The 72,089-nt window shown below is 41.6% G+C and overlaps 2 protein-coding genes across 5 annotated transcripts in view; one reads left to right on the top strand and one right to left on the bottom strand.

Moving 5' to 3' along the window:
• The window catches only part of LOC121319195 (IQ motif and SEC7 domain-containing protein 3-like), a 94,165-nt gene extending 84,320 nt beyond the window's left edge, over nt 1–9,845 (top strand). For 2 of the 4 annotated variants that reach the window (XM_041256393.1, XM_041256390.1), the window contains exons 7-10: nt 1–23; nt 1,586–1,747; nt 6,434–6,520; nt 9,399–9,845. The exon at nt 1–23 is cut by the window's left edge and continues 77 nt beyond it. In XM_041256393.1, coding sequence (XP_041112327.1) covers nt 1–23; nt 1,586–1,747; nt 6,434–6,480 — 232 coding nt within the window. In that variant the 3' untranslated portion in view covers nt 6,481–6,520; nt 9,399–9,845. Of the gene's footprint in view, nt 24–1,585; nt 1,748–6,433; nt 6,521–9,381 lie in introns of all 4 variants that reach the window. The other 2 variants (XM_041256391.1, XM_041256392.1) reach the window with 2 other exon arrangements.
• Nucleotides 9,846–25,701: 15,856 nt separating this feature from the next.
• On the bottom strand, nt 25,702–44,633 carry LOC121319194 (sodium- and chloride-dependent GABA transporter 1-like). Its single transcript, XM_041256389.1, has 14 exons — nt 44,402–44,633; nt 39,112–39,243; nt 34,983–35,083; nt 34,387–34,496; nt 31,582–31,714; nt 31,293–31,427; nt 30,739–30,842; nt 30,491–30,615; nt 30,145–30,257; nt 29,266–29,397; nt 28,343–28,445; nt 27,032–27,132; nt 26,055–26,222; nt 25,702–25,859 (listed from the first exon to the last, which is right to left on the bottom strand). The coding sequence occupies exons 1-14, from the start codon at nt 44,631–44,633 to the stop codon at nt 25,755–25,757; spliced, it is 1,794 nt and encodes a 597-aa protein (XP_041112323.1). The 3' UTR covers nt 25,702–25,754.
• Nucleotides 44,634–72,089: the final 27,456 nt, after the last annotated feature.

Below are 72,089 nucleotides of genomic sequence, written 5' to 3'. Positions count from 1 at the left end.
GTTCCACCTGTTTGAGAACGAGTGTAAGTGGAGGAGGGCTCCCCCATTGCAGGTTCCTTCTTCATGTTTCTAGTGCATCTTTTCTTTATACCTTCGCCTGGCGTCCTGATCTTAAGTGTCTTCCCTGTAACTTTACACCTCTGCAAGGTTAATTAGCACTCACACATTCATCTTAATGGGGCCATTAGGAGATCCATCACACTTTATTATCTATTGGGTGTGTTAGCTACATCATCCTGTCATAATGCATATGTTAATCAACTCCTTTCAACAGTAAAGTCATTGAAGAGACTTCAAGTTGAAACCTTTGCCATGACTTGATTACATTTCTTTTAGTCTTTTCTTTTGTTTCCCATTTGCTATAACAATGGTTGTCACTATATAAACTGTTTTTTTTCACTTGTGAGGGGCAGATTAACTCAGGTGGTACTGGGAAGTCTCTGAACCTGTTTTTTGATTATAAACCACAATTCTTTTAATAAACTCCCCTTACCAGTAGCCTTTTGCATACTTAACCTTTATGAAAAGTGTTTGCTCAAAGCATTTCTTTTCATATGAAGAGATTTTAAAGATCTATAAGGTTCACTGCAAGGTAATATTTCAAAAATATTAATACTTAATAAATAATAAATAGACTGCAGTGTCAGTCCTGCAAATATACCCCATAGTCTCTGTCATGGTAAAAGAAATCCATAAACTACCCAAATACCCTCCTCACAAAAATCAGTAATATATGCAGAGATGCTGATAACAGATGAAAATATTTACTTGTGATTAGGAGGGAAAACACTAAAGCAGATTCTTCTCAATATAATTTCATAAAGCAGCATAAGAACTGTTGTAAAGCATAATGTGCTGCAAAATTAAAATTTGCCAGCCCCCCCCCCCACTCCTCCTCCTCCTCTGAATCAGGGCTGTGCTACTGTTTATATTTATTTAATTTTATTTATATTTATATTGTCTGTTTTTTAGCAGCACAATCCCTAATCACGCCTCCTTTACCAACTGAATTGACAGTTGTCTTTGAAATTCATCATTTTTCAAGATTGCACGTCTAAAGCATCATTAGTTTAAAAAAGCGCATCCCAGGCAAAGGAGAGCCTAATGAAAAACAAAGGAAGACTGCTCTTCTTCCCCATGCTCAGTGAGACAATCTGTAAGCAGTACAGATTGGAGCAATCAGAGGCTCATTTCAATAAAGCACTCTGCCTCGATCAAACAGTCAGAGTAATTCATTGTGTCCATCAGAAACATGCTCTGTTATTTTCTGTTCCTAGAGCTGTTCTTTCCCCCTCTCTTGTACCATTCATAGGATCATAAGAACAGAGGAAAGGTTTAGGGACAGGAGGCAGCTGTTCGGCCCATCCAGGTTTGTCCCTTGTTTTGTTTGTCTCCACCTGCAGAATCTAATTTACTGGGACAGAATCTACTTATTTTGTAATGTTCAGAGTGTTTAGGTCCCACTACGTCACTGGTAGGCTGTTTCTGGAATGATACATCCCAGGTCCCGGTTTGGCTTTACATACCCTGGATGAGTGCAGCTGTGTTGCCCTGTCCATGTTTCTAACTGTGTTTATTCTTGTAGATTACCCCCATGGCATCTCCCTCGTGTCTCCCTACTCCGGCTCCAGTAAGAAGCAGGTTTTGCACTTCTCTGCCCAGAGTGCTGAGGAGCTGCTGAAGTTTGTGGAGGACCTGAAAGAGTCCATCGGAGAGGTGACAGAGATGGAGCAGATCCGCATCGAATGTGAGCAAACATGCAACTGCGTGAAACATGCGAGTGTGCCCCCATGTGAAACATCCAAGTGTGCTGTGTGAAACATGTGAGTGTGCCCCCCTGTGTGAAACATGTGAGTGTGCCCCCCTGTGTGAAACATGCAAGTGTGCCACCAGTGTGAAACATGCGAGTGTGCCCCCAGTGTGAAACGTGCAAGTGTGCCCCCAGTGTGAAACATGCAAGTGTGCCCCCCTGTGTGAAACATGCAAGTGTGCTCCCTGTGTGAAACATGTGAGTGTGCCCCCATGTGAAACATGCAAGTGTGCCCCCCTGTGTGAAACATGTGAGTGTGCCCCCCTGTGTGAAACATGCAAGTGTGCCCCCAGTGTGAAACATGCAAGTGTGCCCCCAGTGTGAAACGTGCAAGTGTGCCCCCCAGTGTGAAACATGCAAGTGTGCTCCCTGTGTGAAACATGTGAGTGTGCCCCCCTATGTGAAACATGCGAGTGCGCCCCAGTGTGAAACATGCAAGTGTGCCCCCCAGTGTGAAACATGCAATTGTGCCCCGCCCCCTGTGTGAAACAGGCTAGTGAACCCCGCCCCTGTGTGAAACATACGAGTGTGCCCCCCTGTGTGAAACATACGAGTGTGGTTCCATGTGAACCATGTCAGTGTGCCTGTGTCACAAAGACGGCTGTAGTGGGTGACCTCAGACCAGAACCAGGAACCAACAAACAAACAACAGAGAGGTGGAGTTTGGTGAAGTTGAGTGATTGTTTGCGCTTAACATTTAATAATTAAACAGAGCAGAAAATAAAAGGTTGCAAAGACAAACAAAACACAGGACACGGCACTGGCAGCCAAAACAAAGAGACAAACAAAAAACGAACTACACAGACAAACACGGTGAGCTGCTATTATTATATACGTTACTTTTTTACTTTATCCTCTCCCTGAGTGAGTGAAAACATGCTGCTGTTATGCAGCTGTACTGAGACTCGATTGCTAATCAATCATTCAATTGGAGTCTCGGTACAACTGCACGTAAATTCATAAGTGCAATTCCCTGTGCTCACATATTGTTACATTTTACTTGAAGTGCTGTGCAGTCCTCCTGCCTAAATACAAATATAAATTTTAAACACTTGTGCTCGTAACCCATATTACATCCTGTGTACCAATGACTATACATCAACATTAACAACATGCAACATACAACACAGAAATACACAAGGGCGGGGCAACATTGCCTTATACACCCCCCCCCCCCCCCCCCCCTTGTGCGTAGCACACATGGCCTCAATGGCCACGTCCCTCCTTAAAATCCCCAAAGTCTCGCTCAAAGTCCCGGGACAAGAACATAGAACAGGGACTTTAAGGGGCTCATGGGCAGCAATGTTGTCAGTAGCCAGGCTGCTACTGTATATGCTGTCAGCAGACGTGCCGACAGTGGGGCGAATCTCTCCTCCTGCTGTACCACTGGCAGCGGAAATGCTGCCAATGGTGTGGCTGTCAGCAGACATACTGACAGCTCCCAGACTGACTCATTCAGCTGGGGCAGTTCCAGCAGTGGGAAAGCTGCTGAGGTTAGTGGTCTCCAGACCTCCTCCAAGATCTCCGGTAGCAAAACTGCTGTGGGGGGAGGTGGTCTCCTGACATCTCCCCCCTTCTTCATAGCCGACAGCTCCCTCTGGGGGGACTCCAGCTCCCAGAACTCCTGCAGCGAAATTGCTGCGGGGGAAGGTGGTCTCTTGACCTCTCCCCCCTTCATAGCTGGCAGCTCCCTCTGGTGGGGCTCTGGCCACACTGACTGTGGCCAAGCAAAGCTGACGGCGACCCCTGGCGAAGCAGTTCCTGCGACCCTAGGTGAAGCAGAGCCGGCAGCCCCAGGCAAAGCGGAGCAGCAGGCAGCCCCAGGCGATGTGGAGCTGCAGGCAACCCCAGGCGGTGCGGAGCAGTAGGCAACCCCAGGCGATACCAGGAGTCAGGACAAGCTGGGGTGTGGGTTTTGGCCCTCTTCTTGGCCACTGCTGCCTTGCGGTTCTTCCCCATGCTTCCCTCAGCAGCCTATGCAAGGGCTGCTGAGGACCACCAGCATCCAGTCCTGGTCCTTCTGGTGAAGGGAGAGGCAGCTCCTGCTCCTCTCCTCATGATGGCTGGGGGAGTGATACCAGCAGGCATTCATCCTATGATGGTGGAAAGGGACCCAGCAGGCATTCACACTCTCCTCCTGGCAGGTGGAGGTGGCGGAGGCAGAGGCAGCTTCTGCTGCTCTGCTCATGACGATGGAGGTGGCCGAGGCAGAGGCAGCTCCTGCTGCTCTACTCCTGGCGGTGGAGGTGGTGGAGGCGTGTAGTCTCCTGGCGATTGAGGTGGGAGCGGCGTGTAGTCTCCTGGTGACGGAGGTGGGTGCAGTGTGTAGTCTCCTGGCGATGGAGGTTGGGAGCGGCATGTAGACTACCCTTGTTACAGGGGACTGGTGCGGCTGTCCCTCACTTGCAGGGGACTGGTGTGGCTTTCCCTCACTTGCAGGGGACTGGTGCAGCTCTCCCTCACCTGCAGGGGGTGAAACCAGCAGGCATTCTTCCTCTGCTGGTGTAGATGGGGACAGCAGGCATTCTTCCTCTGCTGGGGAAGGTGGAGACAGTAGACATTCTTCCTGTGCTGGTGGAGGTGGAAACAACAGGAATTTGCTCTCTGATGTGGCTTGGGTCCTAGGGCTGTGGGATTCCCCTTCTCAGGCTGTGGATGCACCGACTCCCTCTTTTTGGTCTGTGGATGCACTGACTCCTCCCTCTTGGGCTGTGGACGCACCAACTCCCTCTTCTTGGGCTTAGGACATTCGGGCTCCTCCCACTCAGGCATAGGATGTTCGGGCTCCTCCCACTCAGATGTAGGACGTTCGTGCTCCTCCCACTCAGGCATCGGATGTTCGGGCTCCTCTCACTCAGACGTAAGACGACTGGGATCCTCCTCCTCCTCCTCCTCTTCCTCCTCCTCCTCATAACTGCGGAAGGGACAGGAGGCAAAAGTAATGCTTACCCTCGCAGAGGGGGCACAACGGTAATGGCAGCCGGTTGGGTCTTGGCTTCCTAGCCCTCCGGCAGAACCACTCCTCCATGACTTCACCCCATCCCATCCCATCTTTCGGGACAATGCCAGCAGCTCTACCTGGACGGAGCAGTGCATGGTGGTGTGACAGGTTTTGCCACAGGCGAAACACCACAACCCTGCTTGCTCCTTTCCCCCCCTTTGCTCTGCTGCTGTTGCTGCTGTACCTCCAGACCACTGAGTAGCTCCTGCAGCTAGTGCAGCTGTCTTTCCAGCCTTCCTTTTTTTATATATTTTTATTTTTTTTCCCAAAAAAACACTGTGGTTCCCACTTTGGTCTGCGCTGGTAATCCCACGATGACACCACGTGTCACCAAGACGGCTGTAGTGGGTGACGTCAGACCAGAACCAGGTACCAACAAACAAACAACAGAGAGGTGGAGTTTGGTTAAGCTGAGCGATTGTTTGCACTCACCATTTAATAATTAAACAGAGCAGAAAATAAAAGGTTGCAAAGACAAACAAAACACAGGACACAGCACTGGCAGCCAAAACAAAGAGACAAACAAAAACGAACTACACAGACAAGCACGGTGAGCTGCTATTACTATATATGTTACTTTTTTACTTTCTTCTCTCCACACCCGTTCTCCACTCACCGAACACACAACCCTGAGTGAGTGAAAACATGCTGCTTTTATGCAGCTGTACCGAGACTCGATTGCTAATCAGTCATTCAATTGGAGTCTCGGTACAACTGCACGTGAATTAATAAAGTGCAATTCCCCGTGCTCACATATTACTACATTTTACCTGCAAGTGAAGTGCTGTGCTGTCCTTGTGTATACATTTTAAACACTTGTGCTCGTAACCCATATTACATCCCATGTACCAATGACTATACAAAACATTAACACACAACACACAACATACAACACAGAAATACACAGGGGCGGGGCAACATTGCCACAGCCCTCCATGTGAAACATGTGAGTGCGCCCCCTGTGTGAAACATGCAAGTGTGCCCCCAGTGTGAAACATGTGAGTCTGCCCCCTGTGTGAAACATGCAAGTGTGCCCCGCCCCCTGTATGAAACATGCGAGTGTGCCCCCCATGTGAAACTTGTAGAATTAGAGCCTGAAACCTGACATTGTGATCAGCATCTCTTTTCTCTGCTGTTTTTTTTTTTATTTGTGTATTTATTGTGTGTTCATTTGGAATGTTTTTTTCAAGTTGAACTCTATAGATCTATTAAACTGCTGCTTTATTGGCAGACAATCACTTCTCTGTGCTGCGGCTCACTCACTTGATCACTCTGATCTCTTCTCTGTGCTGCGGCTCACTCACTCGATCGGTCTTATCTCTGTGCTGCGGCTCACTCACTCGATTGCTTTGATCTCTTTGTGCTGCGGCTCACTCACTGGATCGCTCTGATTTCTTCTCTGTGCTGCGGCTCACTCACTGGATCGCTCTGATCTCTGTGTTGCGGCTCACTCACTCGATCGCTCTGATTTCTGCTCTGTGTTGCGGCTCACTCACTCGATCGCTCTGATTTCTGCTCTGTGTTGCGGCTCACTCACTCGATCGCTCTGATCTCTGTATTGAGGCTCACTCGATCGCTCTGATCTCTTCTCTGTGCTGCTTTTCTTGTTGTTTGTTCTGCAGGGGAGCTGGAGAAACAGCAGGGAACGAATATGAAGAACACCAGCTGACAGCTGGAGCTTCGGAGCAAGCAGCAGGACTCCCCTCCAGGTACTCAGACACACACTGAGCAGCAGGGCTCCCCTACAGGTACTCAGACACACACTGAGCAGCAGGGCTCCCCTACAGGTACTCAGACACACACTGAGCAGCAGGACTCCCCTCCAGATACTCAGACACACACTGAGCAGCAGGGCTCCCCTCCTGGTACTCAGACACACACTGAGCAGCAGGGCTCCCCTCCAGGTACTCAGACACACACTGAGCAGCAGGACTCCCCTCCAGGTACTCAGACACACACTGAGCAGTAGGGCTCCCCTCCAGGTACTCAGACAAACACTGAGCAGTAGGGCTCCCCTCCTGGTACTCAGACACACACTGAGCAGCAGGACTCCCCTGCAGGCACTCAGACACACACTGAGCAGCAGGACTCCCCTCCAGGTACTCAGACACACACTTAAAATTGGTTTATGTTTATTCCTAAGTTTATTCCTAGATCTCTGTGCATGTAATTTTAAGTGGTAGTATGGAACAGTAGACTAATCGTGGCAAGCAGAAGAGACTGGTGTCCACTTTGTAAACAAGAAATCCTTTCTTTTGACAGGCAAACAAGACCTCTAGTTCTCCCGTTCAATCCAAAAGCTAGAGAATGTGTGTGTGTCTGCGTGTGTGCGCGCGCGTGTGCGTGTGTGTGCATGCGCGCGTGTGTGTGTGTATGAGTGAGCATGCGTGCATGTGCTTGTGTGCTTTTGTGTGTGTGAATAACTGTACACAAGAGCACCAACATGACCAAACAACATAAGGCTCTTCAGAGTTTTTACTGCTAATTCTTAACTAGATTACTGTAGAGTCAAAGTATTAATTTACGTGTTAAGTATTTGACATGTTCCCTAAACAACCCTATGAGTTCTGAAATGCACTAGATCAGGTCGCCCTGCACTCTCCTAATGGCAGTTTAGCCCTAATTTCAGTAGATGCTGGGCAGCAGGTTTGCTACTGGATTCTGGGGCTTCCCTAGTGGATTTTCAGTTTGAGACAATACAGTAACTACCTAATAATCCTCTGCACTCTTCTGTTTCTGTTGTATTAGTGTTAAATTTAAGATATTCCAGCTGCATATTACAGTGACCTGCATTGGCATGGTGGGAGTTCAGTGTTCACAGCTGTCAAATGAGTGGAGGGTCATTATTCTTCCTGGAAGGGTCATTATTGTTCCTGGAAGGGTCATTATTGTTCCATTGATGATTCCATGTAGTGCACTGAAACGTTAGAGTACAGTTGGTGACCTGGGCCATATTTAGCAGTGAAGTCAGATTTTATCCAGGCTCTTCAGAAGAAGAATGAATCCGGGTATGACATCCGCATTCATTCCAGTCCCCTCTCTTAGCCTCAGTCTCAGACAGAGTGCATTATATTTCATTGTGGAAATGTCAAGTGCCTTGGAGCCCAGCATTTGCCACAGTGTGTCGTGGGATAATACAGATTCCTGCAAGGTCATCTGCGTGCCATAGAGCTGCTGGAGAGCGAGTTACACCAGCACCTTCACACAGGGAGGGGGAGGGGCTACACCACAGTGAGAAGGTTACTATCCTCTCTGGAGAGAGAGTGACACCAACACAGCACTTCTCACACGGGGAGGGGGACAGGGGGAGGGACATGGAGCTGCTGGAGAGCGAGTGGCACCAGCACCACAATTCACATGGGGAGGGGGAGGGGTTACACCACAGGAGGAGGGACATGAAGCTACTAGAGAGCGAGTGGCACCAGCACCACAATTCACATGGGGAGGGGGAGGGGTTACACCACAGGAGGAGGGACGTGAAGCTACTAGAGAGCGAGTGGCACCAGCACCACAATTCACACAGGGAGGGGGAGGAGGAGGGGCTACACCACATGGTTTGCATACATGTGTTTTACAAATAGAACTGTCATTGTTTACATACAAGCCCAGTGCAACTTGTTTGCTGCCCATTGTGACTGAAACTGACTGACTGACAAAGAGATGCCTTATACTGACCTATAGGAAATATTCACCCCCTTGAACGTTTTCACAGTTTGTTGTGTTACAACCTGAAATCTTGATGCATTTAAATGGGATTTAGATGCATTGTATATTACAGTACACAAAGTTCAACGAGCAAATCAGTCCAACCACTGTGTACATATTTACTGTACATACATACATACATACATACATGCATACAAAATCTGTTATAACTAAGGTCTCTATGAACTGTAAGCTGTTGCTGAGTGCTACCTGTTAATCTGCATTAGGGCACAAGTCACCAGATTTTGTAATGGTTTTTTTTAATCTTAGATTGACTTGACAGTGTTTTATAGTAAATATTAGATGAGAAACACGCTGGCTGCCAGCACAGGTTGCCAATATTTGACTGTGCTGGATATAGTAAGAGTTGTTAAAACCTTATTTTAGAAGTATTTCAAATGTTCATGTCTAGTGAGGTTTAGTCTGTGCGTCAGATACTTGTGAACATGGACCTACCAGTTCACACCATTGTGTTCATATCCAACGTATCTGAACCCATGCATTTTATACATATGTCACCTTCCAGCACAGTTACTTTCAGGGTACACTTTGCACAGATTGGTCTGCTTTCTTCTGACACAAACTGTGTTTCTGAGTTGATATTTATGAAGCTGCATCTGTAGTAGACCCCTGACCCCTCCTGCATCTTGGTGCATGCCTGTCCTGTCCTGTCCTGCCCCATCCTGTCCTGTCCTGTCTTATCCCATTTCGTCCTGTCCTTTCCTCTCTTGTCCTATCCTGTCCCATCCTGTCCTGTAGATGCTCCTGCAGCATGTCTGTTTAATTTACACCAGAGGGCTAATGTCTTAGAGAAGGAAAGAAGTCTTATAACATTTCATGCTGTATTTGGCTGTTTCTAAACTAGGTGTCAATTCACAACAGGCTCCAAACGTACCAGCTCAGTGCAACCCGGACTGAAGAGACTGGAGCCCTCCTGGACCCCCTTCCTAATCAGAGGGTGAGTCCCCAAAATGCCAGCCCAGAACAGACCTGTCCCTGGACACACTCATCTAGTGCCAGCAGATTTTCAAGGTCATCGTCCTGGACAAGGATAGCCACGAGCACATGGAGGCCATCTTGAGCCACACCCCCACCCACCAGCTCATCCAATCCAGCGCCTCCACTCCCATGAGGTCACCCGAGGGCAGGCTCCAGGGGATGCCCATGAAGGTCACACATCAGCTCCCACTGCCCCCGTCGCCACCCCCCTACAACCACCGGCACTGGCCCCCCAACCCACTCATGGACCGGAGGCGCTACTCCAGCGGGTCACGCAGTTTAGTGTGAAGAACAGCAGTATAAGCATTTTATTCAGAATATTCTGATATTATTATTATTATTATTATTATTATTATTATTATTATTATTATTATTATTATTTATATAAAATATATATATTTAAAATATATTTAAAAAACCAAGACTTGATATGTAGAACACAAATCACAAGTTTAAGAGTTCTGATTTATTCTGCAGTGTAGTTTGAAATATTCAGTAATTTCAATAGCTTGTTCTGGCGATTGTCAGTTCACTATTACATGTTGTTTTGATTTCATTTTTACAGCTGGCCACATCTTGTATGAGATTCAGTTTGATGTGGCTTACTAACTCACTAACTAAAAACTGACCAGAAAGGGTTTCATAGCTCTTTAATACTTTGTTTATCTATTCATTTTTTATTGTGTGCCTGTGTGATTGATCCAAATGTGTGTGCCAAAGCAAGGACAGCTGTGTGCTATGAACTCCTTTTGAACGCTTTGGAATCTAGGGCAATGGTTTGAATTGATTTGTGTGTGAAATTCAGTGGGTCGCCTGTTTATTTCCACACCCCTGTGGGCTTGTTCTGAAACCTCAGTTTGATGACACTAAGTCACCCTCAACACATTCCTTGCATTGCTTTACCAGGCTGATGTTTGCAAATGCAACAACCCTGCAACTCTCTTCAAACTCCAGAGGCAACAGCCCCGCAACTCTCTTCAAACTCCAGAGAGGCAACAGCTCCGCAACTCTCTTCAAACTCCAGAGAGGCAACAGTCCTGCAACTCTCTTCAAACTCTAGAGAGGCAACAGCCTCGCAACTCTCTTCAAGCTCCAGAGAGGCAGTAACCCCGCAAATCTAAAAAAACAGGCTAAAAGAATTGAATCTATTCAGTCTTGAACAAAGAAGACTACACGGCGACCTAATTCAAGCATTCAAAATTCTAAAAGGTATTGACAATGGACCAGGGGTCACAAATGGCAAATAGACAAAGAGGCATTCAGAACAGAAAATAGGAGGCTCTTTTTTACACAGAAAATCGTGAGGGTCTGGAGTCATCTCCCCAGTAATGTTGTTGAAGCTGACACCCTGGGAAGCTGCTTGATGAGATTCTGGGATCAATAAGCTACTAATAACCAAACGGGCAAGATGGGCCGAATGGCCTCCTCTCGTTTGTAAACTTTCTTATGTTCTTCTTAAGTTCTTGTGTTCTAAATCTCTTCAAGCTGTCCATCTCGTTAACAGGAAATTGAAAAACAGGAAGCCAATGACCAAGGAAGGATTTTAAAAGATTAGTGGCACTACAAGGGTTAAACCCAATACCTCAGGAATAATAGAGCCTCAGTTTCTAATAGTATATTTACTATCCAGCATTGATCGTCTACCCCTGCTCTCTTTATAACCGCTGTACCAAAGTCATGCTGAAGTGAAGGGGAACATGCTTTGCATATTGATGTTTTATTACTGGTTGTCTTTGAGGGGTAAAGGAGGGATGACCGAGGCTTTCAAAATCATGTTTCTTAGCTCTAATTAGCACAAGAACCAGCCTTTCTTTTTCTGAAGATCTCTTGGTTTTCTGCTTATGTTATTTTATTTGATTGCCATTGCAATGCTGTGCTCATATCTCCACAGTCACTGCCATTGCAATGCTGTGCTCATATCCCCACTGATATCTTGTCATGTTAACACTGATCCTGCCATTTAATATGACTACAATTCACTGTTCATATTTCATTAACAATGAATTTAATTTGAATAAAAGAGTAAATATGTATTAACTCCCCGCACTTTGTTTCAGTTCACTTACAAACTTGAACATTCTGCTCATTTATCAGCAATGTCCGTCTATTCCCACACACATACTTAACAACATATATTACCCGATCTTTCAGCCTCCAGCTTACAAGCTCCCTGTGATTGGCTTTATTTCAAGGTTGCATTGTGTGTGGTCCACAGACCAGGTGTAGCAGTTTGAGCCCAGAAGGAACAACCAACAGGTTGCCTCTCATTACTATAAGGCCATAGAGCTGTGTGCTCATTTGTGTCAGGCGCAATGCATCCGATTCACAGACTGTGTCCCTCATGTAAATACAGCAATATCTTGTGATTTTCTCCCAAATGTTTTGCAATCAATTTGTTTATTGGAGTGTTAGCATAGTTATGGATTTTTGAAATTCACCTTGGACATGCCTGTCCTAAACCTGCAGCGAAATCTACAGCACAGCACCTGCAGCTTGTAAAACGCAGAGTAGCAGTGCTATTGGAACATGTCTTGCAGCCAGCCTCTCTAACTGATGGGTCTTGGAGCCAGTCTCTCTAACACTGAGGGGTCTTGGAGCCAGTCTCTGTAACATGGATAGGTCTTGCAGCCAGCCTCTCTAACACAGAGGGGTCTTGCAGCCAGCCTCTCTAACACAGAGGGCTCTGGAGCCAGCCTATCTTACACAAAGGAGTCTTGCAGCCAGCCTCTCTAACACTGAGGGGTCTTGGAGCCAGCCTCTCTAACACTGAGGGGTCTTGGAGCCAGCCTCTCTAACACTGAGGGGTCTAGGAGCCAGAGTCTCTAACAGAGGGGTCTTGGAGCCAGCCTGTCTAACACGGAGGGGTCTTGTAGCCAGCCTGTCTAACTGAGTGGTCTCAGAGCCAGCCTTTCTAACTGAGGGGTCTTGGAGCCATCGTCTCTAACTGAGGGGTCTCAGAGCCAGCCTCTCTAACACAGGGGGGTCTTGGAGCCAGCCTCTCCAACACGGAGGGGTGTTTTTCAGCCACACACTTCATGTGTGGACAAAGGCATCAGAGGTTCATGTTTGCCCAGTTACACAACTGTCTCTGCAGTGTCAATGCTGTTTGAAACTCTGGGACAGCGGGCCACTTATCCTGACAACCAGCACTGAGGACTAGCACGGCTCAATGCGTGGAGGCTGTGTGGTCCAGTGGTTAAAGAAACAAGCTTGTAACCAGGTGGTCAGTTCAAATCCCAGCTCAGCCACTGACTCATTGTGTGACTCTGAGCAAGTCACGTAACCTCCTTGTGCTTTGTCTTTCAGGTGAGACGTTGTTGTAAGTGACTCTGCAACTGATGCATAATTCACACATCCTAGTCTTGTATGTTGTAAAGCGCTTTGTGATGGTGGTCCACTATAAAAAGCGCTATATAAAAGAAAGAAAGGAAACACTCACATTGCACAGCGAAAACTCTTTTTGCAAACTGTTTTATGTATAGAAAACTAGAGGCTTATTCAAGAGGTGTGAGTGTGCCAATGAAACTATAATAAATATATACAGAAAAGAGGAAACCTGCATTTTCTTATGGAAATGTTCTAATACACTATGTAACACAATTTTTGTTCCTGGGTAGTAAGTGTTATTTCCTAATTGCTTATGCCTCAAAAGTATAGAAAATGGCTATTATTCCCCACAAACTTTGATTTTGTGACCAGGACAGTGATATTTTGAAATGTACCTATTTCCAATGAAAACGGTCTTTTCGTTCACATAAAGTCAGAAAAAACAACATATGAATCCAAATTAACATGTATTTATACTAAAGTAATACAAAAATAACTACAAAAGATTTAGAAGTGATTAGTTTTTCGAGATTTACGATTATACTGTAAATCACTTTCACGAATCAGCCCCCAAATGTAGTCTCCCATCATATTCTCGTTATACTGTCCTTGGTAGCGACGTTCAAAGTCCAGTATATCCTGGTGGAAGCGCTCGCCTTGCCCCTCCGAGTACGCTCCCATGTTCTCTTTGAATTTATCAAGATGAGCATCAAGGATAGGGACTTTGAGGGACATCCTACAGCCCATTGTGCTGTAGTTCTTCACCAGAGTCTCAACCAGCTCCACATAGTTTTCGGCCTTGTGATTGCCCAGGAAGCCCTGAACCACTGCGACAAAGCTGTTCCAAGCCGATTTCTCCTTACTAGTAAGCTTCTTGGGGAATTCATTGCACTCCAGGATCTTCTTTATCTGTGGTCGGACGAAGACACCGGCTTTGACCTTTGCCTCAGACAGCTTAGGGAAGAAGTCTTGAAGGTACTTGAAGGCTGCCGACTCCTTATCTAGAGCTCTGACAAATTGTTTCATAAGGCCCGATTTGATGTGCAGTGGTGGCATCAGCACCTTCCGGGGGTCCACCAGTGGCTCCCACTTGACGTTGTTCCTCCCCACAGAGAACTCGGTCCGCTGTGGCCAGTCCCGCCTGTGGTAGTGCGCCTTAGTGTCCCTGCTTTACCAAAGGCAAAGATAGCAGGGAAACTTGGTAAAACCGCCTTGGAGCCACATCAGGAATGCCACCATTACAGCCTCTTGATGCCATCTCAGAAAAATGCAGATATGTATCCACTTAGGCAGCTGGAACTAAACTGAACTGGTGGGCTTAAGGCCCCTGTATTTATACTACTATTTATATTACTGGAAAGTTCTGGAAAGTTCTAGAAGTTACTCCAATTTTACTCAGCACTGAATCTATCTGGAATGTTCTGGAAAATAGGTCAATTTCAAAATATCACTGTCCTGGTCACAAAAGCAAAGTTTGTGGGGAATAATAGCCATTTTCTATACTTTTGAGGCATAAGCAATTAGGAAATAACACTTACTACCCAGGAGCCAAAAAAAACCAAAAAATTTGTTACACGATGATATCATTGTAGCTATAAAAGAAACAGTATTCTTTATATATCAGTATAAATTAAGTATAGATATATACAAAGACAGCTGTATTTATTTATGGACGTGCAATGCTCTTAGAATCATGTTTTTTTTTCTGTTTGTGGCTCTTCAGAGCTGGAGGAGGAACTCTCTGAAACTGCCCTGTGCTCAGAAGTACCAGCTAATCATCAATCTCTTTACAACTGAGATGCTCTGTTGTCGTGTATATTTACGTTTTTACATCTAAGGTCATATCTCAACGTGGTTTCCTCACAAATTGCTATTAAAGAACTTAGTCACTATAGTTCACCAGTTATGCTATAAACTACAGCAATACATTACTCCAATAGTAATGCGCAGTTCTGGCTTAATTTTAATTGATTAAATCACAAATGTTTACTCTCTGTAAAAGTGCACCTTGTTTCAAACAAAAAAAACAGACAATTTAAGAAATAATGATTTTTAACTAGTTTTATTATATAGCACACATGGATAAGCAAAGACAACACATAATAGATATTCTAAATCTAATAGCTATAGGCAACTCTTGATAGGTTAAGAATTCTATATTTACCCTTGTGGAGCTTGAAGAAAGGTTTTAAGAGCAGGAATGTTTCAAGTTTTGCAAGTCCAGTTGTAAAAAGAGTCCATTAATGTGCAAAACTTGATTTAAGAGTCCTGGAGTTTCAATGCAAATTGTTAGATTTCCAAGAACAATGTGTGAAGTTTTCTTTTAAAATCCCATGTAGAAAGTCAATTGCAGTTAATCCTCTTCAAAGATATTGTCTTTTGGTTGCAGTTCAATTCAGAGTTTAGTTCCAAGGCAGATCGAAGTTCTTAAGTTGAAGAAGGTTTTCCCCAACAAGGCATCTTCAGTAGCTTCCAGATAGATAGATGATTCCTCAAAGAATAGGTCCAGCATAGATCTTGAATGGATGGAAAAATCAAGATCCAGAAATAATTTGATTTCCAGTCTTTTAAAATTGACATGAGATGGGTGTTCTGAGACACCAGCCAATCATGGGATTGACCCAAAATGTAACCTCATTGGCAGTTGTCCTTAGAAAAAGGCGTGTCCTTGATCTTCAAAGAATTGTTGTCCACGCCTTGGATGAGGCTGTCCATCAAATATCTTCTTAAAAGGTAGCTTAAAAGAAGTTTCCTTAATTAATAACTCCACTGTGCTCCTTCCTGTCTCTATAAAACCTTCATATCCATGTTGCCCACAAAAAGATGAATAGCTCCATACCTAATTATATATGGCTACTCAGAGCCTGAGTAACACAAATTATATTTGGTTATAAAGTACTATGTGTTCATTTTAAATTGTAACTTATTCTTTACAGATTTAACCATGTATGTGCCAAATGTCATTGTAAGGCACAAAATAAATATTTTCAATCCTATTGACAAAATTAAATACAATCTGACATACAACGATCATCACAATGTGTATAGTGTTTGGTATTGTTAGTCTAAGAAATGTATGAACAACATGTTAGTGTCAATCTTGTATTTAGAAAGTTTTAGGAAAACTATGTATACTCATCTAAACATTTTAAAGGTTTGCTGACTGGCAAAGCTAATTCAAAGACATTTTCTAACCCACTTAGAGTTGCTCATAAATTTCAATATACATTTTAACACCTGGGCTAGAGACAGCCATTTTATCAGAGTCTGACCATTTATAAAAACAAACACACTTTCTTGAGCCACTTGGCCTGGTATTCTTATCTAATCAACACAATCTTGTTTATTTCTTCCTGGCCCTGGCTAGCAGATCTGCAGACTGCTTCCTTAGTTTCTTTTGAAGCTTGCATTTTAAGTTAGGTGAGGGGAGATGAGAGAACTAATGCAGGGAGAACTCAGCACATACAAGAAAAATATCGAGTTATATTAAAATACATAAATTTCCTTCACACTGTGTGTACCAGCTGATCACTGATCACTTTTCAGTTGAGATGCTCTGTGTGCACCAGCTAATGGCTGATGGAGGCTGTGTGGTCCAGTGGTAAAGAAACAGGCTTGTAACCATCTCAACCACTGACTCATTGTGCGACCCTGAGCAAGCCACTTAACTTCCTCTGCTTCATCTTTCAGGTGAGATTTTGTTGTAAGTGACTGTGCAACTGATGCATAGTTCACACACCCTAGTCTTGTATCTTGTAAAGCGCTTTGTGATGGTGGTTCACTATGAAAGGCGCTATATAAAAATAAAGATTATTATTATTATTATTATTATCACTTTTCGGTTGAGATGCCCTGAGAAAATATTAATTGAAATTAAAGCCAGGCAGCTACTCCCCACCCCACCCCATAGAATAGGAGCACATTGAAAACTTCTCTTTCCGGTGATGGCAAGGAAGAGCAAATGTCCAATTCTCCAAAAAGTCCCTTGGGTCGACATTGTCAATACCTTTTAGAATTTTGCATGCTTGAATCAGGTCGCCGCGTAGGCTTCTTTGTTCAAAACTGAATAAATTCAATTCTTTTAGCCTGTCTGCATATGACATGCCTTTTAAACCCGGAATAATTCTGGTCGCACTTCTTTGTACTCTTTCTAGAGCAGTAATATCCTTTTTGTAGCGAGGTAACCAGAACTGAACACAATATTCAAGATGAGGTCTTACTAATGCATTGTACAGTTTTAACATTATTTCCCTTGATTTAAATTCAACACACTTCACAATATATCTAAGCATCTTGTTGGGCCAACATAAACTCCTAGGTCTTTTTCATGATTCCTTCTTCAATTTCATTATCTCCCATATGATATTTATAATACAGATTTTTATTGCCTGCACGCAGTACCTTACACTTTCCTCTATTAAATGTCATTTGCCATGTGTCTGCCCAGTTCTGAATTTTGTCTTTTGAATGGCCTTTGCTGCTGCAACAGTGTTTGCCACTCCTCCTATTTTTGTATCATCTGAAAATTTCACAAGTTTGCTTACTATACCAGAATCTAAATCATTAATGTAGATTAGGAATAGCAGAAGACCTAATACTGATCCCTGTGGTACTCCACTGGTTACCACACTCCATTTTGAGGTTTATCCTCTAATCAGTACTTTCTGTTTTCTACATGTTAACCACTCCCTAATCCATGTACATGTGTTTCCTTGAATCCCTACTGCATTCAGTTTGAGAATGAATTTTATGAAGGACTTTGTCAAAAGCTTTCTGGAAATCTAAATAAACCATGTCATATGCTTTGCAATTATCTATTGTTGATGTTGCATCCTCAAAAACATCAAGCAGGTTAGCTAGACACGATCTCCCTTTCCTAAAATCATGTTGACTGTCTCCCAGGATACTGTTACCATATAGGTAATTTCCATTTTGGATCTTATTATAGTTTCCATAAGTTTACATTTAATAGAAGTCAGGCCTGGTCTGTAGTTACCTGGTTCGGTTTTGTTTCCCGTAGCACGTACAACGTAGTATGTAGAACATAGCATGATGGACTGGAGAGTGTATAAATGGTGGTCGATGAATTCAGTAGATTTTTATGAAACGAATAATGCTGCACACATCATCGCACATGCCTTTCGATTAATCACTACCCTGTGTAGCACGTTGGGTGTATAATCCAGCCTGAAAACCACTTTTCTTCACTGGCTATTTGGAATCACCTCCAAGCCAGCTGAATGGTTTAGGGTTGAATTTGTTCAACCTATACCTGGTCAGGATAGATGAGCATTTTACAACACTGGTAAGCCTCCTGAATTCCATCGGCCATGTATTTTTAAGGGGTGCGCTTAGGGGTAACTGACATCACCACAGATAGGTGGTTGAAGCAATCCATGGGGCTGCCCCAGTGCAGTAACAAGCTCTGAAATCCATGTGTGGCTTGTCCTGTTGTGCTACATGTGGATCAAATTAACCACACATATAGGGTTCCCACATGATTCCATGTACAAGGACAGTTTGGGACAGTTCACTCCCCAGTGCATTCTGGTAAGTGTAGTCCTGCTGTGAAAGGTGCCCAAGTCAGGTAAAATGCACCAGGTGCATTGTAATGGTATGATAACCCCACTCTAATGGGATGCTGTGACAAGGATGGCTTGTGGTTACATCAGACCAGGAAGAGACAACACAGGCAAGTACTGAGAGGCAAGACGCAAATGCTCTTGTTTCTTTTATTAAATAAAATAATTAAACAAAACAAAACATTCAAAACAAAATACAAGATGGCCAAAACAGACAGAACACAAAACAGTACACACACTGTACAAAACAAATGTTGTGCTGGTTTAAAGCCAGCACGAGTAGCAATTGTTATATTTTATAGATCTCTGTTTTTTACCTTCTGCCTCTGAACAACCCAACCCTTCTGAGCAGCTGATCCACTCCGTCTATGCTTGGTAATTGAATCGGCACAGGCACATTCTGTACGTGAAGTGATTTGGCAGGGAAGGTAATTAACTCTTCCCTGCCAACCTAAAACAACAGTTCACAAATACATTTGAAATAATAACCCCATATAACGCAAAATTAATAAAATACGTACAGGGGCCGGGTCTACGCCACCACACGCAGGTTTGTATCCAGGTTGGTTCTCCAGCAGTGCCCCCCGAGATGGATCTCCCCCAGGGCAATGGAGCCCTTTTCAGTGCCCTCAAGAACAGAACTTTAGTTTTCAGCATCAATCAGTGACAAAGGCCCGAAGAAAGAATTAAATTGTGGAATCAGCAGATGGTTAATACTGTATTGCTACAAATTACAGTGTGAGGGCATTTGTTTTGCTGTACACAAGTCTGGTTGACCACAGTCTGGTTGACAAACCCATTCCCCACTCCAATCCATCTTCTCAATAGACGGAAGTGACAGGAAGATTCATTACCCACACCACGTACAGTACCCCCATGTTCACAGTGTTCTGTTGCTGTCCGGAGGATATGGAGTATGATGTTGCAATGACTTTTGCCAGTGCAATGTCAGGTCCGTTCTTAATCTTACTGAGCCATTTTTGGCCCAATAACTCATGAGGCACAATACAGGGAGTCAGTGTGTCTGCAGTCTTGACAGGCAGCTCTGTCCATGTTTGCATCACACTGGCAATCCAGCCCAACTGTGCTCAGGCTGCCAACAAAATAATATGAAAATAGTGATGCGTAGCCAAACTTGAAAGAGTGTACAATGAGAAGAATGGTGAATGGAAACCATACATTAAAGAGCAAGACAATTCTGTCTAGCCTTCTCTCATATCAGCAGACATCCTCAGGGTTCCTGCAGCTCCACTGAGGCCTCCCAGGAGACAGGTCATCTGTTTAAGCTGCAAGCTGACGATGATGCAGCAGACCTCAGGAAGGACATGCTAGTTAGAAACATGTCCTCATACTGTTTCCAAATATTGTTTTAGGATGAAAACTCCTGTTTGCATGGTGCGTGCTGTCAAACCTATAAAAGGAATTCATTGCAGGTAAGAATTAACATAGCATACCAGCAGGAAAGCCTTTTTCTTGCCCATAAGCTGACAAGGGTCTGTGCTAATAGCACACATTGGTCATGGACTGGTCCCCACTAGGCTAGTCAGATTCAATGGAATGGCCATTGACTGTCCTGCACATTCTGATTCTAGCTAATGTTACTTTGAACAGACTCTACAACGCAATACAGGAAAGTGTGCCCATCAGAGACAGTTTCAATGATGTCATAAGCGTGATTAGACTGGTCTCCAGGGAAACAACTTCTGTTGCCGAGGAAGGAGAAGGTGGGCAGACTCTTCATAACAGGAAGAGAACTCCTGCAGTAAAGATGTCCTGCCTTGCTCACTGGCAAGGACAGAGACCATAGGACACAGCAGTGATACTGAAGAATACTTCGCTTGCCCATTTGCATGTAGCTCCGCCTCCCCTGTATGTGAGACAGGGAGGGAGCAGTGGTGTTCCTGGAACTCTCCCTCTCCGAGGGGGAAGAGAGGGAAGGAGCTGAGCCCAGTCTTTTTGCTGCTGGCAGTGAATCTGGTGAGTGGGTCTCAATGGAGTACCAGGCAAGAGTTTCCTACGTGTCTTCTCTCCGCTGCACTGCCCAGAGGGGAGGGGCGCTGTGTTGGCCAACTGGTGCATCACAGATTGCATAGACCATGGGGAGCTGGTGTTCTCTGTGAGAGCTGAAGCATCGTGAATTACACAGAGCACGGGGAGCTGGTGTTCTCTGTGAGAGCTGAAGCATTGTGAATTACACAGAGCACGGGGAGCTGGTGTTCTCTGTGAGAGCTGAAGCATTGTGAATTACACAGAGCACGGGGAGCTGGTGTTCTCTGTGAGAGCTGGAGCATTGCAGATTACACAGAGCATGGGGAGCTGGTGTTCTCTGTGAGAGCTGGAGCATTGCAGATTACACAGAGCACAGGGAGCTGGTGTTCTCTGTGAGAGCTGGAGCATTGCAGATTACACAGAGCATGGGGAGCTGGTGTTCTCTGTGAGAGCTGAAGCATTGTGAATTACACAGAGCACAGGGAGCTGGTGTTCTCTGTGAGAGCTGAAGCATTTTGAATTACACAGAGCACGGGGAGCTGGTGTTCTCTGTGAGAGCTGGAGCACTGCAGATTACACAGAGCACGGGGAGCTGGCGTTCTCTGTGAGAGTTGAAGCATCGTGAATTACACAGAGCACGGGGAGCTGGTGTTCTTTTTGAGAGCCGAAGTATCGCGGATTACACAGAGCACGGGGAGCTGGTGTTCTCTGTGAGAGCTGAACCATCGTGAATTACACAGAGCACGGGGAGCTGGTGTTCTCTGTGAGAGCTGACTTCATCAGAGCTGCAGAGCTGGAACCCCAAAGCTCCAGAAAGACACTCTCACAAAGGAAGCGCAAAGCCAGCAACGAGCTGGCCACGTCATGGACAAAACAGCCAAAGTGACATTTCTGATCTGTAAACCCAGACTGGAACAATATCAATTGATGAGATTTTTTTTTTTTAATGTATTAATGTATTAGTGTGATGGAAATATATGAGTTCTTGTTGAAAACTCCCTCCCAACCTGCAAGGGCACAAAATAGTGAAAGAGCAAGTCCTGAAATGGGCTGGCCTCCAGGGTCGGGAAGTCGGTCAGCCTGGATGAGACTCTGTTGCAGGAACATATTGACTTGGAGGGTAAACGAGGTAGCAGCTGCAATCGTTTGCCAAGGGGTCATGCATAATAGCATAAAGGGGCCGGAGAATCAGTAATCTTTTCCTTCGCTTGGGTTATGTGCATATACCTGGAAGGACTGAGAGAGCTGCAGTAGTAGAGAACCATTATTGTGAAAAGAATATTCGTGAGTGTTTGTTTGTTTTATGTGTTAGTAATTGTCTTGTTTGTTGAATCACCAGACGGCTAAACACATTCCGGATATGTAGCTTTTGGGCCAGCACAAGAGGGAACCGCACTTCACGAACTGTCACAAAATAACCTGTTATCACCCACCACGAGCACTAATACACACACCCTGGACAGGTGACCGTGTTTTAGTATTGTGGGGCAGATAACAATTATTGTTTGGGATTGTAAACCCATTTATTTGGCTCCGCGCATTACACGTTGTATATTGCTAGAGAGTTTTCTTTTTGGTCACCAGACCCAGATTACAATAAAACCTTTTCCAAACGGATTACAATTGTCTATGATTACTCCTACACCTCTACACCTGTTCACAATCACCAGCACTTTGCCACAATTAGCTTGAAATTTAAAGCAGCTCTATAATGACTGATCAGGTCTAAAGACCAATGTCCAAAGTAACGTATTTGCTCTCATAATAAACTGCTACAATACAGCAATATAAAATCCTGTGCTGGGTACCTCTCATTTAAAGTGAAGAACATCACGCAGGTGTTTTGTTTTTATTAGTGATAGAGAATCTTTTAATTGAAAAAAAAAGAAAAATAATTATATTTGGTTACATTTTGAAGGAGTCACAGTTTTTATCACACTAATCAGTGCTTGGGTAGCTTTGAAGGTATATTTGTATTTACACTACTTTAAGTTGTAATCATATAACACCTTATTTGAATTCAAATCATGTAGAACACACCATTATTGAAATAATCACACTGGACAACGTTTCTAGTGAATACAAAGAACAGTTTTATTTAAAATAAAACTAAATAAAGGAAAAATGAAAGGTGCATCAACTAAACAAAAATAATACAGAAAGGAAGAATTAATTAAACTAAACAGTACAGAAAAGAAAATTTAAACAACGACACCCCGCTCCCGCTGGTTCACAATCTATGGGAGATTCCCTTTAAGGTTACTGCATTCCTGACAATTATTTATGGGAAGGTCAGTCTTAACAAGGGTATCATTAATAACACAGAAAGCAATTCTCCCTCTGGCGAGATACTGACGCTCTGAATGATAATTGCCTTGCAAAACCCACATCAATTTGTATAAATCACATACAAACATTTACAACAGTGTCCATTAACTCAAAGCATGAATTGAATAATAGTTTTCTACATTCTACCTAAAACAAAACATTAATTTTACTTTAAGGTCTGCTTATTGCGTTCATAAGAGGATTAAAATACTATTTACTGAATACTTAACGGCCGTTCGTTGCCTCCTCCAGCTGATCCATGTCTTCAACAATACAGCCGCTCGAAGCCTCTCCTGCTATCAAGGACAGGTCCAGGTTCTGGGGTCTGCCTTCCTGCCATTTCGTCTCCACTTCAGGGTACGAAAGAAATGTCTTTGCAAAACCAAGCATCATTAACTATTTAGGTATTCCACTGAAACAGCAATTCCTCCACCAATATGCATCTGGTTATGACTGGGATATTCCACTGCAAAACTCTCACACAGCTAGCTAATACAAGACTCAATATATTTCAATTCTGTTGGCTTCAAATGTTCATCCAATTCTTTCTCCGGTGATCAATCGGGTGTAAGTGAGAGATTTGAGTACAGTACTTTTGGGGTTTTAGACGTCTTATGCAGCAGACTCCCATGCCAAGGCACACACTAGAGTAGTTATTTTAAAACAGAGCTTCTGAAAATGATATCTCTGTTCAAGCCGATCGCAGGCTGGGTCTTCAGATTGTCAGAGTTCAGAGACTGTTTGTGTGTCAAGAGCCTTGGTTTCGTGTCAGGAGCCCTGTTTGAATGTCATGCTTGTCCTTTTCTACTTTTCACTTCACCCCTGTTATTACAGTTTGTTTATTTCCCAGTTTGTTTATTTCCCATTGGCTGTTCTCTTTCCGAGATGGCCTATTGTTTTCAATTGGTCTGCTGTTTCTGCCCCTGTCGGCTGGATTTATGAGATGGACTGTCCTGTTTGAGGTGTCAAAGCACCCAAAACTGTCTTATTGTACCCTCTACAAGATACTGCCGGCACCAAAGGATTCATTCAACGATCGTGACGATAAGCCACTTGTCCAGTATTTAGTTTACTACTCTTTTTAAAAGCATTCTTTGTCATTTGGGAGTTTGTGACCACAAACCAAGTAGACACAGAGAATGGCTTATTTCAATTATGTTCATATCATACACAGAATGATATTATGACCCACTTTAACGCATCACGTGACATGATACATCCCAAACAGCAGGCAAACATTTTTTAAACATGAACATAGTTTGTTTTCATATGTAGGTCTGGTGATCCTGCTTCTGGGATGCGATGCTGCTATTGAACTACACTGTGTTACATGCTGAGCAAGTGACAAAAGACAGAGAACATTAACACTGTACATTTTATACCCACTTAAAGAACAGATTTGCATCCTTTCACCAATCCCATATAGTCATTGTTAAAAGCGTACTAGGTTAATTGCTGCACAGTATACAGCTAGGCAGTATGGCCCAGTGGTAAAAGCACAAGGCTGGGTGCCTGGGGATCTAACTCCTCACATTAGAACAAAGCAATAATGGATCAGGAAGCCAAACATCACTCTGGAGCGCTGTACCATCTCCAAGTGCGTAGGCAAGCAATGACTTATTTTACAGTATAACCCTCTTCGTATTTATTCAACTCAGAATGTTTTGTTTTCTCGCAAGTTTGCTCTTGATTCAAAGATTTATTTGGCTGTTTTTTGCTCTGTGCACTGTAAAAAATGTCTGTAAATTCAACAGTAAAATTCTGGTAAACAGTGCAGGTAAATTGCCTTCTCTTATGAAATGACAATTTACCTCAAGTTTAACAGCAAATTACCTTCATACTAACAACAAGAAAATATGTTAATTTTTACAGAACGTTTCCTTAAAAAAATACATTTTTTACATTAAAAAACTAAAAACTGATATTTTCAGTTGTTTTAACAGACCAAATTTATTTTAAAAAATCATGTGTAGTTTACCATTAAATACAGAAGCTATTATATCTAATCATATTAAAACTGGAATCCCAGAATCCATTGCGGGGCAGATTGCAAATAGTAGTGTTTTAAGGGTTATTTGTGTTATTACTGTTATGTGTTAAATGTGCTACGTGGTCGCACATTTATATATAAATCTGCATGTCCTTTGTGTTCCCTCACCATTTATTACATCTAATTACGTTAATAACTGGAAGATTGCAAATAGCAGTTTATTAACAGGAGTGGAGTGGCCTACTTCTCTGTCCCCACTATTTGTGCCTCTGTTCTCTGACAAGTTAGGTCCTGGTAGTACTGCTGTATTTTTGATATTCTACTGCAAAATGTATGGGCTTTTTTATTAAAAATTATTATTGTAATATAATACTGTAGAACTGTTATTTATACAGCAATTGACCAGCAACATTTTTTTTTCCATATTACCGTAAAATGAAATATTATGATACCGTTTCTTATACGGTACTTGATGGCAACCCAGCCCATTTTTACAGTATGGTATGAATTGTGCAAACGCTGTTTTAGGACCAGAGCAGGCAGCTACCTGCACTAACATCAATTTCAGACATTTTGTGAAAAAGCTCCTTTGAGATTTGTAAGTTTGAAGCATCTGCACTTTAACAAGCAAGCCAAGCTGCATGTGTGTAAACTGAGCTCATCACAGTACTTGTGTCTTGTGATAACATGTGATCCCTTTATGATGCTTTGTCACAAAGATGGCCGGAGTGGGTGACGTCAGAACCAGGAAGGGAATACACCGAGACAAAACAGATGAAGTGAAATGATGGGAACGCTTGCTTGCGCCGGTTTATTGAAAATAAAAGAGTTTACACAGACAAAAGGCAGGACACGGCACTTTACGCCAAAATAAATAGACACACAAAACAGACTATACTAAACAAACACTGTGAGCAGATAGACAGACTAACAAACATGGTGAGTTTTAAATAAACAAGTATCGTGCTGGTGTTACTTTGCTAGTGGCTTCCTGTTGTTGTACCCTGGACACATACTACAGGTCTACACTGCAGCATCACTGAAGCTCCCAGTGAAGGAGGTCTGCTGTCTGAGACTGTCGTGCTGATCTTTGAGTTCTTGATTAGGAGTGGTCATCTTATGCCAACGCTGTGAAGAGAAAGGAACAGCAGGGAACTGGCTGAAAACAGTTCCTGAGATGACAATGCAATTTGTACTATAAAATATTACTGACATGAGTTATATAAGCAATCTGAGAGGATTAGATAATTATTCGTCATTAGAAGATTTATAAAATATAACAATCAAAATAAGATTATGTTTGCTGATGGTCTTGTTCCTTACCTGCCTGAAGCTGCCTTTAGTGGTCAAGAGCATGTAGATGACATATCCAGGGATGAGCACCATGGACGACAGGGCCATAACCCAGCCGACCCCCTGACCCCAGGCCGGGTATACATACTTCCCCAAGGTCAGCGGTGTCATCTCTATAGCTGTGAACAGAAACACCCCCTGCAGGGCAGAGCAGAACACCCGGAGAGAGGGAGAGAGGGGAAGACAGGGAGAGGGGACAGGGGGAGAGATGGGGAGAGGGGGAGAAGGGGAGAGGGGGAGAGGAGAGAGGGGGGAGAAGTGGAAAGAGGGGGAGAGGAGGAGAAGGGAGAGAGAGGGAGAGGGGGGAGAGAAGGAGAAGTGGACAGAAGGGGAAAGGGGGTGGGTGAGAGAGAAGGAGAGGGGAGAGAGGGGAAGAGAGGGAGGGATGGGGAGATTTAAAAAATATGTACATGACTGGCTAAGCTCAAAGAACAAAGCAGTAGACTGGGGCCAAGGAGAGGCCAAGTCAAGATTAAAACTTTCTTTTGCCCCCAAGATTAATCTAATTTTCCCTGTTAGCCTGATAGAGGGGCTCCTGGAGTTTAACATGACGTTCCACATTGTTACAAAATTCCACTAATTTAATAGTCAATAGGACAATATAAACCAGTGATCTCGGAACACTACTTGACAATATAAACCAGTGGTCTGTGAATACTACTTATCAGAAAATCATAAATCACATATTACTGTGTTCGTAATTATGAGATTTTTTATTTTTTTTTTTATCTTAAAAGCAAATCACATAAGGGGCTTCCAAGTGGCACATCCAGTAAAGGTGCTCCACGTGGAGTACAGGATGTGTCCCATAGCCTGGAGGTCACCAGTTCAAGTCTAGGTTATTCTAAGTGAATCATGTAGTAAAACAAGTGGCCATATCACATGCATTGTTCCCCAGGGAAGAATCCAGTGGTAGCTGATGAGAGATTGGGGTGCCTCCTCCTTACCAGGCAGACCAGGGGAGTGAAGTAGCACCAGCATAGCTTCCACCAGATACAGGGCCTGTAGCCAATCATCTCCTCGATGTTGCCATAGAACTTGTCAACCCCTGGAGAGGTAAAGGGAGGAGCCCAGTTCAGATAAGTGACAGGAGCTTTTAGAGCATCAAGAGTTTTTATATTATACAGTATATATATATATATACACATTTGATTCAAGTTCAGTTTCTTTAATCAGACCACTGCTCTGTCGGTTTCACTGCAAATATATATATTATATATATATATATATATATATATATATATATATATATATAGATTATATATATATATATATATATATATATGTATAATATAATATAAATTTAATTCAGGATAAATATATTATATATATATATATAAATATAATATAATGTAGTCCTGGTTGTTGCTCTGGGGCTCATTATACCACACTACCCTGTTATAACGCGACCCGTTATAGCGTGGAATCGGTGAGAACACGGTAAGGTTGTGGCTCCCATTTCCCCCATAATGCAATTTGACTCACAAACGTTGGTTTTATTGCTGTTTCACATTACCACATTGAAACCCATATGAAACCCATATGTCCCATATGTGACAGTTTCAATTTAAGTTGAAACTGGGACATATAGTACTTCTAAAGCTTCCTTGCTCGCACTGTATGTTTTCTTTTCTAAAAGTAAACACAAACTGTCCATTAATGTTACAAAACAAGTGCAAACAATACAAGTGTGTATAAACGTCTTTGGATTCTGTGTTATTTATTTACAGCTTATAAAAATGTACAATTTAAATATGCGTGGTTGTATACTTTCAACTGGTAGAATAGCCGTTTCTATTATACTGTATATATTGTGACAACCTGGGATTTATAACTGTTACACGACTGGTCTATGGATTCTGTGTGTGTGTGTGTGCACGCTGTGTCTGTGTATGTGTGTGTGTATCTTGTGTGTCTGGATTGATTGACGTCAGGTAGGAATGGAGAGAGCTGAAAGTCATACAAGCTGCTGTGTGGATGTGCAAGACTGTTTAATGTTTTTGGTGTGGCCCAAGCTGACGGGCCAGGAATAATCAAGTATCTGCAAATTGTGTGTGTCTCTGTCCTTCATTTTCCAAGGTACTTTACAATATTAATTTGGTCATTGTAAGTCATTTCAAGAACAAAAATGCCAATATTCTTTATAAAGTGAAACACAAATAATGTGTTATAACGGGGTAGCACTGTATTGCTACTATGCAACACAGACACACAGAGGCAATCAATCACAAAGGCTGGCTGTAGAGCTGAGTACGTACCGTAAACCCAGGATATCGACACTGTCTCAAAGAACACCAAGAACAGCAGACACATTCCACTTGCTGAGTAATAGTCAAACAGCTTAAACACATAGAGCCCGCCCTGGAGAGCAGAGCAAAGCAAAGATACAACAACGCATTACTGCAGTATTAACAATGCAGCCCGCCTGCAGAGCAGAGCAGATCAGAACAGAGCACAACAGAACCGAACAGAGCAGAGCAGAACAGAAAAGAGCAGAACAGAGCAAAGCAAAACAGAGCAGAACAGAACAGAAGAGAACAGCAGAGCAGAGCAGAACAGAGCAGAACAGAGCTGAAAAGAATGGAGCAGAGCACAGCAGAGCAGAACAGAGCAGAGCAGAGCAGAACAGAACAGAACAGAACAGAGCAGAACAGAACAGAACAGAGCAGAGCAGAGCAGAACAGAGCAGAGCAGAGCAGAACAGAGCAGAGCAGAGCAGAACAGAACAGAACAGAACAGAACAGAACAGAACAGAACAGAACAGAGCAGAACATAACTGAACAGAGCAGAGCAGATCAGATCAGATCAGATCAGATCAGGTCAGACCAGATCAGAGCAGAGCTGAATAGAGCAGAGCACACACATGCAACTTTAGTTCTGTATAGGTTCAAAAAAAGTTACATACCAGATGAAGCCACCCTTAGGTTTTTGCTATATTAAAAAGTTTAATCCCTGAATTATTTTCCTATTCTAGGCAGGAATTTGATCAAACTTTCTGACATGTCCTGCATATACTACAGAGTAAACAAACAATTTGTTTTTATTTTAAAAAACATAAAGTATACTATTGACAAACACCACAGAACAGAAAGATAACCAGGTGGCAAATCAACTCAATACTCAAGCCTCGCACGGTCCCATTGTACTGAATGAGCAGAGTGCTGGGAAAGGGCTGCGTTACCTGGGTGATGTTTGAAAAGCCGATGATGTAGGAGATGAAGCACACCACAGCGATGAATGCTTTCTTTCTTGACCTCAATAACACAGGGTACTCATCCATCAGGGCAGTGACAAAGCCTTCCACTGTGCAAAACTGGAACGGAAACATGTCAATTAGAAACCCTCCTGTGAAACTGCTACTAGCAGCCTAGCAGATTCATAACCCTACCTGTCTGAGGGGCCTGGATATCATAAAAAAGAGCTTTATAACACAAACCTTGAGCCACAAGCTGCCCTGAGGAATCCAGGTTCTCCAGATGAACTGAAGGCTTCATAACACAGCCCTCGGGCAATGAGCTGCACTGAGGAATCCAGGTTCTCCAGATGAACTGCACGCCTACGGATCTGAAGCATCTCTGAGCTTCATGAGTGGGGAGTAACTTTTGTGATCAACTTTTAAATGTTTGGGGTGTAAAGGTTACGATCATTGCAGCATTTAGAACCACGCCGCTTCTGCAAAGGTCTTCATTCAAGCTTACTGAACATATTTATAAGTGCAAAGCTACTCATAAACTGGTTAACAGCCCCAGGCACAACACAGGACCTGCTTGCCATTACGAACGCATATGATTCCAGTTTGGTTGACTCAGCAGATTAATTTGCATTTTGATAGACATGATTAATCTATATCATATAATAAGTGGTCAATTAAAAATTTTAAAAAATCAAAAATCGTGATTACGTTGAGAAAGATTTGATATGGACATGTACAACATGGCAGGTAGCAACAGCAAGTAATGTGCTTCGCTTTAAACTCCATACAGTAACAATTTAACACATGACACTGTGAGTGAGGATGGAGCCTCTAAGGCTGAGCTTCCTGTCTCTGTCTTTCTCTTACCTGGCTGTCCAGCCCCAGCATCATCAGCATAGAGAAGAACAACACTGACCATAGGGAAGACAGGGGCAGCTGAGTGACGGCCTGTGGGTAGGCAAGGAAGGCCAGGCCTGGTCCTGAAAAACAGTGGAGTAGTTTTACCAAAATGTCAGGTGGTGTAGGGGTTCCATGCTGCTCCCTGCTGAACACCTTAGCTCTGCAACCCCATGCATAATAGCACTGATTACTGGAGAGGACATCTCAAAACACCTGCACCTGAGCTGAAGTTCAGTAAATCTGTGTCACTGTGTATCTGTGGGGTTGTTCAATCTCTAAGCCATGCTTTCAGGAGCTCCTCTCATTTCTGTACCTGAAGCTGCCAGCTCTTGGATGGGCTTCTTTGTGATGTGAGACATGAAGCCCACGATGGAGAAGATGACAAAGCCTGCAAACATGCTGGTGGTGGAATTTATACAGCAAACGATGAGTGAGTCCCTACAGACAAGCACACAGGTGGTTAGGTCAGATCAGTGCTTTGTAATGTACGCAGGTCGCAGCAGACATTCACAATGCAAGTGGCTCAGCGTGCACAGCTTCTATCAAGGAGCAATAGCTTACATGTATACATCATTGTTGAAATGGTTGTAACTCCCGAGGGCAATCAGAGAGCCCAGTCCCAGGCCATAGGAGAAGAAAATCTGAGTGGCTGCATCCAGCCAGACCTGGAGAGATAACAAGGGGTTGGAAAGAAGAATAATAAGGGGATGGAAAGAATAATAATAGAGAGATTATATAAATAAAAAAGAGGAGAGAGCAGATCTCTTTCAATTTAAAAATAAATTCTTATCATCATAGTTTCAGAGGATAGAATATATTTGGTGCAAAAAAAGCTATACACATTAAATCTAGATGCAAAATGATATGCAGACATAGAAGACTTAAAACAGCTCTGGAGAAACTTGAATATCTCTTATTGTCAATGATTGGTCAATCTGCAATCTAAAGTTTATGGTATTATGATGTCATCACATAATGATGTAATCACGTTTAAGTCAAGCTGTGGACAAATTGTAACAGTTTCTAATTCTCAATGTAAAAAGAATCCTGTGTCCAACACCTCCAGTGATGAGAGAGGAAGCATAACTGAGCTCTGGGAACAATCTCTCACTTACCCCCGAATGGGTGAGTTTACTGAAATCAGGGGTAATGTAAAAGAGAATGCCTTCCTTTGCCCCCGGGAGAGTCACCCCACGGAAAAACAAGATGAACAACATGAAGTAGGGGTAGATAGAGGAGAAATACACCACCTGAAAAGAAAAAGATAGAGGGAGATATATATAGAAAGACAGAAAGAGAGAGAGGGAGACGTAGAGATAGATTACAAATGAGAAATGAAAAAATGACAAATTGAAACAAACCAGTCATTTATAAAGCGGTTCATCTTTACGAAGAACGACTTACCTTCCCTGTCCACTCCACTCCTTTCCAGATGGAGAAATAGACGAGCACCCAGGCCAGGGCCAGCGTGCCAGCGAGCGGCCACCTCAACGTGCCTGGCTCATCCAGGCCCCCTGTTATCTGGTGCATGTTTCTCCTGGTGAGTAAACCAGGAAAGGTATTTCATTGATATCTCAGCCCTTCAGTACCTGCAGCTGCCTTTAACTTTATCATTCTTGCTCAAGTCCCCAATTGACGACAATGACCCCATAGGAAGGGATGTACAATTCAACTGTTTGGGTCAAACTTTCTTAAGTTTGATCAATATCTAGAATTCAAGCTGCGGGCAGCAGGGTTTCAAATTGGAATTTCAGTTTTTTTTCTTTATTTTTCCACTTTCCCCCAGAATTTGGTTCACTTGAGCTGCAAGAGGGACTTAGGTCCTTCCTCTATGATAAACATTTTACTATCCCCAGATATTGTTTTCATTGATCCTCGTATTAATGACATGCTGTGCCATCATGCCTCTTTACTGAAACTGGACTTTGACTAACACTGCTGCCAAATGAATTTAATAGAAAGAAAATCAGTAAAGTCAATACTAAAGTGTCTAACTGAGAGAGTGTGACGGTAATGATGAACCAGTATTTACATGGAGCTTCTGGCCCTGAAGGAGTTTCTCTACTATGATTCCCAGCTAGTAAACTGAGTTCTGTCTCTGGTTAAGGGACTGTTTTTACCTTCAGGTTTTGTTGTTGTGTCGACTGGAATTCACGAGATCAGTGGCTCTTTCAGTCCATTTCAGCCTGGGAATTGAAGACCTAATTGAACTGCTATGAGACTTGGTTGTATAGTGGTTAAAGAAAGTACCTTGTTACCAAGAGGCTCCTGGTTCAATCCAAGCTCAGCCACTGAGTCACTGTGTGTGACCCTGAACAAGTAGCTGGGTTCTGAAAAATATAGCTCTACACTTCCTCATGTGCTGCTACAACTGTTTAAACAACATACCTGCAATTTTTATTTTCATTGTTAACATCCTGACAACTTTTTACACTTCTAACTTTAACGTTTCAAAGCTCTTTTCAAAATGTCTGCTCTAGTGCACTGGGTTTGAGATCTGCCTTATAAATCACTGTAGAAAGAGTGATTTAAAAAAAAAAAAAACATAACAAAAGTGTTCTGGCTCTTCTGTTCCGTACCACATCATGGACCTGTGTTGCTTGTTTGACAATGTGGGCAATAATCCTTATACTATCAATGACCTAGAGCGGCCATTTGTCTTGCCCAGCTGCACTGGCTACCTGTAAAGTTCAGGATTACTTTCCAAATTCTCCTGCTTGCCTACAATGCCCTTCATCACACAGGTCCAGAGTATCGCCCCAACCTGCTGACCCGCTATGTTCCTGTACGCAAGCTGAGGTCCTCTGACTTGGGCCTGCTTGTTCTCCCCAAAAGTGCACCACACTCAGAGAGCGATCTTTTAGCTTCATGGCTGTTGACTCTCAGGAACTCTCTCCCAGCATTAGTGCGTGTAGCTTCAAATCAACTCTTAAGACCCACTTGTTCTCTTTTGCTTTCAATGCTCTTTAAGCCTGATATCTGTTATTAGCTGTTGTCTAAATTGCTATTTCAGGTTTTTCACACCATCTTATTTGTATGATTCTGTATGACATACGCATCCACAATGTCTAGAATTCACATCTTACATTTGCATTGTTTTTTTTTTACTGTTATATCTAATGTACTATTCCCCGTATTTTGCTGTATTTAATATATTATGCATTATTCATCAATATCTTGTAAAGTGCTTTGTGGTGGTGGTCCACTATGAAAGGCACTATTTAAAATAAAGATTAATTGATTGAATTGTAAAAAGTTGTCAGGTTGTTAACAATGGAAAAATTGACAGGTGTGCTATTTAAGCAGTTGTAGCAACACGTGGGGACGTGCAACATTGTATTTTTCAGAGCCCTGCTCTTTAACCCTCCTTGTGCTCCGTCCTTCGGATGAGACGTTAAACCAAGGTCTTATTGTAAGTGGCTCTGCAGCAACAGTTGCGATCATCTCTGTAAGTAACTTTGGATCTGTTCTGCTAAGTGAGCAATTAATAATGCATTTTAAACCCCAATAGTGATTTAAACTAGTTTAAACTGGGGTGATACACAGCAGTGTCTTTAGAAACGTATTTAAGAACTGCACTTGATTGAAACCCCTTTCGAGGCAGCCTCAAGTGTGGTTCTAATTAAACTGCATTATTTAGTTGGGTTTACTTGTTCTGTCGTTGCTGTAATAACCAATGTATATCATCAAACATCCCAGAATTATATGACATTCACTCTATCTATGCATATATCTTAAGAACCGGCAGTCTGAATATAGTGTATAGTGGATTAGAAAGGGACTATGTGTGTCTGAGGTCTTGTTACATCTGTGCTTCAGAACTGTCTTGTTCTCTATACATAACATTACATTCCTTAGCTCCAAAAAGTGTATCCTCCCTTTTATGTGTCCTTTATGAGCTTTTACTGAAAACAAAATGCATGTAACAAACTACAAAAAACCATTTGCATATTCTTTAAGCTAGACTACACTAAAACACTACAACAGTGTGAATGCTTCCAGTTAGACTAGCTAAAACCCTTTCCATAAACTCTACAACAGAATGAATGCTTCCAGTTAGACTAGCTAAACCCCTTTCCATCTCACTTCTTGTTATTGCTGTATCTTTACAGAATGCCTTTATTGTGCATCCTTCCACCCGCTCCCTGTCTTTCTCAGGGTGGGATCTGGGAGGAAGTCAAGGCTGTGCCTGAATGAATATGAACTTACTCCCAGAATTCGGTGACAGTGCTGGTCAGGTTGGCAGTGTCAGGGATGCTGTAGTTGGAGAAGCAGCGGTCAGTGTTCCACAGGTGGTCACAGGTTTGCCATGGAAGCTCCTGCAGAAAGGAGAAGCACAGATCATATCCTGTAGACCATTATGTTCCCAGAACAGCTGTGTCTATAGTGGGACTTTTTTTGTGGAAGGGTAAGTATTGTAGTATACTGCATGGTTCATATATCACAATACATGCATACTGGGGATTACCAAATATACGTAAGTAACAATATATTGTATATTCTTAAATATATTAGTAAATAAATGTGAATATATTGATAAATATATTATCTATCTGAAAAGTATTAATTATCTGTACTTTGATTCATACATTTATCATATAGTTACAATAAGCAACATATTGCAATTAGTGTTTAAATACACAAAATACTGCTAATTACGTGTAAATTAATGTGTTCAGTCTCTATTATTGTCATTCCCCCTATTATTGTATCTGTAGTAAAGAACTGTTGAGAAGGAGTTGAACAGTCTCCTCTTTTTTAAAATGTATTAAATGTATCTCTGTGTGCCCAGAGATGGGACTTACTGATCCGAAGGAGTGGAATAGATAGTAAAGAGCCCAGGCAATGATGATGATGTAATAAATATTGAGCCAGAAGGCCAGTACAACTGCAGCCATCCCCACACCTGAAAGAGAAGGGGGGGGGGGGGGGGGAGACCGGAGTGTGGAGAATAAAAAGATATGCAATGTATTCATGTTTAAATATATTTTATAGGTTATAAGAATTTGACCTAAGTGATCTTTTGGACAAAGTCTCTTCTGGCTGGGTGAGGTTTTGAAAGACAGACTGTCGTCTCTCTTTCTGATTGAACAGACCCCCTCCCCCCCCTTGATGCTCTAGATTTGTCTTTGATACTTCAAATGACAGTTTCTATTACTATATAGATACACTACCAGTCAAAAGTTTTAGAACAACCCCATTTTTCCAGTTTTTATTGAAATTTAAGCAGTTTAAATCCAGTGAAAAACCTGAAATGGTACAAAGGAAAGCGGTAAACTGCCAGAGGTTAAAAAAAAAGTTTAGGTTACCAAAAACTGAAAAATAATGTACATTTCAGAGTTATACAAAAAGGCCTTTTTCAGGGAACAAGTAATGGGTTAAAAACTTACAGCTGTTCTGCAGCAATGGAAGTAAATTTAGCCTTGGAAGTTGATGCTAACAATTCCTACAGGTGTCCCAACTTTTGTTGATTACTTACAAACCCTCTGTCTGTATAAAAGCAGTGTCGGAACAGACTGTGTTACTACACCCTCTTAAGCATTATTTGGACAGCATTGTACTGTCCAATACTTGATTTCCATTGTAGAAAGAATGCCGCGAGTGTGTTCAGCTGTTATATCTGCAATAGATGGCTACTTTGATGAGTCAAAAATTTAGATTAAATTTTGTTAAACAAAACAATGCCATTATTTCTTTTTTATCTCCAATTGTTCATTTGTTTATGCTTTAATTTCAGAGTACCTTGAGACATTAAACTGCATATATTTCAATAAAAACTGGAAAAATTGAAGTGTTCTAAAACTTTTGACTAATAGTGTGTGTGTGTGTGTGTATATATATATATATATATATATATATATATATATATATATATATATATATATATATATATATATACACACAGCGAACAACTCAAATAAAACTGAAATTGACCAGTGAATTGGATGTTCTGGTGTGGGTTTGTCTCACATACACACCCAGGATTTCAGTTGAACCAATCACTCATGTGTGTTCTGAAGCCATTCACCACACCAGACCAGACCACATCCATGACTGTGAAGGCCCTGTGGAGGGCCACAATACAGCCATTTGGGTGCCCAGAATGCATTCATTCTGACCGAGGGGCTGCATTAGTCAGAACTGGTGCAGGAGCTAAGCAAGACATACGGTTTTCAGAAAAGCCGCACTACCCCTTACCACCCACAGGGAAATGGAGAGTATGAGAGACTTGATCAAACCCTTCTTTCCTTGCTAGCATCCTTACAGGAAAGTGGGGCAGATTACTGGGTAGACAGACTACCAGAGTTAGTACATGCCTATAACAACTCTGTGCATGAGAGTACGGGCTGTACCCCATTCTTCGTGATGTTTGGGCACCATGCCTGCCTTCCAGTGGATTTAGTGGTGGGGACTATCCCAACCCAGGACCCCCAGCTGGTATGATACCCTTCCTTATGCCCATGTGGCCGTTTATGGTTGTGCCCCTGCCTTAGCCTGTTCAACAACATGATGATTTGCCTACTTTAGGGGAACCTGAGCCCATAGTACCTCCTGTTGAACCTTTGCAGTGGTCACAATGAACGAATCTAGTTACAAGACCTGCCTGCTATATGGAGTAGTTCTTTTTAGCAATTGTCGGGACGACAGTAGATAAAGTGGGGGGGAGGGGGGGTGTCACAAGTGATGATTTTAGTATATTGTGACAGAGAATAGATTCTTGTTTTAGATCTCCCTCCCTCCCGGTGAGGACGCTAGGGAGGAGGAGGATCAGTCACCCCCAGGGGAGGTGGAAGTCGGCCACCTGGAAAGGGGGCTGAGCCACGGTGCGCAACGTCATCGACCCGGTCGGGAAGCGTGGTGGCAATCAGATATTGGCTGACGGTGGTTGCCCTCGCTGACCAATCGGGATGGGATGGAGCATACAAATGGGAGGTGTGGCCCAGGGTTTTGTTCCTTCTGGCAAGGTACTGTGTGTGAGAGAAACAGAGAGAGAGAAACGAGCAGGGAGTTGAAAGACGGGACGTCTTTGTTGTGGGCTTACCTGCTAACCCATCTCCTTTCCTATTTTAGAGCACTAATAGGATGCTCTGGGAATACTTCGGGGGAGCGACAACCCAGAAGTGCTGGATTTATTACCCTGTGTGTTTTTCCTGTTCGCAGATTACAAAGGGAAGATGGACTGTTTTTGTTTATTTGGGACTGCAACCCCATTTTACTTTGTGTCGGGTTACACATTGTTGTGTACCCCGGCTTCCTTATTTTGTTGGGTTACACATTGTGTACCCCGGCTTCCTTATTTGTTTATTATTTTTGAGTATGTTTTTGGTGACCTTGTGGAAAGGAAATAAAACTAGGTGCATAAACTCACTGGAGTCTGTTTTTCACCACCACTACGCTCATTCTGCCACATAGTTTTTTTTTTTTAATGTGTAGAATCTGCTCTTCCCAAATCGTGATTTTTTTTTCTCTTGCGCACAGTGGCTGGTGGTTAGCTGCAGCACTTTCATCCCAGTAGTAGGAAGTCCCACCTGCATGAAGCCATAGCCAATGGTGATGCAGGGGGGGGGACTATAAAAGGGGTAGGAACGGAGTATAGACAGAGCTGAAGAACAGAAGGGACTTGGAGATTTGCAGGACAGAAAGAACCTGAGGAATGTGTGCTGGAATAGCATGCAGCTGTGGGAGTATTTTTTTGAGGATTTGTTATTTTTTGTTTTGCTTTGGGTTTTTTTTGTTCACCTTTTTGCTTGTGAGGATTTGCTATTTTGGGATTTGCTATTTTGGGATTTATTAAGAACAGTTTTGGAAATCGCAAAATCTTGTGGCATGGGATAGACTGGGACAGAGACCTCACGAGAGGAACTGGTTTGGAATTTTTTTCTGTTTATTTTTTCTGTGATTGGCACATAACAGCGTGCATTGTTTTTTTCTTTGTTACTTTCTGGTGGAGTTTTTTATGTAAAGACATTGTTCTGCTTTCACTTTATCAAGATTTAAGCAAATTTATTATTTTGTTTTTTTCCTTTCACTCACGTGGTAATGTTGATAGGGAACTTGCGCCCTCCTTTTTTGTGTGGACTGAGCAGAGCAGGTCTAGCTGGTTCTGGACTGGAACTTGTGATTTTTTTTTTCCCCAGTTGAACTATTGTTAAGAGGCAGGTGGCTGAGTGAGACAGAGCTTAATTGTGCCATCCTCCCTTTTTGTGTTAGTGTCCCACTGAATGTGAACTTTGTTTCTTTTTTTGCTTACCTGCTCTGGCTGATCCCCTGCACTTCCTCCTGGTTGTGCTCGTGGCTGTCAGTCCTATCTACCTTCCCTTCCAGGCCCATGGTAAGGTATCCAGGTCGGGTTCCAGTGACAGTGTTTGGGAGGTCGTGACGAGGTCTTCGTGTGTTGACAGTGGAGGGTGACGGCAGAGGGTGCCAGTGGCGACTGGGACATAACAGGGCGCGAGTGGTAATCAACACTAGATGGACAGCGGTGGGCAAGCAGGTCGAGGAGGATCTTGGGGGAGGGCGTTGAGGTCCACCTCTCCCACTGGACCTTTCTTTCTCTCTCCTTTTTCAGGAATGGATGATTAGTTTTTTGTATTTAATTTTTTTTTTTTTCCTCCATTACATGTTTTTGGAACTTTTGCCGATTGTGTGCTGTGGCTTTTATTTATTACTGGATACCCTGTTGAGAACAATAGTTTGTTTTACCTAGTCCTGACCCTGTGTGTGTGTGTGGGAACAGGGGGATTTAAGAATCTAACCAGGGCAATATTTTGGCAAACAAGGTCCTTCACGGGTTATTCAACCGTGACACAACCTGTACACTTACGAAACCAAGAGATCTTCCCTTTGTATTTTAAAGATATTTACACTTGTATAGTAGCAGATTTAATTCTAGATGCTAGTATTGGGCAGTGTGCAATTTACAACTGAAGTTACCTTTGAACATTGGTGCCAATTTCCAGACCCCCAGCCCTCCCACAGAGGTGTACTGCCCCAGAGCCGTCTCCAGCAGGAAGAGAGGCACCCCAGCAAACACCAGGGTCAGGACATAGGGAATCAAAAAGGCACCTGCAATGACAAGGAAGAAATAACCCTGACCAGGTCAGAGTGAGCCATTTCCTTTGATGTTGTCCAATCCCAGTATATTAATTGAGTTATGGTACTTTACCGCCTGTGGTCTACAGCTATGGACAAAAGTTTTGCATCACTCAATAGAATGTTACATTAACATATTGAATTACATAGGGCTTTGTAATTTTCCATATATTTAGTGATAAATAGGACATTTAGAAAATCTATCATGAAATACTGTACTATTATTATGGCTTCTGGTAGACTTTTGTGATATCATTTTGTAGTTTCTTTGATTACACAATGTTATATAAAAGAATTATGTTCATATCATTTGCTTGTAATTGTCTCAATCCTGAAATTGTAGGTGATGCAAAACTTTTGCCCATAACTGTATATCTATCTATACCTGTCTCTGTCTGTATCTATGTATGTCACAGGTGTAACAGTAGAGTTTCCTTTTACTTATATGTAAAGTTCATCATTAAATTATTTTTATATTCACATAGTGTGTTAATTCTTGTATTTATTTTGGTAGATTTGCACATATATTCTTATGATTACTGATTCTTTTTGCTTACGTACGGAACTCTGTGTTGTCAGTAACTTTACAAAAACACAGTATTACCCTGGTTCCCTGAAAGAGAATGACAACCATTACTGAATGGGAAGAGCAATCTCTGACTGCCAATCACTGAGCATATATAAAAAGCTGCCCTATTAAGGCCCTGCTGTGAGGGGGAAGCCCCTCCCACCTCCTGCTGAAGAGAGACGTCCTCACAGTAGCAGATCTCCATTTTCTTTCAAAATCAAAGGTCAGCTGGGGACATGACCTTGAAGGTTAATGGTTGTCATTCTCTTTCAGGGAACCAGAGTTATGGTAATAACCTAACATTCCCTTTCAATGGAATGACAACCATTGCCAAATGGGAAAGCTGTACCAAAGCTGTCGTGGCTCCAGATTACCGACAGTGCAGCCTCACGGCAATAGCCACAGAGCCCACATGACTCCTAAGGGCATGCCACCCGCAACGCCCTAGAGCCCAGAGAGCCCCCATCTCTCTCCATGGAGAACCATAGGGGGCAACGAGTGCACTGGCAAATAGGTCGACTCGTGCAGTATGGAACCTCTCCCAAATCTGTTGCACCACTTGGTGATGCAGTCTCCATTCCGAGCTGTCTGGAGCTCTTCTGGACAGAAGGTCTGCTGTCTTGTTGTCCAGACAGAGGAAGTAAACCTCCCTGATGGAATGCAAGTTTCTGTACGTCCAGGACAGGAGTTTGTGCGCTGCATGGTGAAGCCCCTGTGAGTGCAGGCCACCTTGATGGCTACCACTGTAGTACTGTTCATCCAGACCAGCACATTTTTGTGTGCTAACTGCTGGTGAAAATGAGATGACGCCAAGTTCACTGCTTGTAGATCTTGGGCATTTGTGTGCTTGCTGCCAATGTCCCTTCCACTAACCTCTTATTCCTCTCCCATTCCAGACCACTCCCCAAGCCAGGCTGGCGGCGTCTGTAGTGATTACTTCCGTGAGGGGATCCGAGGCGCAGATTGCCAGGACAGAGCCACCACTCCAGTGTCTTCCGGCATTGTCTGGCTCGCACCAGCCGGTACCAATCTCGGACTGGGTGCACCTTGAACATGTTTACCCAGGCTTGAAGCTGAAGCATTCTCAGCAGCCCTAGTGGAAGGATTCTCGAGGTGGCTGCCATCAGCCCTAACAGCCTTTGATATATTCTAACCTGTAAGAGAGCATCCTCTCTGAATAGGGAGAGTGTGGCTTCCAACGACTGAATACTATCTTCTGACAGTGAGGCAAGTATGCTCACAGAGTTCAGTTTGATCCCCAGGAACACTGTGGACTGGGACGGTACGAAGTTGCTCTTCTGTTGATGTATCGAGAGCCTTAGCTTCGTAACGTGATCTATGACCTGTTTTGTGTGCGCCTCTGCGCGTGCTTTGGAATGCACTAAACTAGCCAAACATCCAGGTAGTTCAGGATCGTTCATGGGTCGTTGCCTTGGGTCAGTCCGGTTGTGAGGGGAGTTGGAGGCAGCCGGGGCCCCTCAGGGGCGGTCTCCCTTGGACTTGGGAGTAGGCGGATCTTTCTTAGGCCCCAGCCTCGGTCTCCAGCCGGAGAACCGGTTACCCCTGGCCGGTGGTGGTCCCTTGCCGCTGGTTCTTCCTCTGCCTGCTTGTTTGGCCTGTGGTGGGGCGCGGTGTTCAGGCCCCGTTGCCCCTGCAGGCTGTGAAGGCCAACTTGGGCGCTAACGGTAAGCCAGAAGGTGTGAGAATTTGGAGGCGACCTCCATGGCCTTGTGGGACCTCTCAAGGCTCATGGTCGCCCCAAATGTCTGCCCCGGGGTAATGGGGGCCAGTAATGCCACCTTCTCAGTCTCCATGACCTTGGCTTCCATCAGCCACAAATGCCAGCGAGCGGCCACCATCGCTGCCAGCAACCTCCCTGATGCCTAGCCTAACTCCCCCATTATGTCAGTCATTGTCCTTGCTACCGCCTGGAGCGCCCCTTTTCTGTCTCCATAGATCTTTCCTGCAGCCTCTTTGCTAACTGGGTCTGGAAGAGCACCAGTATAGCCATGATGTTTGCTGCTCTGACTGCCAGCGCTGCCGATGAGTACACCATTTTAAATTGCATCTGTTGTCCTCCAAGGCTTGGACAGACAGCTTGGGTCCTTATCCAACTTGGTGAAGATGGAACCTTGCACCAATACCGTGACGTGTCCCCCGATAGTGGGGAATGTGCCTAGACCTGCTTCTTGGGCTCCTGCAGTGTGCAGCAGAGACTCTGTTATTCTGGAGGCTGAGGGTGCAGACACTGGGTTGCTCCAAGAGGAGCGCACCAAATTCCAGGAAATCCTGGCACAAAGGGAGGGCTTGCTGTGGGTGCCCTTTTGGTTGCAGAAATTGTTTCCCCTTTCCCTCCTGTTCTCCGGCCAGGGAATGTCCGACATATGCGGCAGGGGCAGGTAAGGAGCCCCCCGCTGTTGCTTGCCCGATAGAAGTGGCTGGGTCCGAGACGTCTGACCTCGACTCTGTGAAGGAGAGCTCGCCTGGGCTAGGAGGTCTAGGTGCAGGGCATGGAGAATGAGACTGTGGAAGTTGGGGCTGCCTGGTGGTAGGGGGCAGTCTGCCCTGCAATTTAAGTAAGGTCTCTGGCATAGTTTGCTGAGCCCTCATAGTCTCTGGCAGCTCTTGGAAGCGCCGCTCAGTTGAGCTTGCGTGCCTCCGAGGCGACTGTGACGGGGATCATCTGCACGGGGCAGGAGAGCGCTACCTGTATGGTGACCGCCTGTCCCCTGGTGAATGCCCCCTCAAGCGTTACCGCCTTGGCGGTGACCATCTCGCTTCCCCTGAGAGGTGCCTGCACCTCTGTACCAGTGGTGGAGAAGGGGAGGGTAACCCAGGTGTGCGGGGGAGCTACCTGGTCACTGTGGCGGGGTGGGGAGGACCTCTAAGGAGGACCAAGGACCTCATTCTCCCATGGCTCTGGGAAAGGGACTCTGCTGGGGATAGGGCTGCTCTCCTGCGTTTAGTTCTTTTTGAGAACTTCCTGCAATGAGAGCAGTCCAACTCACCCGCCAGTGCTTTGGCCGCATGGTCTGGCCCTAAGCATCTGGCGCAGGAAAAGTGCTCGTCCTGTCTGGGCAGCTTTGCCGCGCACTGATCACACTGGTGGAAACCAGCAGAGGACCCAGTTGAACGCACTGACATGGCGTGTGCATAGGCAGGGCTGCTGCACTCGGTGCCTAGCAGTCGGTACCGTGTCTATCGGCGCCGAGATAGTTACCAGGCAGCAAGGTTGGTGCCGATGGGTAGTGCTGTCGGTGCCGGGCTGTAGATGGCGCCGAAAGTGTTCACACCGGTACTGAGTCAATCTGTACCGGGATCGGCGCCGAGGAGAGAGCTGTCCTTGAAAGAGAAAATGGTGATATGCTACTGTGAGGACATCCCTCTTCAGCAGGAGGTGGGAGGGACTTCCTGCTCACAGCAGGGCCTTGATAGGGCAGCTTTTTTATATATGCTCAGTAATTAGCCATCAGAGAGGGCTTTTCCCATTCAGTAATGGTTGTCATTCCATGAAAGGGAACGTGTGTTACAGGGAGCCTCGACCGAGCGCTCTGCTTATTGAACACACCCCAGGAGTGCGTTCAATGAGAAGAACGCTCCAGGGCGTTACATCGCTTTATCAGTGTGGTGGCTGCAAATTGATTGTTGCAAATATGGGCTTATGTTTTGTTGTCATTTTGGCTTTTTAAAACTGAGTGATATAATTTGTTTCGGTGACTATTGCATTAGAAAAGAAACATGGACTATTTTTATAACTTGACAAATCCGACTGACTCAAGATTTTATACAGTGTCAGTACTTTACATTGCAAAAATACAGTAATAGCAATTAGATTAAAAATGAATTGAAAAAAAAGAGATATCTTGTGCTAACTTCTCAAAGCACAACTGAGCCACTACTGACTGGCAGCAGAGTTTCTACAGCACTGCCACATCTGAGGGACAGACGGAGGAGATGCTTGGGAACCCTCGTGCTGTATTAGAAAGGCTACATAAATATGGAACAATCTCCCCTCCTCCCTTACACAAGAGGGTTTTTTTAATATGTTTGTGCTGCTGTTTTTAATTAAAGAAAGTACATTAACTGATCTAGTTTCGTTTTCGAGTTTGCTTTTATGTGCTCATTACTCTACTGCTACATCTACTGACTTTTTATTTAAATTCTTAGTTTGTAGTCACCTCTGTTGAGCCTGACAATAAATCCAAGCTGAATCCACGGCCAGGGAGGACTGATTGCCGGAGGCTTGGAAAGGGTTTTAATGAAGACTTTGATTGTTGAGCCAGGTTTAGTTAGTTTTTAGGAAAACTGAGGCATTGTTTCACCTGTTTACATATTTGTTTCTCTGTTTTTTACTTAGTATAAATTGATTTAAACTAGTTGCCTTTCTATGGTGGTTCAACTGAGTCAAAGAACCTGTGTGTTGGGTCTTAGAGTTTTTAAATCTTGGTGTCATGACTAGAATATTTATTTATAATATACTCTGACCCATCACATATATCTATCCCATAGTTGACAGCACAGTGCAGGTGTTGAGGTAAGTGGTACTGTATAAGGCTACCTTACCTCCTCCATTCTTGCCGCACAGGTATGGGAATCTCCACACGTTGCCCAGTCCAATAGCGTACCCCACACAGGACAGCAGGAAGTCGAACTTGCCCTTCCAGGTGCCCCGGTTTGGTAGCTCTGGCTTGGTGTTGCCGGGCATTGCTGCTGGGTCCAGAGTCTCGAAGGGGATGGCATGCTTCACCTCACTGGGGGAGCTGATCTCCACAGAGCTTTGGCCAGTCTTTCCCATGGTGTCTACACTCTCTCACATGCAGCGTTCCTGTCTCTCAGTCTGCACAGAACACTGCTGACCCTGATCCTCCCAGTCCTGCTCCAGAGCCCTGCTTCAGACCTTCAATACACAGCTTCCTCAATCACCATCCGGGTTGGCTGTGAAATGCAGTGAACCTGTTTATTAAATCCTCTTTCATTTATCTATGGCAGCGCCTGAAATCCAGGACAGCAACTGAACACAGACTTATTAAAACATTTACAATAAACACCATTTCAATAAGAACCTCTTAGAATCATTGTGCACATTATAAAAGGGTAAAAAAAAAAAAAAAAAAAGTAGGTGACTCTGAAGCAATTTACACTTTAAGCCAGAACTTTATAAATGACTAAATGCTTTCTTTGAGGCATGTAAAGTCCCATCACATTCACTGTTGAGCTAAATGAGCCTGGGTGTGTTGAGCAGGTCCATAGAAAACACAAAGCATCCTGAATTGCAGGTCACAGAGCCATGATTTACAGGCTTTAGCCAGGCATGCAACACTGGGAAAACTTTCATCAATTGAGGACTATCTATAATCAACCAGAAAGAAACAATCAAACACGTTCTTCTTCCACTATAAAGTGCCGCTCCATAACAATATATTGTCTTCAACAGATACACTCTGTCTCACTTCAACTAATAATACATATATTTCACAATTTCAACATGACAAATGTTTCTGTTCAAATGTAACTTACCACAGATTTTCTACCAAACCATGTTGCTCACATGAAATGGCCAACATTCCCTTCTAGACAGACCTTCTGAAACGTTTTATTTTCTGTGATTCTTCTCAATGATCAGCTTGTGTCTTTTTCTTTTTCTGTTGTTGGTATACTGATACAAATGTGAAGCCCTCCACACAGCAAAGCCAGTCACAAATGAATGGCAGTGAGGTCAGCACTGGGGAGTTTTGAGCCAGCCCAGACTGTTTCCTATGGCTGTATCTGGAGTATTGAGTTCTAGGTAATAGACTTTGAATTGCTGTCTGATCTAATCATCAGTCACCCTCGACCCAAACTGTGAATGGAAAATCAATCTTCATGTTTGAAAAGACTGGCACATGCTCCCTTGTCAATAGAAACATAATATAATTGAACCATGTTCAGTATGATTAAAAGTACCTTAACAAAATGTTAATAAAATGATTAATGATTTCTCCTCTGGGTTAATTGGAGTTCATAAACAGTAGACAATTTATATTTCAAATATAGGAATACAAAATAAACTGAACGCCTTTTCTTAAACTTTTAAAGTGCCTTTAAACAAACGCAACTCAATTTCACTAATATGGTGGACCTGGATCTAATCATCTTGAAGTAGGGCTCTGATGGTTCCTGAACAGCTGGCTTTTTTTTATGATTCCATTAACTGAACCTTAATGAACTACATTTGTTAATTACTTAGGAACAATTAAAAATAAAGATTGGCCAAAGGCATTTAGACACTAAATGCTGGTTTTAAAGTGCTGCTCCTAACCCTGCATATACTTTACTATTCTCATAGCCTGTTATTAATTATGTAACATTGTCTAACATCATTTATAGCAAATATGGATTGATTATAACAGATACTTCAATTAAAATCTGTGATGCCAAAGTTGTAACATTCAAATTATAGTTTCAAAACTGATTTCCACCTAGGTTCTGTATATGAGAAGTGGTCAATGTTTTAAAATTAATATCTGCTGCACCCTACTGTACTTTTGCTCTAGGAAGGAACACAGCCCACATGGTACGATGTAGATTTGTGTCCCACTGTCACTCGGCTTAATTAGAAACCTGATATTGATAGCTCTTACTGCTCTTAGTCCAACTTGCTCTTAAATGTAATTATTTACTGTATTCTTTATTTTGTGCCTATTTTAATGTGATATTTTTTACTACTGATTTTATTGTACTTTAAAACTGCTCTTATTTGTAATGTGATATTCTGAAATGTGATACTTTACAATGTAATATTTTATAATGTAATACTTTGTGCTGTGATATTTTATAATTGTAAGTCACCCTAGATAAGGGTGTCTGCTATGAAATAAATACATAAATAAATAATAGTTTATCAGTTTGCAAGCACATAAGCACCTTCTCTTTGAAGCTTTCTGCTCCTGTTGCCACCTGCAGCAGCACGGATAGTAACTGTGAGTTTGTATCCTTTGAAAAACGAAACAAACTTTACATGACACTTTACAAAAACATTCTCTAAAAAAAAACCCCCAAAAAACATGTCTTACCTTTGTTTTGCAATTGACAGTAAGTTTGAAGCCCAAGCAGAGTCTCATTCAGGTAGAATTGTATCTATTAGCAGTAGCAGTAGTTTAGCAGAGTAGCATCTCAGAGCAAATGCATCCCACTAATCCAGTACAGTTGCTAAAATGAAAAGGATGACATCAGTTGTGCTGCCAATAGCCTATAAAATTATAATCTGAAAATGGTTTTCCATCTCATAATCGTTATGCAACTCAGAGCAAGGTGGGGTTCTATTATTTCAGGATGGCATCGGTTCATACAAGTTCCCACTATTGAAACAGGTCATCAAGAACACGAATCATTGATGGACAAGCTGCTCTGGCACTCAGGCAAATGGATATAAAGCTGCCCTAATTCCTGAATGCTGTAAACCGAGTTAAATGGACAAATACAATTTTGTTCTCATTTCTTTCTAATAAATCAACCATATTATTGTTGCTCAACATCTAATCAGCAGTGAATTGTAATGTGAATGTAGATTACTCTATCCCAGCAATAACTGTGTTCGATAAAGGTTCCCTTTCCAGGACGTGTAGCCAGTAACCTTGCCTGCTGTTACTCCTCCAACACACTCCTCTGCCATATGGGCACACTGTTTATCTTTCTATTGGAAACTGAAGTTTACCTCCAGGAGAAGAACACATTTTGCAAATGCAATGCATTCACTTCTGTCTGTAGTAGTTAAGCACTATTTTACATAACCACTAAATCCAAATGCATTCTCCGTTAATCCCAGCCATTTCATAAAAAAGAAATGATGAGGCACATGTTTCAGGTGCTGTTTGGAGAGATTGAGCTGCAAGTCTTGGACAGTGACATACTCTGACTTGATTGACCTCAACCTGAAATCCAACATAAGGCATACAGTACAAACAGCAGGCACCCCGAAACACTGCTACACCAAACATCATTGCATAAGAGACAAGCAGAGAGTCATCCTTCAGAGTTGGATTTTGTAATACAGATGACGGTTATCATTCGTAAGATGGTTGTCATGCTGATGCGCTGAGGAGACCGCACTGTGGTTGATCCCCGGAGCCAGCATTGCAGCCGTTGTGTGTGGTGATGCGCTGGGGAGGCAAAATAAGCTGATCCCTGGAACCAGCATTACATTTCAGCCATCAAGACCAGGCAGAAGGATATCTACATCATCAGATGGAAAGAAACTCAAATGGATGAAAATGCAGATGGATCACATTAGTTTACTGTAAAGCTACGTCTTAGTTGGTGCTTATCTTGGTGAGATCCGAGTTCAAATCAGCATGAAGTTATGCTCATGTAATGGAATCTACTCTCATGTAATGGAAATCATGTGTTCTCTTATACTGCTTCAATACACAAATAATAGTAAAAATGAGAAGCACCATTCCAGGAAAGTAACCATCCGGCTGGGAATTTATTTATTTATTTCATTTATATAGTGCCTTTCATACCACAGTATCACAAGGCACTGTACATAAATACATAAAAATACAATAATAATAATAATAATAATAATAATAATAATAATAATAATAATAATAATAATAATTAAAAGCTAGCAATTATGTTGCATTAAAACCAATAAGATAAAAATGCCATTTTTAAAAACACCCACAGATCCAGCTTCCTTAACACATGGAGGTAGAGCATTCCATAGTTTAGCAGGTTCTAAAAGAAAAAGCCCTCCCTCCCGTATTGATTTCATTGACCCTGGGAACAACGAGCAACTCCGCTTCCTTTGATCTAAGAGTGCGATTTGGGAGATAAGCAGTCAGGAGCTCCTGCAAATAGTTAGGTGCTGCTGCATTCAAGGTTTTGAAGGTCAATAATGACATTTGAAAGTCAATTTTATATTGAACAGGGAGCCAGTGCAAGGAGGCTAAAACAGGGGAGATATGCTCATTTTTTCTAGTTTTAGTCAAAATTCTAGCAACAGTATTCTGAACAAACTGTAGTTGGGATACCACACGTTTTGGGATGCCAGAGAGGAGTGCATTACAGTAATCCATTCTTGAAGAAAGAAAGGCATGTGTTACTGTAGTCTCTCGGCATCAGAAAAGGAGATAATAGGTCTCAGTTTAGCTATGTTTCTCAAGTGATAGAAGAAAACTTCCCTAATATGACACTCAAATGAAAACTCAGGATCAAAGAGAACACCCAAATGTTTTATTTCATTTTTAGGATTTGATAAAAGACTGCTAGGGTCAAACTCATGCAATCTTACATTTTTTAATTGGTTATGGGAGCCTACAAACATAACCTTTGTTTTTATCTGAATTCAACATTAAGAAGTTTTGAGACATCCAGTACTTGATATTAGCAAGGCAAGCAGCAAATAACACCCCGACAGAAGTATCACCAGGTTTTAAAGACAAATACAGCTGGGTGTCTTCGGCACAGCAGTGGAAGTTAACACCATGTTTCTTAACGACATCACCCAATGGTAACACAAAGCAATGGACCCAGAATAGAACCTTGTGGAACACTGCAATCAACTTTGGAAAATCAATGCTGATTTTTCCTCCCTAATAGAGACAAATTGATACCTATCATATAAGTAAGATTGAAACCATGATAAGACAAGGCCAGACAGTCCCATTAAGTATTTAAGCCAATTTAATAAGATGGAATGGTCTATGGTTTCAAAAGCAGCACTTAGATCAAGAAGAATGGATGGAAAGTCAGAGCTTATCAGTAGGTCATTTACAACTTTGACAAGGGCTGTCTCTGTACTATGTGCAGCATGAAATCCGGACTGAAATTTCTCAGATACACTGTTAGAGTTAAAAAACTTTGTACTTGAAATGCAACAACCCTCTCTAAAACCTTGTCTAAGCATGGAAGATTGGAGATGGGTCTGTAGTTATTAATGAGTTTAGAATCCAAGTTGAGTTTCTTGAGCGTTGTCTTTACTACAGCTACCTTAAATGCTGAGGGAACAATACCGGATGAAAGAGAACTAATTATAATTTGTAAAATGAGGGTAATAATAACTCCAAGAGTGATTTTTTATAATTTTGTAGGAATGGGGTCAAGAGAACATGTTGCATTTCTCATGTGCTGAATCAGAGCTGTCAGCTCTTGAAGGGTAATCAAAAAAAAGACCTCCATAGTAGCCTTAGAGGCACTAACAGATAATACTTAATAGAATATGTTTGTGGAATCTGATTTCTAATGTGTAGTATTTTATTTTTAAAGTGATTTAAGAAGTCATTAAAGCTAGGAGTAAAACCAATATCAAGGGTGGAACTATTTTGAGAAGAATTAATTAATTGTAGCAAAAAGAAATCTAGGATTATTTTTATTAGTTTCAATTAAGTTGGAGTAATAATTTGATCTGGCCAATGCCAGAGCCTTCCTATATTTAGCCAGGTGGTCCTTCGATATAGTGTAGTGAACATGCAGTTTTGTTACCTGCCATTTTCGTTCTAATTTCTGACCCCCATAGTTCAATTTGCGAGTAGAATCATTAAACCATGGTGAGCTTTTTTTTTAAAAACACACTCCGAGTTTTGACTGGCACTACACATCTAAGATACCAGTCAATGAGGTGCTTGGAGGTCACCTACAGATAAGCCCCCACAATCTCACCTACAGATTTACCATCACTTATGGAATTAATATCCCGAGATGTAAGTATACGTTCCATGGAATTTGTAGTTACTGGTATGCTAACTTCAAAAAGAATAGCAAGATGGTCAGAAATGGTGATATGTGTAGTTAATAATTAACAACTAAACCATGAGAGATTACCAGGTCTAGAGTATGACCACGATTGTGTATGGGACCTTTTACATGCTGGATATAATCTAAGGAATCCAGTAGTCTCATTAATTCCACAGAACTGGAGACAGATTCTGTATCAACACGTAGGTTAAAATCACACACTAGAAGAATCCTATCATAATGGACTGTCAATGAAGATAGCAAGTCACTAAATTCAGCTAAAAATAATGGGTTTCACTTAGGCGGTCGATAGATAATTATAATATGAACAGGTAATGCACTATTTTGTGTTAATGTTAGCAGTTCAAAAGATGATTAATTCTATGTTCACTACAGCAAATAGTGGCAAGTCCATCTCCTTGCCCAGAAGTGCAGCTTTCTGAGAAAAAGAATAGTACCGTGGGCCATTGTCAGTGAGACATTGTCATTAGGTCCAAGCCAAGTTTCAGTTAATGATAAAATATCAATGCTGTAATCCTGAGTAAAATCACTAATTAACAGAGCCTTATTAGACAGAGACCTGACATTAAATAAGCATAAACGTAGAACAGTCCTGTCTAGTGCAAGTGATTGAGTAGGGATAATAGGAATTTGAGTAAGATTATTGTAACACACACCTCTATGATTACTCACTGGGAAGTGGGGATGGCAGGAATCTATAACCTCAATCTTGCATCTCTCTTTAGGTTCTCCCCCCCCAGTGCTTGACAAGGTGGTTCTCAATATTAGCAGCTAACCTGCTTGCAAACTAATCTTAGCAATGCAATTCACAAACTAATTTTAGCAATGCAATTTATCTTAGCAATACAATTCACAAACTAATCTTAATAATGCAACTCACAAACTAATCTTATCAATGCAATTCACAAACTAATCTTAGTAAAGCAATTCACAAACTAATCTTAGTAAAGCAATTCACAAACTAATCTTAGAAATACAATTCACAAACTAACCTCAACCCACATCTATCCAGGACAAACTGAATAATGACTCCTATGTAAAGTGATTCATGATGCATGTATTACCTAGAAATACCCAAGCGTATCCTTGGAGAATGAGTCTAATCCCCACTAGACTGGACACGGCTGCCCAGTGTCTCCTGATGTGTCCTGGAGAGCCGCAGGGACTTCTGGTTTTTGTTCCACCTGAGTTCTCAATTACTTTATTGAATCAAATATTTTCTTAATTGGTCAACACTAACATGTTTCCTAGGTCTTTGGCCATTGAAGATTTAAAGAGACCCAGAAAACCTGAAGGATTATGGTTCTCCAGGACCAGGATTGGACACCCCTGATATAGATGGTATATGGCAAATTGCGTTTCACAGTATCAGTTTAAAGGGGAGGGTTGCACATTCAGTATTGTTCGATAGTACAAAAACACATGTTGTGTACAGTAAGCATGTACACGTGTAGCATGTTCAATGAGCACAGAAATGCAGAAGTGGTGTGTGGGTAAGATACATTTTATCTTGCAAGGTATGATTGAATGTTTGGATGAAAAGTACAACAGAGCATTTTTCTGGGTAGCAGAAGGTCACAGATTGTATTGGCTGTGAAAGGACTTCTTTTCACAGGAAAAAGTGTTTATTATTTAATGTGTTAAAACAACATACCAATCAACATGTTTTAGAAAATATAAATAAAATAAAGGGGGCGGAGACCCTTCCTTTGTAACAAACACATTTAAGGTAATTCAGGTTTGAAACAAAGTGTCCGATTGTGTTTCAGAATGTTTTGCTCTTAAGCCTTTGCATTGTACAGTAGGATTTTTAAAGCGAAGGTATTATGCAGCACATAACGTCAATAACTGTACATGTCTTGTATTCATTTCCGGACTGAAGGGGTATAATGACCCAAATGAGAGGACAGTGATGTGGATTGATCATACAACCAAAAAATCTATTAGGGAGTTAATGAAATGAACATTTAATTAGTCAGTGTCATGGTCTGCTTCAGGCAAAATATTAACAACAACAAGGAAAATGACATCCGGGCCAGTGGTAGAGTGTTTAAAATTCTTTGGGGGGGGGAATGGCTCCATGGTAAATCAGCACTAGTCGTCCCTCCCACAGTTGGGGGGGGGGGGGGGGGGGGGCATGGCTCCATGGTAAATCTGCACACCAATATCATGCCATGATATACATGGTAAACATATACTTAAGAACCTCCCCAGTAATGTTGTTGAAGCTGACACCCTGGGATCCTTCAAGAAGCTGCTTGATGAGATTTTGGGATCAATAAGCTACTAACAACCAAACGAGCAAGATGGGCCGAATGACCTCCTCTCGTTTGTAAACTTTCTTATGTTCTTATGTTCTTAACCTCTTGCAGTCATGCAGACAAACTTCTCTGCTAATGCCGGAGCACAGGTATACGCTGAAATATTTGTCTGCTTAACTTTTATTAAACTTTTTAAAAGGAAGGTGAAATAATGACCATTTGATGTTGATAAATGACTTTCAACTAATTTTAATGTCTTTATCGTGTTTTTTTTGCTCTCATGAATAATTTTTTTAAACATTTCTTTCCAGAGCGGTAAAGCAGGGGATAGAGTAGAGCAGACTGCAGGGAGGTCAGGGAGTGGCAGGGCACAGAGGTAGTGCTGTGAGCAGCTCAGAGCATTGAATAGTGTAGAGCAGGCTGCAGGGGGATCGAGAAGTGACAGGGCACAGAGGTAGTGCTGTGAGCAGCTCAGAGCATTGAATAGTGTAGAGCAGGCTGCAGGGGGATCGAGGAGTGGCAGGGCACAGAGGTAGTGCTGTGAGCAGCTCAGAGCAGGTGATAGTGTGGAGCAGGCTGCAGGGGGGTCGGGATGGGCAGACCACAGAAGTAGTGCTGTGGGAAGGGATATAGACTTGTAGAGTGGTTATGTTTGTGATGTTCAACTTTTTACCCTTTCCACTTCTCCAGAAAACAGTATTTGAAGTCATTGGTGGCGTTATGTGACAGCCTGCAGCTATTCCTTCCATGGCAATGCATGCAGGTTGGCTTTCCTATGTGAAGCTGGAAGACTGGCTTCTTCTCCATTGTTTCCCAGATGAGTTGTGTGGAAACTGGTCACAGGCCAGCTTGCTGCACATTGCTGGTAACCGTCAGACTGAATAGCCACAGGCTGTGCCCTTTCTATGGTGATGAGAATTCAAAGTCACATGTATTAGTGGCAATGCTGCTTTTAATTAAATGCCTGTTCAGATTATATGGATGACAGCACAGACTGAACATCACCCAAGGAGACACATGAATGAAAATAATCAGGTTAGCTATGCATAACAACTGCTGCTGCAGAGTCACTTACAATAGGACCTTGTTTTTACATCTCATCTGAAAGATAGGTAGTATAACTGAGTTATTAATGTCTTATATAGGTATTATGGGTGAGTTCCCTTTCAATTCGAAGACGACCACCAACAACTTTATGTATGGGATATGCCTGCCCATTGGGTAGGTATTGCCGAGCTCTCTATATCAGAACTGTCGGTAGGCCCCTTCCTGGGATGACGCACTCAGTCCCGCCCACAGAGGGATTAAAACCGTTATCCTGAGGATGTCATTTCTATTTTTTCTTCTCAAGATGGTATGGTAAGAACCTTTGTGCTCAGCTGAGCGTGTTGATAGAAAAGAGCTTCTCAAGTCGAATCAAGTTGATTATATTTCCTTTGCATTCGTGTTCTAAGCTGACTCGCCGCTTTCCCAGAATCAACGACTCTGAAAAAGACCAAACTCTTTCTTATCTTTTGTCGTGTGTGAGCTACTGCCTGTGACGTCACCCTCGCGAGTGGTTGTCTATTTCCTTCTTGGGAGAACACAGTTCTTCCTTGGGGCTAGGCCTTGCCTCATCCCGCTGTCGAGTAGACCTCGTCGGCTGCATAGGCCTGCCCACCTTGGTGAGTTGGGCCTTGTCAACAAATAGTGTGCTCTCCCGGGTGAAAGAGAACAGGTTGGAGACGGCCATGATGGTGAATTCCACGTCCTCAGTGGCCGCAGCCCCAGAGCCCCTCCTTCATAAACTGTCCCAGGACTCTCTACTGGACATCCCTGGCACATAGGCCTCACGTAGTCGCTCCCCATCCCCACAGACGAGAAGGGTGAAGCGGTCTAAACAGGCCAAGGACATTATGGACCTCAAAGCAAAAATGGCCCTGGTGCTCGAGCTTCTGTCTCAACAGGCACCTGCCGCAGCCTCGGCCTCAGCTCCAATGCAGCCCCAAGTACCGTACCCTCCTTCCCCCAGGGAGATCAAGGTGAATGGGAAGAATCGCCCCAGTCGGCACAGGAGGATATGCTCTTGATAGCACCCTCCTGGGGCAGATCCTCTTTCTCCTCCATCATGGAGGTAGAATGGGAGCTCGAACCCCCTGCCGAGGCAGAACCTAGCTTGGAGATGGCCTTGGAAGCCAGCGCTCCACCATTATCGTACTCGACATCAGCGCTGATGGACTCTGCCCTTACTTAACGCCCCCTCACAGGTGGGGAGGGAGATTTACAACCAAGGTGCATTGTATTTCTGTCACAAGGTGTTACAGGTGTGTTATTAATGTGTTGTAGTATAGGTGTTACAGGTGAGTTATTAATGTGTTTTGCAGGTGTGTGTGACAGAGATCTTATGATTTTTGGTATTAGATCTCCCTCCCGACCTGTGAGGGTGCTGTGTAAAGGGAACAGAGTACACTGGACTAAATGACATGACAATTTATTCCCATGGGTAGTTGGAAGTCGGCCATCTAGAAAAGGGGCGGCGCTACAGGACCCAAACTCAATGACCCTGATGGAAAACGGTGTGGCATCCGCGGATTGGAGGAGCGGATGCGCTTGTTAACCAAGGGGTCATGAGGGAGGGTATAAATAGAGGTTGTAGTGAAAGTAATCTCTTCCTTTGTAAATGGTTAGAAATGAAATAAAAGTAGATCCTGTGTTACCAAAAACTTTCACCACAAGCACTTGATTTACTCACTGTAGGAACTGTGTTTGTGTTTTGTGTTTCGTGTGGCTGGGATAAAGATTGGACTTTTGGTTTCAGGTCAAACCTGAGGATTTACAAACAAAGTGATACACGCCGCTGTATCACTTCATTAATTTATTGGATATTGTTGTCTCTGCTTATTCTGCACTGCATTGCATTCACCACTTTGTAACAGTCATTAATGTGCCACAATATATGTGTTACAGGTGTATTATAGGTGTTACAGGGGAGTTATTAATGTGTTTTACAGGTGAAATATTAATGTGCTGTATTATAGGAATTACAGGTGAGTTATTAATTTGTTTTACAGGTGAGTTATTAATCTGATGTATAGGTGTTACAGATGTTTTATTAATGTGTTTATAGGTGTTACAAGTGAGTTATTAATGTGCTGTATTATAAGTGTTACAGGTTATCTGGAATATTTTTACTTCTCCCGAGGCGTCCCAATTAAGTGGTGCCGACTGTATCATTGTTGAAATTTTGGGCTACTGGTCTACTAAATGCCTGTTTGTTTTCCCAATGTACAGGTTGTTGCATTTCTTGCAGATAATGACATATTCTATGCCTTTAGAGGTGGATGTAAAAGGCTCATGGATGTTGAATGATGATTTTGTGCCCCTGATCTCTGTTTGGGTGTTCATGTATTTACAGGTAGTACATTGTGGTCTATTGCATGGAAGTGTGCCTTTTAAAAGTTCCCAGAAGGACGAATTTTGTTGTGGGTACATAATCTCATAGATTATTGTCTTCTATATGATATCAGTGGGGGCATCTTGAAAATAGTCTGTAGATGGGTATTTTGTATAAAATGTGAATGTTTCTTTGCACGTTTTTCTGTATTTCTTTGTTGGTAGGGTGATAAGTGAGGGACAGAGGAATTATGTTCTTTACTTTTATTATATAAAGCATCCTTTCTGTTTATAATGCAGGATTTAGCTTCAGTGATGATCTCATCTGGAAAAAAAACAACAAACACACACACATTTCCTCACTTTTGGTGAAAAAGTTTTGATCATCACTGAAAATATATCTGTTTGAAATGTTAAGAATTGGGAATTGAGTCAGGGCAACCCTTTGCCTGTGAGGAGTCACACTGAGAATTACTTGGTTTGTTAGTGGTTTTACCAAAGCTGTGATGTCTATCAATCATACACTGATACCTGTTTCTGGGATGTGCATGTGTATTCCAGAGCTGGAATGTCCAATGTGTATTCCAGACCAGGGATTTCCCATGTATATTCCAAAAATGGAACGTTCATGTGTATTCCAGAGCGGGGATGTTGCTTGTGTATTCCAGAGCTGGGTGGAAATTTGCTATAGACTGTATGAACTGTTTTAAAACTTCACAAGAGTTAAATGAAATTCCAAAGATGACGACATCAAAATGACAGAGAAAGGTGGAGTTGGGTGGAGCTGAGCGATTGGCACTGCTCAGCATTTAATGGATTAACAGAACAGAAAATTAAAAGGTTGTAACAAACAAAAAACACAGGACACGACACTCGTCGCCAAAACAAAAAGACAAACAAAACGGAGTATACAGACAAAACACGGTGAGCTTCTATTATTAATGACCTTTATCGAAATAATCAGACTAGACAATATTTCTAGTGAATACAAAGAAACAGTTTTATTAGAAATAAAGCAAAATAAAGGCAAAATAAAGGAAAAATTAAAAGGTGCAACAACTAAACTAAGATAATATAGAAAGGAAGAATTAACTAAACAGTACAGAAAATAAGGTTCAAACAACAACACACACACTCCCGTTGGTTGATTAGAGATTCAACGCAATCTATGGGAGATTCCCTTAAGGTTACAATTGTATTTTCTGACAGCTATTTAAGACAAAGGTTTAGTCTTAACAGGGGTATAGTTAGTAACACAATTATTCACTTTCGTGAATATTTGATAATCAAAGCATGGTTAAATCAGTCTCATATATATATATATATATATATATAGTATTGGTTCAGAAGGAAATTCTCACTCTTGCTAGATAAAGACACTCTTTGCATCCAGATTACCTATTGAGACTTATCTATTATCAAGACAGCTAAATTTGGATTCTAGCTTCTAATAAGAATGATAATTGCCTTATGAAACTCACATCAATTTGTATAACTCACATACAAACAAATACTATAGTGTTACTAACCTAGATCATGGAACAGTCTCTTGACACAGGGGTTGTACTGACAGACTGGAAAATTGCAAACGTAATACCGATCTACAAAAAGGGAAACAAAACTGAACCAGGTAACTAAAGACCAATAAGCCTGACCTCTATTATATGCAAATTTATGGAAACTATAATAAGATCCAAAATGGAAAATTACCTATATGGTAACAGTATCCTGGGAGATAGTCAACATGGTTTTAGGAAAGGGAGATCATGTCTAACTAACCTGCTTGATTTTTTTGAGGATGCAACATTGATAATGGATAATTGCAAAGCATATGACATGGTTTATTTGAATTTCCAGAAAGCTTTTTACAAAGTCCTGCATAAAAGATTAATTCTCAAACTGAACACAGTTGGGATTCAAGGAAACACAATACCACAGGGATCAATATTTGGTCCTCTGCTATTCCTAATCTACATTAATGATTTAGATTCTGGTGTAGTAAGCAAACTTATTAAATTTGCAGACGACAAATTTGTGGCAAACACAATTCAGAACTGGGCAGACACATGGCAAATGACATTTACTAGAGACAAGTGTAAGGTACTGCATGCAGGAAATAATAATGTGCATTATAAATACCATATGGGAGATACTGAAATTGAAGAAGGAATCTATGAAAATCACCTAGGAGTTTTTGTTGATTCAGAAATGTCTTCGTCTAGACAATGTGGGGAAGCTATAAAAAAGGCCAACAAGTTGCTCGGTTACATTGTTATAAGTGTTGAATTTAAATCAAGGGAAGTAATGTTAAAACTGTATAATGCATTAGTAAGACCTCATCTTGAATATTGTGTTCAGTTCTGGTCACCTCGCTATAAAAAAGATATTGCTGCTCTAGAAAGAGTGCAAAGAAGAGCGACCAGAATTATTCCAGATTTAAAAGGCATGTCATAAGAAACAAGGACCAGGGGTCACAAATGGAGATTAGACAAAGGGGCATTCAGAACAGAAAATAGGAGGCACTTTTTTACACAGAGAATAGTGAGGGTCTGGAATCAAATCCCCACTAATGTTGAAGCTGACATCCTGGTATCCTTCAAGAAGCTGCTTGATGAGATTCTGGGATCAATAAGCTACTAACAACCAAATGAGCAAGATGGGCCGAATGGCCTCTTCTCATTTGTAAACTTTCTTATGTTCTTATGTTCTTATGCCTGACCATTCATTCATGGATCAAGATGCCAGAACATTCATTCACAAAACAAGAAATGGAGGAGCATTCATTCAAGAAACAAGATGTGAGCATTCAACATGCCAGAGCATTCATTCATAAACAAGATGCCAGAGGATTCGTTCTTGAAACAAGATGCCAGAGCATTCATTAATGAAACAAGATGCCAGAACATTCATTCAAAAAACAAGATATGGAGGAGCATTCATTCAAGAAACAAGATGTGAGCATTCAACATGCCAGAGCATTCATTCATAAAACAAGATGCCAGAGGATTCGTTCTTGAAACAAGATGCCAGCGCATTCATTAATGAAACAAGATGCCAGAGGATTCATTCCTGAAACAAGATGCCAGAGCATTCATTCATTAAACAAGATGCCAGAGCATTCATTTATTAAAAATGATATCAGAGCATTCTTTCACAAAACAAGATGCCAAAGAATTCATTCTCAAAGCAAGATGCGAGAGCATTCATTCATGAAACAAGATGCCATAGCATTCAAGATGCCAGAGCATTCATTCACAAAAAATGATGCCAGAGCATTCATTCACAAAACAAGATGCCTGACCATTCATTCATTGAACAATATGCCATAGCATTTACACATGAAACAAGATGCCAGTGCATTCAGTTACAAAGAACGATGTGGGGGAGCATTCATTCATGAAACAAGATGACAGAGCATTCATTGACAAAACAAGATACCAGAGCATTCAACATGCTAGAGCTTTCATTCAGAAAACAAGATCCCAAAGCATTCATACAGGAAACAAGATGCCACAGCATTCATTCATGAAAGATGATGCCAGAGCATTCGTGTCAGTGCATTCTTTCAGAAAACAACATCCCAGAGCATTCAAGACACTGGAGGATTCATTCATGAAACAACATACCAGAGCATTCATTCATGAAACAAGAGGCCAGAGTATTCATTCACAAAACAAGATGCCAGAGGATTCATTCACAAAAGAAGATGCCTGACCATTCATTCATTTAAAAAGATGCCAGTGCATTCATTCATGAAACAAGACATCAGAGAAATCAATCAAAAAACAAGATGCCACAGAATTCATTGAAAAACAAGACAAGATGCCAGAGCATTCATTATGCCAGAGCATTCATTCACAAAACAAGATGCCAGAGCATTCATTGATGAAACAAGATGCCAGAGCACTCACTCAGAAAACAGGATGCCAGAGGACTCATTCATGAAAGAAGATGCCAGAACATTCAAGGTGCCACAGCATTCATTTATAAAACATGATGTGGGGGAGCATTCATTCATGAAAAAAAGATGCCAGAGCATTCAAGTTTCTATAGCATTCATTAGCAAAACAAGATACCAGAGCAGTCATACATGAAACACATGCCAGGGCATTCATTCGTGAAACAAGATGCCAAAAAATTCAAGATTGCAGAGCATTCATTCACCAAACAATATGCCAGAACATTTACTCAATAAACAAGATGCCAGAGTATTCATTCATGAAACAAGATGCTAGAGCATTCGTTCATGGAACAAGATGCCAAAGCATTCACTCATGAAACAAGATGCCAGAACATTCATTCATATAAAAAGATACCAGAGAATTCACTCTTGAAACAAGATGCCAGAGTATTCATTTACAAAATAAGATGTGGGGGAGCATTCATTCATGCTAGAGCATTCATTCATGAAACAACATGCCAGAGCATTCGTTTATGAAACAAGATGCCAGAGCATTCATACATGAAATAAGATGACAGAGCATGTACTCATGAAACAAGATGCCAGACCATTCCTTCACAAAACATGATGCTAGAGCATTTGTTCATGAAACAAGATGCAAGAGCATTCATTCATGGAACAAGATGCCAAAGCATTCAATCATGAAACAAGGTACCAGAGTATTCATTTAGGAAACAAAATGTGGGGGAGCATTTGTTCATGAAACAAAATGCCAGAGCATTTTTTCATGAAAAAAGATGTGAGAGTATTCATTCACAAAGATGCCAGAGCATTTATTCAAGAAACAAGATAGCAGAACATTCATGAATAAAACAACATGCCAGAGCATTCAAGCATGAAACAACATGCCAGAGCAATCACTTATGATACAAGATGCGAGATCATTCAAGATACCAGAGCATTTATTTACAAAACAAGACGTGGGGGAGCATTCATCATGAAACAAGATACCAGAGCATTCATTCATGAAGCACATGCCAGAGCATTCATTCATGAAACAAGATGCCAGAACATTCATTCATGAAACAAGATATCAGAACATTCATCAATGAAACAAGGTGCCAGAGCATTCATTCATGAAACAAGATGCCAGAGCATTCATTCATGAAACAAGATATCAGAACATTCATCAATGAAACAAGGTGCCAGAGCATTCATTCATGAAAGAAGATACCAGAGCATTCAATTACAAAACAAGATATGGGGAAGCATTCATTCATGAAAGAAGATGCCAGAGCATTGATTCATTAATAAAGATTCCATAGGGTTCAATCAGGAAAGATGTCAGAACTTGAAATATGCCAGAGCATTCATTCACAAAACAAGATGCAAGAGCATTCATTCACAAAACAAGATGCCAGAGCATTCATACATGAAGCAAAGGGCCAGAGCATTAATTTACAAAACAAGATGTGTCGTAGCATTCATTCACAAAAGAAGATGCCAGAGCATTCATACATGAAACAAGATGCTACAGCATTCATTCACAAAACAAGATGCCATAACATTCTTTAATGAAATAGGACATCAGAGCAATCAATTAAAAAACATGATGCCTGAGCATTCATTGAAGAAACAAGATTCAAAAGCATTCAAAGTGCCAGAGCATTCATTCACAAAACAAGATGCCAGAGCATTCATACATGAAGCAAAGGGCCAGAGCATTCATTTATAAAACAAGATGTGGGGGAGCATTCGTTCATGAAACAAGATGCCAGAGCATTCATACATGAAACACACGCCAGAGCATTCATTTGTGAAACAAGATGCCAGAACATTCAAGATTCCAGAGCATTCATTCATCAAACAATATGCAAGAGCATTCATACATGAAACAAGATGTCAGAACATTTACTCATGAAACAAGATGCTACAGCACTCACTCATGAAACAAGATGCCAGAGCATTCGTTTACAAAACAAGATGTTTGGGAGCATCGTTTATGTTAGAGCATTTATTTATGAAACAAGATGCCAGACCATTCATTCACAAAACAAGATGCTAGAGCATTATTTCATGAACAAGATGCGAGAGCATTCATTCATGAAAGAAGATTCCAAAGCATTTATCATGAAACAAGATGCCATAGGATTCAAACCTGGAACAAGATTCCAGAGCATTGAGTACTCCATTGAAACAAATGCTCTGGCATCTTTGTGAATGAATACTATGAAACAAAATGTGGGGGAGCATTAATTCATGAAACAATGCTCTGGCAGAGCATCTTGTTTCATGAATGCTTCCTTGATTCAAGAATGAATTCTCTGGCATCTTTTTCTATGAATGAATGTTCTGGAATCTTGTTTCATGTATGAATGCTCTGGCATCTTGTTTTGGGAATGAATGCTTCCCCCTTCACCACAAATTCCAAGCATTTATCATGAAACAAGATGCCATAGGATTCAAACCTGGAACAAGATTCCCAGAGGATCACTTCATGCAAAACAGATAACAGAGAATTCATTTTGGAAACATGGATGCCAGAAAGATGCCAGAGCATTCATTCATGAAACAAGATGCCAGAGCAGTCACTCATGAAACAAGATGCCAGATAATTAATTTACAAAACAAGATGTGGGGGAGCATTTGTTCATTAAACAATATGCAAGAGCATTCATTCATGAAACAAGATATGGGAAAGGATTCATTCATGAAACAAGATGCCAGAGCATTCAATCATGAAACAGGATGCCAGAGCATTCTCTCATGAAACAAGATGCCTGAGCATTAATTTACAAAACAAGATGTGGCGGAGCATTCGTTCAATAAACAAGATTCCAGAGCATTGATTCATGAAAGAAGATGCCAGAGGATTCATTCATGAAAGAAGAAGCCAGAAGATTCAAGGTGCCAGACCATTCATTTACAAAACAAGATGTGGGGGAGTATTCGTTCATGAAACAAGATGCCAGAGAATTCATTTACAAAACAAGATGTGGGGGATCATTCATTCATTAAACAATATGCAAGAGCATTCATTCATGAAATAAGGTACCAGAGCATTTGTTTATGGAACAAGATGCCAAAGCATTATTACATGAAATAAGAAAGAGTATTTACTCAAGAAACAAGATGCCAAATGCATTCACTCATGAAACAACATGCCAGAGCAGTCACTCATGAAACAAGATGCCAGATCATTCAAGATGCCAGAGCATTCATTTACAAAACAAGATGTGGGGGGGGGGGGGCATTCTTTCATGAAACAAGATGCCAGATGCCATTCATGAAACACATGCCAGTGCATTCATTCATGAAACAAGATGCCAGAACATTCATTCACAAAACAAGATGCCAGAGCATTCATTGATGAAACAAAATGCCAGAGAATCCATTCACAAAACAAGATGCCAGAGCATTCATTCATGAAACAAGATTCCAGAGCATTCATTCACAGGATAAGATGCCAGAGCATTGATTCACAAAATAAGATGCCAGAGCATTCGCTCATGAAACAAACTTCTAGAGCATTCATTTACAAATCAAGATGCCAGAGCATTTACTAATGAAAGAAGATGCCAGAGCATCCATTCATAGAACAAGATTCCAGAGCATTAATTCATGAAACAAGATGCCAGAGCATTCATTCATGAAAGAAGATTCCAGAGCATTCATTCATAGAACAAGATGCCAGAGCATTCATTCATGAAAGAAGATGCCAGAGCATTCATTCATGAAAGAAGATGCCAGAGCATTCATTCATGAAACAAGATTCCAGAGCATTTATTCATGAAACAAGATGTCACAGTATTCATTCATGAAACAAGATACCAGAGTATTCATTCACAAAGATGCCACAGCAATCATTCATGAAACAAGGTACCAGATCATTCATGAACAAAACAAGATGCCAGAGCATTCAAGCATGAAACAACATGCCAGAGCATTCAAGCATGAAATAAGATGCCAGATCATTCAAGGTGCCAGAGCATTCACTTACAAAACAAGATGTGGGGGAGCATTCATTAAGGAAACAGGATGCCAAAGCATTCATTCATAAAATAAGATACTAGAGCATTCCTTCAAAAATCAAGATGTCAGAGCAGTCTTTCATGAAACAAAAACAAGGTGCCAGAGCATTTATTCATGAAAGAAGATGTCAGAGCATGAAATTACAAAAGAAAATGTTGGGAAGCATTTGTCCATGAAACAAGATGTCTGAGTATTCATTCATGAAACAAGATGCCAGATCATTCATACATGAAACAAGATGCCAGAGCATTCATTTACAAAACAAGATGTGTGCAAGCATTCATTCATGAAACAAGATGCCAGAGCATACATTCATGAAACAAGATTCCAGATCATTCATACATGAAACAAGATGCCAGAGCATTCATTCAGGAAAGAAGATGCCCCAGCATTCATGCATGAAACAAATGCTCTGGCATCTTTGTGAATGAATACTCTGGCATCTTATTTCATGAATGAGTACTCTGGCATATTGTTTAATGTATGAATGTCCTGGCATCTTATTTCATGAGTAAAAGCTTTGGCATCTTGTTTCATGTATGAATGCTCTCACATCTTGTTTCATGAACAAATGCTCTGGCATCTTGTTCCATGAATGAACGCTATGGCATCTTATTTCATGAGTAAAAGCTTTGGCATCTTGTTTCATGAATGAATGCTCTTGCATATTGTTTCATGAATGAAATCTCCCCAACATCTTGTGTTGTAAATGAATACTCTGGCATCTTGATTCAAGAATGAATTCTCTGGCATCTTTTTCTATGAATGAATGTTCTGGAATCTTGTTTCATGTATGAATGCTCTGGCATCTTGTTTTGGGAATGAATGCTTCCCCACATCTTGTTTTGTAAATGAATGCTCTGGCACCTTGAATATTCTGGCATCGTCTTTCATGAATGAACCCTCTGGCATTTTGTTTTGTGAATGAATGCTCTGGCATCTTGTTTTATGAATGAATGCTTCCCCACATCTTGTTTTGTAAATGAATGCTCTGGCACCTTGAATATTCTGGCATCGTCTTTCATGAATGAACCCTCTGGCATTTTGTTTTGTGAATGAATGCTCTGGCATCTTGTTTTGTGAATGAATGCTCTGGATAGGGAATGACTTCTGTTCAGATTTGACTCAGGGGCGTTTTCTAGGACATACCGCAGTGTGTGCAGTTCATGCACCCTCCTGCAGCCGTGCTGCTGCTCTGACTGTATTAGTAGAATCAGAAGACCAGCATGCTCGGATACACTGCGGTTCTCAAGAGATATTTGTTTTCATGTAAGTGTGGCGAAATATATTGCCCAGTTGATTTCTGTTTTTAAGATTTCAATAAAGTCAGCAATAGGCTTGAAAATACAATGCTATGATACCGACAACACGGGACACAGCAAAAATAACGTAATGTGATTCTTGTAAACTTTGCAGGGTGTTCTGTAACACTTTAATGAACAAAAAGCTTGCTACACCACCAAGAAAAGCCCTAGACAATTAATGTATTCAAAAATGACCATGTGCGTTACAGGACTGTGACAGACTGGCTTCTGTTTATTGAAAATAAAAAGTTTGAACAGAACAAAGCACACAAAACAAAAGGCGTGTTGGCCAACAAACACACAAGACAGACGTGGACGAACCAAACAAGTATCGTGTGAGTCCTCTCGCACAAGTACCATTTGTTATATTTTAGTTTTTAAATCATCTAACTCCACACGTTCTCCTCTCCCGAACACACAACCCCGAGTGAGTGAGACATGCATGCTTTTATGCAGCTGTACCGAGACTCGATTGCTAATCAATCATTCAATTGGAATCTCAGTACAACTGCACATGAATTAAATTAGTGCACTCCTGTGTCCACACACTAGATACTTTTTAATCTGCACGTGGAGTGATGTGCAATCCTCGTGCCTAAATACAAATATATTTCAAATCACTTGTGCTACACAGACCCCTTTATATCCCATGTACCAATACCTATACACCACCATTAACACAACACACATAACACATAACACATAAATATGAACAGTGACAGGGCACACTGCCACAATGACTAAATGAAAAAGATGCATAAATGATGTCTGAAATAAATAACACACATGCTTCTGTACAGAAGAGCATTTCTCTCCTTTCTTTAACAGTTGATTTGATAGAGGTATATTTTACAGTAATATATTACAAATTATCATTTTACAATGTTCCATAAAATGTGATTTGAATATTGTAATATTTGTTTAAATTTTGAATATTCAAACATTAAAAACCTTTCCTAGCACTAAAATATTGTACCAGACATTTCCCAGTGCTAAACTTTTCAGATGTGTTTAGCAGTTCAGCAGTAGACTGGGATGGTCTGCTGGTCCCATTGCAGCTCTTGCTTGAGCTGCAATCTTACACATGAAAGGCTTGATCCTTATTATTCCACAGGGTGCAGTCTAGATAAAATGATGAAGGGTGACCTCTGGTGCAGTCACTGAGCGGGTGAGCACAGAGCGGCTCTGTGGTGATTTGTCAGCACTGAAGTTGGCTGCGTCAATCTAGCATTTCTCAGAAGGCTTTGTGGTGTGTTTGTCAGCACTGAACCTTTCTGCGTTAATTTAGCATTTCTCAGAAGGTTTCCTAGCAGAACTGGAGCAGACTACCGGACAGCTAGGTGTGTCTAATGTGTACCTGAGACACCACAAGAGTGACACTGAAATGCAGCAAGTCTTTTAAAATATGATATCAGGCACTTCATTAGGTTACAGAAAGTTTCAGTGCCTCACTCTCAGCAATCTGGTACTCCTGAACTTCCTAGGTCATCAGCAGTGTGTTCTGGGTAAAAGTGTGTTGCAGTCAATTGCGAAAGGAGCTGGTTGGTTAGTGACAGGAAAGAGGCTGTTAAACAATCTTACCATCCAGGTAGCGCAACACTATCTGAAAGCATGGTTTGCTTCTAAAAAGCCTCACCTTCAGAGTTTGCCATTGCTTTTTCAGCATACCTGGAAGTCCTCTGCACAGCCTACCCATGCAGATGCCAGGAGCTGGATCAATATCTTCTATTTTTCCTAGCTGTCCGTTAGATACGGGGGGGTACCATATTTTATGATTTATGGATATGGAGTTAGAGTCAGCACTCCTCAGTAAGTTATTCACCACTCTGACGAGGGCAGTCTCTGTACTATGAGCAGATCGAAACCGTGACTGAAATCTTTCAAGGACATTGCTATTGTCCCGATATATGTTAAGTTTTTTGACTATAACCTTTTCAAGAATTTTAGCTAAGAAAGGCAACTTAGAAATGGGTCTAAAATTCTTCAAATCAGTACAATCTAAGTTAGATTTTTTTAAATAAAGGCTTAACCAAAGCAGTTTTGAAGGCAGCAGGGTCTATTCCTGTTGACAAATATCTATTTATTAGAATAAGAATATCATTACACAAAATACTCAATACATCTATAAGGACTCGAGTAGGAATTGGATCCAATGAGCAGGTTGAGGATTTCATCTGCATTACTAATGTATTCAAATCATTGGGGTAATCACAGAGAATGAGTCCAAAACAGAGCCAGTCAGTCTAAGATAACTCATCAGTAGGAAGAGACTGGGTAGTGGTGTGTGCTGATAGTCTCACTATTTCGGTAAACCTTGTCTATGTTGAAGAATTTATTCTGCAAGTTTTAATAGTACGTGCCATCCTCTTATTGGATAAAGGCAGTAAAGCATCAAAAAGAATGCAAAATTGGTCAGAGACAGTAGATCTACAGTTAACAAACTTTGAATATCGAGACCCTGAGAAATGACCAAATCTCAGGTATGTCCAGGATTGTGAGCAGGTCCTGTAACATGCTGAATAGAATCAAGAGAATCTAAAAGCCTTATAAATTCCACAGTCTTAGCATCAGATTCAATGTCAACATGAATATTAAAATCTCCTAGCAAAATACTTTTATCATATTTTACAGATAATGTAGACAGGAAATCAGCAAATTCTGATATTTTGGTGGGCAATAAATATTTACAATAAGAACAGGTAAATGACCATTTAACTGTAAAGATAGAGATTCAAATGAAGCGTGCTCGTCAACACTTTTTTGTTTACAGTTGTAATTAGTACCAAAAATAGTGGCAAGTCCACCCCCCCGTCCATTAGGGCGTGCTTTCTGAATAAAAGAATAATTATTAGGAGACGCCTCAATCAGAGAAATATTTTCATCAACCCAGAGCCAGGTTTCAGTTAAAAATAAAGAGTCAAGGTTGTGGTTTATAACAAAATCACTAATTAAAGAAGCATTACTTGAGAGTGACCTTATATTAAGTAAAGCTATGCGTAAGTTAGTAGGGGGTTTGAACTGAAGAGATGGGAATACATGTAAGATTATTTTGACAATAACCATATGATGCATTCTTCCATTTTTCTGTTCCTAGTAGAAACCCAGTTCCCTTTTTCTTCAGCTAGACCCTTTGGAAGCTCTTCTGTATCCCTTGTATGAGCAAGACTAATGCGCAAGACTAACTTGGGACGACATTGTCAATACCTTTTAGAATTTTGAATGCTTGATTAGGTCGCCGTGTAGTCTTCTTTGTTCAAGACAGAATAGATTCAATTCTTTTAGCCTGTCTGCATGACATGCCTTTTAAATCTGGAATAATTCTATCACTCTTCTTTGCACTCTTTCTAGAGCAGCAATATCCTTTTTGTAGTGTGACCAGAACTGAACACAATATTAAAGATTAGGTCTTACTAATGCATTATACAGTTTTAACATTACTTATCTTGATTTAAATTAAACACTTATAACAATGTAACTGAGCAACTTGTTGGCCTTTTTTATAGCTTCCCCACATTGTCTAGATGAAGACATTTCTGAATCAACAAAAACTCCTAGGTGATTTTCATAGATTCCTTCTTCAATTTCAGTATCTCCCATATGGTATTTATAACGCACATTATTATTTCCTGCATGCAGTACCTTACATTTGTCTCTATTAAATGTCATTTGCCATGTGTCTGCCCAGTTCTGAATTGTGTTTGCCACAAATTTGTCGTCTGCAAATTTAACAAGTTTGCTTACTACACCAGAATCTAAATCATTAATGTAGATTAGGAATAGCAGAGGACCAAATACTGATCCCTGTGGTATTGTGTTTCCTTGAATCCCAACTGTGTTCAGTTTGAGAATTAATCTTTTATGCAGGACTTTGTCAAAAGCTTTCTGGAAATCTAAATAAACCATGTCATATGCTTTGCAATTATCCATTACACTGTGTAACAAAAAAAAAAAAAACATTTGTTCCTGGGTAGTAAGTGTTATTTCTTAATTGTTTATGCCTCAAAAGTATAACATGGCATGATGTTCCGTAAAATAATAATAATAATAATAATAATAATAATAATAATAATAATAATAATAATAATAATAATACACAAATTGGTAATTCAATTTGTTATTGTTTATGCTTATTTGAGAAAATAACTTTGTATTTTCTAGTAAAAACCTGTATCAACTTCGGTTTATTTCCTTGTACACTTAACCAACCCTAATGTTTTCGCTTAAATATACTGCATGCAATTTAGGGGACCTGTGTAGTGTTTGGTGCCATTGTTAATATATACTTATTTTTATGTTGTAATATATTTACAGTACAAACTTGTTAATTCAAGCCTTCCCTTATGAAGTAACTATAGTTTTCCTGTGCTTTTTCCATGGTTGTCCTATTAAGCAAAGCGATGATTATGGCAGGGAACTCACTTTAACCTCAGTTCAGATGGCTTAAATATCAAGCATTCGTTAGGTGCTTCCAATACCAGACTAAGCTGGTTCCCTGTCTGTCCCTCTATAAACAATACGTCCGATGATCGGCAAGGATCCTCACAAGGCAAGGACAAAGGCCAAAGAATGAAGTGTAAAATATATATTTTGTAGGAGTGTTGTCTTGTCTGTTTTAATAAATTATTCATTATTGTCATAATTTATCATGGTTTACCCTGGTTTGCCATGTTTTTTAATATACTTTACCATATAGCTCTGGGCTTTACAGTGCTTACCTATGCTTCACCATGCTGTGCTGTATTACTCTTGCTGTTTGTATTCTGGGAAACTTTTATAAGGACTGGTGGTAGACCTCTAATCCAAACCATTGTAATGATATGCATAGTGAAAACCTAAAGCAAACCTGTGTGGTGTAGTTGCTTCAGTCCAGTTCGCAGGGTTATAGGTTCACAGCATGCCTTTGGTGTTGGCTCCCGCGGAACTACAGGCAGGTTTTGATGTGGCTGCTTTTATTTATCAGACCTGCCCTGGGCTGACACGGCCTTTTCAGGGCCTGGAATCTGTAAGCCTTGTTTGGTAGTTTTCTCGACACTGGAGAGCGTGGAGTCCTAGCGTCCCCCTGGAACATCTACACTGTGTTTATTTATTTAGCACTTAAATATCACCCTGCACACCAAGCAAGCTGACACCCGGGGGAGCAGCAGCACCAAGGCACTTGGCTTCTGGAAGCCTCTTTTATTGCTGTTTTAATGTTATTTTTTAAAGTCAAGCTCCCTGTTTTTATTTGGGCCTTATTTTTTTGTTCTTGAGGAACACAATAAGTATTTATCAGTTACATTTTTACCAAAATGTAGCAACATTGTTTTGTGAAGGGCAAATAAGATGTAAATGCTTTAATATTTGTTAATTTAGTAACTAAAAAGGTCTCTGTTATTACTTTTTGTAAGTTAAGAGTTTTAACAACAGAAATGTAGTAAGACTTGATGCACAGACCTTGCTGTTACTTCAGTGCTGTACTTCCAGTCACTGAAGGAATTAAACTGCCTTTAAACTCAGTGATTGATACCTAAATGCGAGTCAGTCCAGTTTCTTGGGTTAAACAGATAAATGGCAAACTTTTAGAATGTTTACTTCTTTTAAGAAATAAATATTTTTAAAAACTGCCCTAGGAAGAGTCTAAAAACAATAGTCCCCCTATAGACCTTTCAGATTATTTTGGGGTAAAATCAATAAACTGGTGATATAAACACATACTAAAGATTTAGACTGAAAACCAAATGGTACTAAAAAAAATGTAAGACTAGAAGCCTTTTCAATGTCCTCACTTATTTTTATTATTATAATTTGTTAAAATCGCTTAATTTGGTGAATAACAATAAACCTAATATGATAAATTTTGGTCTCTATTAAACATGAGAAACATTAAAAAGGTATAGTTTCAGCGTTTTTATATATCAAATATTCAAAGAGGTAATGTATTATTGTAATATATAGCACTTCCAGAAAATATGCTCCATTTCTAGCTGAAATGTTATCACACTATTTTTTTCCAGTTTATAGAACACGTGTGAAGATCTAACATTGGAATAACACTACAATGTGAGTAACAATCTCATTTTAGAATCTTGAATTCAAATCCACGGACAGAATGACTGGGTTTGTATGTTAATGAGCACCGTACTCAATGAACGTTCATGAAGTATTCAGTATGTTGTCAGTTATTTCTTGTATGGTTTGGTTCTCAGGATAATTCAACATGCTATCCAGTGTCTCAGCTCAGGATAGTTCAAGTGCTGTCCAAGTGTCTCAGGATAGTTCAACATGCTGCCCAGGGTCTCAGCTCAGTATAGTTCAACATGCTGTCTAAGTGCCCCAGGATAGTTCAACATGCTGCCCAGCGTCTCAGCTCAGTATAGTTCAACATGCTGTCTAAGTGCCCCAGGATAGTTCAACATGCTGCCCAGGGTCTCAGCTCAGTATAGTTCAACATGCTGTCTAAGTGCCCCAGGATAGTTCAACATGCTGCCCAGGGTCTCAGCTCAGTATAGTTCAACATGCTGTCTAAGTGCCCCAGGATAGTTCAACATGCTGCCCAGGGTCTCAGCTCAGTATAGTTCAACATGCTGTCTAAGTGCCCCAGGATAGTTCAACATGCTGCCCAGGGTCTCAGCTCAGGATAGTTCAACATCCTGCCCAGTGGGAGG

The sequence above is a fragment of the Polyodon spathula genome, chromosome 8 (genome assembly GCF_017654505.1).
Source record: "Polyodon spathula isolate WHYD16114869_AA chromosome 8, ASM1765450v1, whole genome shotgun sequence".
NCBI lineage: Eukaryota > Metazoa > Chordata > Actinopteri > Acipenseriformes > Polyodontidae > Polyodon > Polyodon spathula.
Note: the sequence above shows the minus strand (reverse complement) of the source record. Positions and strands in the feature narration are given on the sequence as shown.

What these genes read in the sequence shown, in the direction of transcription:
- LOC121319194 (XM_041256389.1), bottom strand. Translation starts at nt 44,633, where the DNA reads ATGGGAAAGACTGGCCAAAGCTCTGTGGAGATCAGCTCCCCCAGTGAG. An exon ending in ATTGGCACCAATGTTCAAAG is followed by an intron (nt 35,084 to 39,111) that starts GTAACTTCAGTT and finishes CTTCTCTTTCAG; the next exon opens with GTGTGGGGATGGCTGCAGTT. An exon ending in GTCGATATCCTGGGTTTACG is followed by an intron (nt 27,133 to 28,342) that starts GTACGTACTCAG and finishes TTACCTCTCCAG; the next exon opens with GGGTTGACAAGTTCTATGGC.